The sequence below is a fragment of the Brachypodium distachyon genome, chromosome 3 (genome assembly GCF_000005505.3).
Source record: "Brachypodium distachyon strain Bd21 chromosome 3, Brachypodium_distachyon_v3.0, whole genome shotgun sequence".
Taxonomy (NCBI): Eukaryota; Viridiplantae; Streptophyta; class Magnoliopsida; order Poales; family Poaceae; genus Brachypodium; species Brachypodium distachyon.
In genome coordinates, this window is record NC_016133.3 from 3,822,547 (window position 1) to 3,883,494 (window position 60,948).

A 60,948-nucleotide genomic window follows, 5' to 3' on the forward strand; every position below is an offset into this window, starting at 1 on the left:
GGGTTAGTTAATTCCTGTCAAATTAGTTTCTGTCAAAATTAGAGCACCCTGAATTAGAGCATGCTAAATGGAATTTGATATACATGCTACATGGAATTTGCTATCAAATTAGAGCAAATTTGATAGCAAATTTTCTGTCAAATTTGCTACATGCTACATGGAATTTGCTACATGCTACATGCTGTTTACTGCTGCTGTTAGTGTAATCATGTTTGGATTTTAGAGTAATTTAGGATTTATACATGCTGTTTACTTATGATTTTAGAGTAATTTAGGATTTATATACATGATGTTTACTTATGATTAATAATTCATTTCTAGACCCTTGAACAGTGAAATTTAGGATTTATATACATACTGGGATACACCAAGTATATGATTTTAGCTATATACATGTTGTTTACTTATGTTTACTTATCATTTTAGCTATATACATGCTAGGATACACTAAGTATATGATTTTAGCTATATACATGATGTTTACTTATGATTTTAGCTATATACATGCTGGGATACACCAAGTGCTTCATTTATGTGAATTGTGGGCCCGACCATCATGTCGGGTCATTGGAGAAGGGGCCGGCCATCGTGCCGAGCGGGTACATATGCGGGTGGGTTTTTTATGCAGGTTTCGAGCTCCTAGTAGAGAAAATTTGCTAGTCTTTTAGCATAGGTCATGCCGAAATTTTCGACCGATATATATTTGATGATTTTGATGGCATAGGTACGAAATGGGCAAGAGTAGCCAGAAACCAGTTCTTGATCGGGAGGAGGTAGATCGTGTCGATGAAGAGTCTTCATCGGGAGAGCAAATTGCTAGCTTTGGCTCAGGTAGCTCTCGTTCAGAAGAGCGCGACAACGAGCGATGGGTGGAAGAGAGTAACCCGCAGCCTTCTGAAACTCCCGCTAAGAAGCCAAGGAAGACGACGCCGAGGAGGAGTCACAACTTGAAGGAGTTCTATTACGTGGTCACCCGGCACTCTGAGAGAGGCTGCCCGGAGTCGCCTGAGAGGGCACAGAAGGCCTTCGCAACGACCTGTGGAGCCGTTGCACGTAAGTATTGCAAGATCACCGACGAGTGGAGTGACATCTCCGAAGTCGTTAGAAACACGTGCATCACGGACGTTGCAAGGAGGTTCCAAGTCACTAACGAGTGGCGCGAGCGATTCCTAGCGGCCGTCAGCATAGCAGTGCGCAATGGACTTGCTAATTGGAAAACCACCGCTAGAAAGTGGATGGACAAACCCTACGAGATCATCTAGAAGAAATGGCCGTTGGTAACTGATGAGGCTGAATGAGAAAAATTCAAGAAGGAATCGTCTGACCCTACAGTGTGTTCTGTGGCTACTACTGCTGTCACATCCTTATGGAGAATGCCAGCATGTTCAAGCCTGAGTGGAAGGGGTCGGTCGCGGTGATGGAAGAGTACCGGCGGCTCCGAATGACAATGGGACACCGACCTAAATGGGTCGTGTATAACATTCAAAGGGAGTTCGCCCATCTCATCAACAATGAGGTCATCAAGTCTAGTGGGGACTTCTACGAACGCGTGCAACAAGTGGTGTTTATGGTTCACCCACAACATTAGGACCTAACTTGAAATGAGATACATTTGTATTCTTTATATGCTTCTGTGAAATTTTGACACTTTGTAATTATGCTTATGAAATTTTGACACTTTGTAATCAATGTCGTGAAGTGAGATACTTTTGTATTCTTTATATGCTTTAAATGATGCGGCTTTATATACATTTGTATGGTTTAAATGATGTGATGTGATGTGATGTGATGCGGCTTTATATGTATTTTTATGTGATGTGCTGTATATACATTTTGTGTATTTCCTGTGTATTTTCTGTGGTTTTAATTATTTTTTTAAATACCGAAAATGTATCAGTGTCGGTCGCTCGACCGACACTGATGTGGCAACGCTACCGTTACTGATGATATATACATCAGTAACGGTCGGTTCGGCCCGCCCGCCACTGATGTATATATACATCAGTAACACGACGTGATTAACGGCGGCCCCGACCGTTACTGATGTTGTTTTTCGACCGTTACTGATAAACCTTTCTGCAGCAGTGAATTTAGAACGGCATGAAGTAACATTTTTTTAAACATTATGCAAAAAGAAGACAATTACATGTACAATGCAAGATGCTCTATACTCCTACAGTAGTACGTACTCCTATATGTACGTTTGCCAAGAAAAAAAAAGTGAAAATTGATTGATATCTATATCGGATACTGATATATGCTAGGCAGTGACGTCGCGTTGAACGGATCGAAGCCACCAACCACACAAAGGAGTCTATCTTCCTTTGACCCTCAGATAGAGTCAGAGCCGTGCAAACTCAGGCGAACAAAAAAAAATTTAATGGTGCGTGGCATGCAGAAGCCTGTCGTCTTTTGGCCGTACCAAATCTTGTTGACCGGCCAGCCAACGCAACCAACAAAAACCGGCCCTCTAGCTTCCCCCAACAACAACATCCACCTACACCCAGAGGCCCTAAAGAGTTAGATTTTATACGTGTTGCGCGCCCTGCTCGATCCCCTCCCAGCTATTCTGTTCTAGTGTTGCCAGAATAGCATTGCAAGACACAAATGCTCTCGGCAAAGCCTTTGCCGGCGGTTCTCCATCGAGGCCACCAGCAAAGGCAGTCGGTATGAAGCCTAACCGGTAAATGTCTGGAGATCGAGCTCTTGGCTCTGCATATATTCATGTCGTCGTACCCTCGATTTAGGATTCAAATTAAATTAAATTAAATTAAATTAAATGGGCACGTGCCGATTTACGTACGTGTAGGTACGAACACGAACAGCTAGCTAGCTAAAGCTAGCCAGTGCAGTCTCCATTGCACGTCGCCGTCGGCTTTGGGCGCGGAGGAATGAGGATCGAGCAAAGCCACGCCGGCGCCCGTCGATCGACCGGATTTGGGCTTCTGGCCGAAGCTTCGCGGGGCTGCGCCTTCGTGCCGGACCCCAGCCGGTCGTTTTTACGCTTTGTCGGCCTGCGCTCCGCGTGCATATGCCAATGCCACCTTATTCTCTCGTCCCTTCCCCGGGTTCACACACACGCACATCGATCTACCATGCATGTCCTGTAAAGCACGGACAGTGCCGATGCACGGATCAACGTGAAAAGCGCGATTTGCCGGCCGGGTCAGCCAAACACGCATGCACACCTCAAAGATTTCGTTCAAGTTCACGATTGAAAGAGATCAAATCGACAGTGATATAGGAGTAAGATTTGTCCCCACGCCGCCCAGCGCGCGCGTGTGCTCACACACGTACATACGCCCAGCCGGCGGCGAGCCCGACAGGCCAGCCGGCGACCCAAAGTTTGATCAAATTTCACCTTCACGAAAGTATCTCCTTTCCTTCTCAAACAAGAGAGAGGCATCGGCTGAGCCGCTGAGCTGCCTGGAGTTAACGGCGCCGTTGAGTGCATGCGGGCCCCGGCGCCAACAACGACCTGGTTCGCTCCCGCCCAAAAGAGCGACGCTTCCAGGAAGGCGCCGCACCGGACGGCCGGGTCAGCCAGTCATCCACGTTCCAGAAGGCGACCCTGTAAAAACCACATCCCAGCCGTCCCTTCTCCATCCACCGGCCAATAGTACCTCCTCCCCGCGGCCCCCTTTGACTCGTCGCCGGGGCTCCTATAAGTACCCTCCTTCCCCGTCCAGCTCCAGAACTCTTCTCCCTCCTCTCACCTTCCCTACTAGCAGTACTAGCTATACTAGCTAGCTTAATTATGGGTGAGGCGGGCGCCAACATGGCCCACTGGTCTGGGCTCTACGGCGGTGGCGGCGGAGGGAGCTCGAATAATGGGCCGGACCAGGGCGGCGGCAGCGTGGTGACGGTGTCGAGCCCGACGTCGGGGGGATCGGGCGGCGGGACGAGCCCGGCCCGCTCGGCGCCCGGCGTCGAGGCGGGCCGGGTCGGCAAGCCGGCCCGCCGCCGGTCCAGGGCGTCCCGCCGGGCCCCCGTCACGCTGCTCAACACCGACACCTCCAACTTCCGCGCCATGGTGCAGCAGTTCACCGGCATCCCCTCCGGACCCTACGGCCCGCCCGGCGCGAACGGCCCCGTCATCAGCTTCGGCTCCGGCGCCGACTACAGCATCGGCGGCGGCGCCTTGCCGGTGCGCCCGGCGCCGACGTCGGCCGTCATGTCCTTCGACCACCACCACCACCTCGGCCGCGGCCACCTCGCCGCCGCGCCGCCGCCGTCGTCTTCGTCGTCTCCGGCGCCGGCCGGGTTGCAGGGCCAGCTGTTCCGGCCGCAGCAGCACCAGCAGTACGGCGGCGGAGGCGATTACGGCATGCACCATGGCGGCGGGGACATGTTCCTGCAGGGGTTCGAGTCGTCGGCGGAGGACAGGATGCTGCTGCAGAGCATCCAGGCGGCGCACCAGATGATGCCAAGGCCGGCGTCCGCTAACAACACCAACGGCTACAACTTCGGTTGATTATCAATTAACGACGACACTCCTGATTAATCATTCAGAGAGCCAGGCCAGGAAGCAAGCTCTGCATCCATGATCCATCCATGGTTTAATTAACTTGCTTCCTCCGATGCTCTCTGCATGCGACCCCGACCGGCCGACGACGATCGATGCTGCTGCGGTTGTTGCATCCACTGTCAAAACCGCTCCGTAATTAATTTTTGTTGGCCTTGCAGGTGTAGAGATCAGTCAAAGTTATGCAGGGTTAGCTGGGTTCAGTTAAGGCAGTGTAATTAGCTGTAGTAAGTAAGCTACACTGTATACTTAGAAGAAGAAGAAGGTGAATGTGAAACGGAAGGAAGGCATGTAAATATAGTTTTAGCTTTCGGTGCCGCGACTTGATAAGCGAGGAATCTTCTTTTAGATTGTGTGGGAAGCAAAGTTGGAGACTACAAGCAACCGCCAATGCATGCATCTGCCTGCCGCCCGCTAGCTGGTCAAGTCGCCGCGCCCCATTCATCACATGTTGTTTTCCCCCTAATAAATGCGCCCTTTTCTGTCCTTTCGCCACGCCAAGAAAAAAAAAATACAAAGATCAGCCGAAACAAAATATATAATTTTATTTTATCATCTGACGACATTTATAAACGCCGTGAGAATAAACGATGCAGTATGCATCAACGGTACGTATGGGCGATGGACTGATGGATGGGCCGATCTCGGCCGTACGTTGAGAGTACTAGCACGTATAAGTGGGGACCCATTGATTGAGGTCTGCCATGACGACTTGATGATGATGCCAAGTCAAAGTCGCAACTGCCGTGCCAACTTGATCGAAGTTAGCTACTTAGCTCGGATTAATTAACTATAGCACGGTCGGGAGTTAGTTAATTAACCACGCCTCCATTTGTTTGCCTCTTTTCTACACGCACATGCGCGTACATGTGTCTTTCACGGGGCCGTCAAGCATTCACACGTAGAGAGGTACGTAGGTGTAGATTAAGGGTATAAGGAGTGTATCAGTAAACTTGTAATGCAGTTTAGAGCAGATAAATTGATGAGTTGTAGTGATAGTACTAGTAGCCGGGGCTTTGCTCGCTGAGGGAAGAACCGAACGCTCGATATGCCAAGCGGATTCAATCGTTGCAGAGGCACTAAGGCAATCCTCTGAAGAAAAAGAATCAATTGAGTTTTTGTAATTTGGAAGAAAGAATTTTATATTTTACACCCCAAATGTATCTCCGGGGACGCTTGATATGCCAAGTGGATTCGATCATTGCGGAGGGAACTTCATATTTCAGCTAGCTTTATTGATCATCAAATATTACATACGTTTGATCTTTCTTTCATGGATTGGACTATGTGACAGCCGTATGGTAACTGTCATAATCACCGTACGATTCCCGCCCTCCTGCCTTTCGATATTTTCCCGCAAGCACGAGCATGCGACAGGTAGAGAAAGCGTTGCACCCCCATGCTACTCTATGGAATTCAAATGAAAGCACATCATGCATGCAAATAAGACAAAAAAAAGATCATGTCAACGAAGATTTCTCATATTTCAAACTTTAAAACACTTTAACTCCGTAATGACACATCCGATTTACGATCCGTTTCCACGGTTGAGTTTATCACGACAAGAGCTCCAAAACTAGATCCCACATGGATATGTTTCAGCAACTTTTTTCAAATTTAGAAGTTACCAACTATTAGTATACAAGTTACCGAGCCCATTCACAACTAATTATCGGCTTGAAAATTATATCTCACTTGAGAATGTTTCAGCGGCTCTTTAGGATCTCAAAAGTATTAGCCGGTATTAAGTTACCAGGCTATTCACAAGGCGATGTTGGTTTCAACACTGCATCTTATCTAGGTTGTTTCGGAGACTCTATTGGCCTTCTAAAATCCATAAGTTACCATCCAATATTGTGTGAGTTATCGGACTATTCACAAATGAGTTATCAGTTAGAAAACTAAAACTCACTTGGAATGTTTCGATGACTTCTCTGAACTCGCGAAGTTATCAACCCATAGTACGTGAGTTATCGTCTTTGAAAAGAGAACTAAATTACTCACATTAAAACGACTTTTGCTGCAGCTTAGAAGTTATCAGCCCAATAATTTATGTGTTATCAAAACATTCACAACTAGTTACCAGGTTATATCATATTTGAACGGTTGGGTAACTAAATTAGTGACCTAGAGATAACTATATCACAAACACCTTGGTGACTAAATACGTGCTATGTCGGTAAGTGTGTGAGTTATCCGACTGTTCACAAAAGAGTTATCATGTAGAAAACTAAAGCTCACTTGGAATGTTTCGATAGCTTCTCTGAACTCACGGAGTTATCAGCTCTTAATACTTGAATTATCGGCTTTGAAAGTAGAACTAAATTACTTACATTTCAAAGAATTTTTCTGTAGTTTAGAAGTTACCAGCCCGATAATGCATGAGTTACCAAAACATTCAGAACTACTTACTAGGCTATATCATTTATGAACAGTTGGGTAACTAAATTGGTGACCTGGTGATAGTTGTATCACCAACAGCTTGGTGACTAAATAAGTGCCATGTTGGTGATTGTGTGAGTAATCGGACTATTCACAAATGAGTTATCAGCTAGAAAACTAAAGCTCATTTGGAATGTTTTGATGACTTCTCTGAACTCAGGAAGTTATCAGCCCATAATACATGAGTTATCGGCTTCGAGATTAGAACTAAATTACTTACATTTCAACGAGTTTTGCTGCAGTTTAGAAGTTACTAGTCCAATTATTATATATGAGTTACCAAAACATTCACAATTAGTTATCAGGCTATATCATATCTAAACAATTGGGTAACTAAATTGGTGATCTGGTGATAACTATATCACGAAAACCTCGGTGACTAAATAAGTGCCATGTTGGTAATATCAAATTCAAAGCTTTTACAACTATATAAATGACAAGTGGTAACCATAAGCTAATCAGTCGGGTAATTCCACAAATGATATTGTGATAACTACAGTGATATAATCTGCATAACTTGGTAGCTATGCAAGGTTCGCCAGCACTATGGTGGTAAGCTAATCATGTGAGGGTGGTAACTCTATAATTTAGAGTATTGGTAACTACAAAATTGCTATGTTGGTAACTCAAGAGTAAAATGAGCCAAAAAAAACACTAACCAGATGAGCAATTCTTAGTGGAGTTCTTCGCTGTTGTGGTGAGTTAAAACTAGACGCTACTAAATCTCCAATCTATGGCTCCACGCAATCACCAAGCCCGCCATAGAACTCCACCACACCAGGTCGGAGGCCCCGTCTTCGTGCTTACCTTCGCTGGTGACGTCGAGTACTTCGTTGGCCACACCCTGATTTCCTTGATCTAGTCCGCCCCTCTCCTCTGTTGCCACACGACGACCAAGGCAGGATCCGGGGTGCTGGTCGAGGTGCCTCGAGGTGCCGGTCGCCTCGCACTGCCCTTCCCACCGACCACCGTCGCCGCCCTCATCGGAGTGTTGCAGAGGCGAAGCTAGCCATCAGGAGCAAGGGCTGGTTCTTCCCCAACGGAGGCAGGGACCTCCCGCGCGTGCCTCGAGGTGCGAGTCGCCGCCGATCGCCTTGCGCTGCCCTTCCCACCGACCACCGTCTCGCAGCCCTCACCGGAGTGTTGCACGAAGCTAGCCGTCGAGATGGCCGAGGAGAGCGGAGCAATGGAGTAGGTGGGCGCTGCCTTTGCTCGTGGGGGAGGAGAGGGAATTGATTGGAATTGAAAAGAAGGAAGAAGCGGACGAAATCAAATATGTGAATCGGACGGAGCAAAAAAAAATCAAGAGAATCGGATGGAGCGGAGCGCGTCTGCGCGTAAGAGCAGCCACCGGACGGCTTGAAAATAGAATTTTCGTTCTTTCATTTTTGAGCGGAATTTGATCTTTTGTAGTCCAGAACAAATGTTTTCCCGCAGAGAAACTTGTCAGCCAGGCGGCCTGTCAATGCACAAAAACTTAGGATCCCTTTGGGACAGCAGCCCAGCACCGTGACAAGTGTAGATGGGCTTGACTTCCCCGCACCGGCCGTCCGCTTATGTTGGCTCAGTTCCACTCATCTCACGGGCCGAAAACAACGATTAGGCCCAAAACGCGGTGGCCGGACACAGCAGCCCACCCAGTGCTCCCTCTCTCTCTAAAAAAAAGTACCCCAGCCAGAGAATTCGTCCGTGGTGTGACGTGTCCCCACCTGCCTTGCCGACTAGGACGGTGACCTGGTCCTACCACTAGCAGTCACAGTCAGACACCCGGCCCCACACGACAGTGACACAGAGAACCTGAAAACTACGTCATGTCATTTATGTAATGTATCCCAGGGTCGGGGACTCCCCCGTACTGTTCCCTCGACTCCGCCTCGAGGCTTCGACATTCGCACGCCACGCCCCCTCCTCTTCCCTCTTGCGCTCTCCCCCGAACCTTCTCGAGCCGCTCCCATGGCCGACGCCAAGGCCGAGGCGGCAGCGGGGCCGGCGCCGGCGCCGCAGTCCTCGCAGGAGGAGGAGGAGGACTGGAAGGAGGCGGAGGGTGACGTGGAGGTCGAGGACAGGGCCACCAGCAATGGCGGCGGCGAGGAGGCGGACAGGCCGATCCGGGTCTACGCCGACGGCATCTACGACCTCTTCCACTTCGGCCACGCGCGGTCGCTCGAGCAGGCCAAGAAGTCGTGAGAAACCCCCTACCTTGTCCCTCTCCTGATCTCCTCCTCGGCTCCGGCCCTAACTATTCGGTTCCAATTCGATCTGCCCCCTTGCGTCTACTATGTCCGGAATTGGGATCAGATACGGCCTGCTTCGCCCGATTGCGGCGCGGATCACACCTAATTTTGTGGTTTCAGTGCGCTGGAGTGTGGTTTTGCGTAAAAAAGTCGTTTTTGAAAACCCCTCGCGGTTACTATTCGAGGAATGGCCTCGACTTACTATGTCTGGTTCCCAATTCAGTGGATCATTCCAGTGATTAGGTTTGGAAAGTCTGCACTTAATGTTGTTCATTAGTGGGTTGCTTGATGATGACTCTGTTGGTACCCCCACCCAATTTTTTTGGGCAATTACATGAATGTTTTGGTGGAAAATGTGGATCCCTTGGTCCCTCTGCCATGCTGGGGAGAAGATTTAGCAGTATTGGTATGTTTTACCTAACGTGATGTGACTCTGGGCGGCCTTTTCTTCTTTGCCATGTAATGGATCATTCAGTGGGAGATCACTTATTTGGTAGGTTCCACCGAATAATGCAGTGTGATTTGGCTTTATTTGTCCATTTACTGCTATTGCATCATGTACACTGATACTGCTCCGTTGGCATGGACTGGTGGAGTAATTGGGCTTATGTACTGTAGGCTTGGGACTACGATTATGTTCTTCTCAGATACAAGTTTCTACTTTCCCGTGGTGCTTAGCATCTTCCAATTCTTTTGAATCGACCGTGGAGTGGAAATTGGTTTCTTAGGAAACATGTTGCCTGCCCAAATCAGTACCTGATTTTAAATGCGCTCTGTGTCCGTTAGCCCTATCTCAACGGTCATTTGCATTGATGGTACTTAAAGTCATGTGCGCCAACAATTACTTTTCTGTCTGCAGTTCTGCAAAATATATAAATTACAATCTCACAGTTTTGCTACTTTTCTCTCTCTCAAAATTCCAGCTTGTGCATAACATGATGTTAGTATACTTATGGCATGCGCACACAGGGTAAAGCATTTTTGGTTATTTATGGGGAAAGACAAGAATTTTCTATGACACAACATTGTGTAAGGAACCTTGCGCTTGCATCCATGCCCTGTTTTTCAAGTATGAAGCCGTGTTTAATCTTTAGAAGTCATTCTGCAGTGATCTTGCCAAACAGTATATTTACTTGTGTAAAAATATGCCTAAGATTCAGTTCTTTACTGTTGATTTCATAGACCAAGTACATTTGACTATAGATGGGTTTGGATTTATTAATGGTCATCCCAATGATCCTACAGAAATTAACTTAATAGGGCTATTGCAATGTGAGATGTTCTTGGACTGAGCTGTCTGTAAAACTGTAGGTTTCCTAATGCATATCTTCTCGTTGGATGCTGCAACGATGAGTTGACTCATAAGTACAAAGGAAGAACTGTTATGACTGCAGAGGAGAGATATGAATCACTTCGCCACTGCAAGTAATTGCATATCATTCTTTATTTTATTCAACAAGCCAACAATATTGAACATTTCTTTGAGTATTTTTTAGCTGCTAATATTTGTATATATTATCCTTTATTCCAAGGTGGGTTGATGAAGTCATTCCTGATGCCCCATGGGTGGTTACAAAAGAGTTCTTGGATAAGCATAACATCGATTTTGTTGCACATGATTCTTTGCCGTAAGCATTCAGTCCTGAAAGATCTTGATGATTTTGCGATGCAGTGATTTTTTTTCTTATATTTTGTCTAGAATGTAATACTTTTTATTTTCCTTCTTTGTGAGGAACACAGTAAATATTTCTGATGCATATTCTTGTTTATTTCAACACTTCTCTTTTCCTTGTTTAGATGATATTTAAAATATTTGGACTTGCACGCTGAATGATACGAAATTCAAATATCTTAATTTATCTATTTACTATATTTCCTATCTGAATCTGCACAGGTATGCTGATGCTAGTGGATCTGCTTATGATGTCTATGACTTTGTGAGTCTTTAACTTCCAAACTGAGCTATTGTAATGTAATATCGATTACAATTGTCTTAACAGGCAGAATACCTTTTAGTCTGGAGTTCTTTGACAGTGAGTAATATCATCTTGTTTTATCAGGTTAAAAAACTTGGTAAATTTAAGGAGACCAAGCGTACAGAAGGGATATCAACATCAGATATTATAATGCGTATTATTAAGGATTATAATGAGTATGTTATGCGGAATCTAGCCAGGGGGTACAGCAGAAATGATCTTGGTGTCAGTTATGTGAAGGCATGTTATACTAACCCCATCTTTAAAAACAATTTCCACTCGCACGATGTTTTGTTGTTGTAATGTGTAGCGTCACATATTTGGCTTCCTGACTGATGCCTTATACATCGTATCAGGAAAAACGACTAAGAGTTAACATGGGATTGAAAACGCTGCGTGACAAAGTGAAGCAGCACCAAGAAAAAGTAGGAGAAAAGGTACTTGTATTCACTGTCCTCTTAATTTTTGTTGAAGTGGAATTTTAATAATCAAGTAGATGCTAGGCCATGTTAAGTTCTCTAGATATCCATCATCGGTTGGTTGATGCAGCAATGCTCGCCTCATGTTTCTTATGATTTTGTGATTAGTTAAAATAATTCATGTGGTAACTACGCCATTTAAACAAGTCATCCTTTTTTATGCCATTTGTAGACTAAATAATGTTTCTACTAACTTCTGCTTCGTGGAACCAAGTTGAACCCGGGGGTTGGATCCAATACATTAGCTTTTTGTGCAATTTTAAATTGTTTTCGCAACTAGCTTCAATCATGTTCCATGCCATGTGTATACTCAACTTTACCATCTGTATAGTCTGACATGTACTATGCACAATTTTTCTTGTCAATCTAGTTCAATTAATCTTTTGATGGTCAAACATACGGTATTCGATACACAAGTTGTGTGCATCCCGTATGCCTCTGCAAAATCAAAACACTACACTACCTTTTCTCCTGGTTTTAGATTCCAGGTTCATCTGCTAATTTGGATCATGGTACTTGGCCTTCTAAAATCTACTTGTTCATGCGTTCTGATAAAGTTTTGGATATTTTGCAGTGGAGTACAGTGGCAAAACTCCAGGAAGAGTGGGTTGAAAACGCAGATCGCTGGGTTGTTGGTTTTCTAGAGAAATTTGAGGAAGGTTGCCATTCAATGGTTAGTTTACCTTCACCTGTTAGTAGTTTACTGCCGCTATATACCAATAGGAACCCCATGCTGATCTATGCTATTCATCAGGGAACTGCCATCAAGGAAAGAATCCAAGAAAGGCTCAAGTCACAATCATCTAAAGACTTCAGCCTTCTACAGTACGACAGCGACGATGACGATGCTTATGAAGAATATGAAGAAGATGCCGAAGATGCGAAAGAATAGCGCCGTCGTAGAACATATGTCAAAGTATAATACGGGCATGCAATGCATGTTACAACCACCATCAATCCATCCTTCATCATGTGTTTGTCTATTTTATTGTGAACTTTACTGTCAAGGTAGATCTGTGTGCTGTGTTGGTAGCTGTACCTGATATTTGTCTAGGCAGCGAGGTACGCCCTGTAAAATTCGTACTGGAAGACCTGGATCTGTTTTTTAGCGGATACAGTTCTCGTTTCGTTCTTAAAAGATCCGTTCAGTTGTATCTACCCTATATCTCTCTTTACAGCCTCTTGTGAATTCATTGTGCAAGCCTGTTTTACGCAGCGCAACCAAGATCATGGTGTATCGCTTCTCTGCGCCGCGTGATCTTTAATCTTTGATGCGTTCTTCTGGTTCTTGCAACCTTTTTCCTAATGAGTTGTAATGTACTACCTCCGTTCCATAATTCTTGTCGAAATATTACATGTATATAGACGCATTTTAGGAATAGATACATTTTTGGCAAATTTGAGACGAGAATTATGGAACGGAGGGAGTACATTCTTACAAGAAAAATAAAGAGTTGTAATGTACATTTCTCCGTGCGTATGATTTTCAATACTGGTCTTTATGAGCGTTTCCATAATCAGGAGTTTGCCCAATTGTTCGCACTTAAAGATTTCTTGTAAAGCAAGTAGACTTGCCCTGCTCCCTTTTCTTGAGAAGTAGTGCAAACGGCAACAAAATGTGGGATTTAATTATTCTTGCTTGGATTGGTCCAAGGAGTTCGATCCAATCTTTCCTCCTGGGAATGGTAACCTGAACTCGGACATGTACCGATTTCATAGCTTCTTGCTTGCTCCCGTCTTGCCCTGCAGATCAAGGCACTCATGTTATAAGTTAACCCAAGATGAAGAACTGAAGAAACGATCTCCTTCTGATTTCCCTTGCCAAAGTTCTCTACCACCGGTGCTCCATTTGCAATGAGGTTTGGTCGTCACAAGCATAATTATTATCTTTCGCTTGAGCTGCTGCCTGCAGATTCCACACTGATTTTTCAAATCCTTTTCCAATATGATCCGGCAAGTGGGCTCCTGGAAACAGAATCTGAAACAGATAGTTTACATTACACATGATTTGGCAGGAGGCGATGAGATAGATCATGGCGCTGGTGTCGAGGCTGCGGCTGGTGACCGTGGACGTGACGGGGACGCTGATCGCCTACAGGGGGCATCTGGGCGACTACTACTGCACGGCGGCCAAGTCCGCCGGGGCGCCCCGCATCCCTGCCTACGCCCGCATGCACCAATGCTTCAAGGCCGCCTACGCCGAGCTGTCCAGGACTCACCCCTGCTTCGGCCACGCCTCCGGGATGCCCGACTCCCACTGGTGGAGGCTCTGCGTCCGGGACTCCTTCCTCAGGGTACGTTCGTAAAGTCCAAGGAGAATGCTCATTTTTCTTGATCCAAGGAGCTAATGCTGATGCTCTTTTGGTGTTTGTAGGCTGGGTGTGAGTACGAAGATGACGCGTTTGAGGAGATATTCGGCCGGATTTACTCTGTTTTCGCCTCCTCTGCCCCCTACACCGTCTTCCCCGACTCCCAACCTTTCCTGAGATGGCTGCGCGGCGAGAAGAAGATCATGGTCGGGATCGTCAGCAACGCGGATCAAGGGTACAGAGACCTCGTGCTGCCAAAGCTGGGGTTCAACCAGGTCAGCTAGTTTAGCTGCATATGCATTGCCCACACCATAATCTCTGCTTTGCTGTAAACGCTGAAAATTACTCACATTATTTGCCTTCTATTTTGGTTTGGTCTGCGATGAATATGAAGGGGTCGGAGTGGGATTTCGGGGTGTTCTCGGGCGTCGTGGGCGTGGAGAAGCCGGACCGGAGGATCTACGAGATGGCGCTGGAGACGGCGGGGGGAGTGGCGCCGGAGCAGGCGCTGCATATAGGTGACAGCTTGGAGAAGGACTACGCGCCGGCGCGGGCTGTTGGGATGCATGGGCTGCTGCTGGATAGGTTTGAGACCGCTGAGGCCGAGCGATGGCGGCGGTCCGGCGCGGTGGTGCTGCCGGACCTCGTCTCTGCCCGGCAGTGGCTCACCGCCACCGGAGATCCACCAGGAATAGCTGAGTAGAATGTATACGACGGAGAAATGAAATCTGGGGAAGAAACATTTGTATAATCCACTTAAATTTGGTTTCTTCTGTGAAATCAGACTACTCAGGTTTAATTTTTAAGTTTGACATGGATGCATTTGTGTCGAATTATTGCAGGTTTAGACAAGGCAATGTTTCTTTTCTCAGCGAAAGCGATGTATCCGTCAACAAGTACGCTCGACTGCATCTGTACCATGCTTCTCATATAAAAATTTACATAGTACAAAATTTGAAAATTGAATTAGAAGTTAGTGACCGTTCAAGAATTTATGCTTGAGAAATCGAGATTGACTAAGTGCAATGCAAACATGAAACAACCGTCTCCTACTATTATAGAGATTCGTGCAGGATTCACTTAGTGCAATGATCTCCATCGGAAGACTACTATTGCTGACTAAACTATTTTTAAATTGACAGAAAAATTGTGCTCCTTATAAAATTTCAAGCAACGGACAGCCGTAAAAATATAGTAGACGTGATTTTTTTTTCGAGAAAAAGGAGTCTGGCAATACAAATAAATTATGGCCCACGTTCCAGAGGCATACACACGAGATGAGCACCTTGAAATATCAATCCACAAGTCTCTCCCAGCCAGTTTCCCTACAGCGGAGAGGGGAGGCAAATAGCCAACGCGAACACGAACGACGCAATGCTCCGCGCTTGCGGCGGCGCGGCGCCGGCGCTCGTCAGGGCGCGCCTCACGAAGCCCGCAGCCTCCGCTGTAGCCGTCGCCTCCTCCTCCGCCCTTGAAGAGCTCGCGGCCGACCGCAAAGGTTTCCCCCTTCTCATCCGACTAGTTTCCCAATGCCAGTATAGTCTATGTCAGGCCGTAGGCGCGTCGCGTGCTGCCAGTCGCGCAACGGCGATGTCGTTTCTTCAATTTCTATCCTCTGCTGTCTACCGCGCTTGCGCGTGCGGTGCTGCCGTGCTGGGAAAGGGAAACCCGCTCTGGTGTAGTGGCGGCACGGCAGGTGGATGACGGTGCCCTGTTTGCGGAAATGCCCCAATTGAACTACGCACTGATTTCCTTGTCACGCTTCGATATCGCCATGGGTCGCCCAATTGCCAATGCTCGCTCATTGTTCCCTACGATTATAGCCAGCACTAACTTACGTGAAGGGTGAAATTTGAAAGCCACTAGCCAGACGCTTCGTGTCAGTTGAGTGAATGAAATAAGGCTCTACCATGCGGTGTGGCGTTATGTCTAGAGATATGCGCGGTCCTTAGTTTGATAGCCTGGAATGACAACCTGCATTGCTGATTGCTTGTGTTGTTTGCTCATTCAGTCAGGGCTTAGCAGTTCTCAGAAGCTATCGTTTTTGTGTTGGATATTTGGGCATTTTTGCTCAAGTAGTACATTATCCAGCATTTTTACTGTTAGTAACAACATTAACCAACAACTGTAATCGCAGTGCACTAGAGATGGTCCATAATTCGTTTTAAGTCATTTCACAGAAGAGTTGTATGTGTTGTGAGCGTTAACACAAAGTGGAATTGTAGGCCTTGGCCAGCAGTTGGCTAGATTTCCTCCATGTACTGGCATGCTGAAATGAAGCATCTCCGATTCTTCGTGTTGGGTTAATATAGAATATGGGCAGTAGACAGGAAGCTTTTTTTTTGTTTTTCTTCCACTTGAACTGAAGTAAATACTAACATCGAAACACCTTTTTCAGGTTTGGCAAGAGTGGTATTAAAGAAGGGCAAGACACAAATATTCCGAGATGGGAGTCCAATGGTTTACAGTGGTGCTGTCGATAGAATAATTGGTAGACCTCCTCCGAAAACTGGTGATGTTGTTTTGGTAGCTGATGGGTCAGAGAAACCTATTGGGTGGGGTCTCTATAACTCCGTGTCTATGTTTTGTGTTCGGCTAATGCAACTGGAAGAAGAGGCCAAAAGGTGACACGACTGTTCAGGTTATATGGTTACTGAAAATTTTAGAACCTAAGCTGAAATATCCCCAATTTTGGTTTTGCTCAGAGATCCAACCTCTGCACTAAATATGGGAAGACTGCTCGAAGAAAGGATATCTTCTGCTGTGGATTTACGGCGTAGTTTGGGCCTCCCCTCAACTAATACAAATGCCTATCGCCTCATAAACAGTGAAGGTGACAGGTATATATTGTTCTCTTGTCTTTTGAAGTTTAGTTGCCAGATTTTTTTTTGTTAAGACCAATTGGTAAAAGGAGCATGATTAGTTCAGCCTTCAGCACCATTTCTACTTCTAGGTATGTATGGTCCTAAAAATAGTTCAACCTTTGTAATTTGTATAAACAATACAGAACAATAAATCGAAATTATTGTTTCTTGAGTTCACCGCATGCAGCAGTGATGCTGATCATCAACAATGAATGACTTCTACTACTCTGTTTTCTCTCTAAGGAATCTTTAGGGATTTATCTCATTCTTGACTTTGTGCAATTTCCATAGTAGTCCAACTATCAAATTGCTGTTCATCGATTTGATGATGCAGATTGTCTGGTCTGATAGTGGATATCTTTGCTGATGTTGCTGTGATTGCTTCATCTGCTGCTTGGGTTGAGAAATATAGTCAAGAAATCCAGTTCCTTGTTAACAAAGTTAGTGATGTCAATCATATAAAGTGGAGGTCATCAACTGATATTCTAAAAGAAGAAGGATTAGATATATCAGAACAAAAAGAGCATGCACCTTCTTCACACCCCGGAACAGTGAAGGTGAACCTGCTAACTTGGTTTTTGGATATTCTAAAATTGTGGTTTAGTGTTTTGATTTTTAGGAGGTCATGCTAAGTGTGGTTTAACTTCAACTCGAGTAACAGATTTTGCCATACTCAGTTAACATAGCAGCTTAGCACTCACTCTATTCAGCATTTCAATAACTTGTAGGATTTGACAATCTTCTCTTCTTGCATTGTTGCACTGCTAATTTTTTTTAATATAAACTGTAAGAGATGCGCGATTGCATCCGGACACTATGTAGATACATATATTGATTTTCGCAAGGTGAGCCACCAGAATGCAACCTTGGGGGTCGAACTCTGGTGGGCAGCCAGCATACCTCGCTGGGCATTGCTCATCTTTTCGGACACTTGTCAATTGCTTTTCTTACTTCCAGGTTATGGAGAATGGCATTGTCTATATAGTCTCTATGGAGGGTCAGAAGACAGGGTTTTATGCAGATCAACGGGAGAGCCGCAATTTTGTATCCACACTCTCCAAGGACAAAAGGGTTCTTGACCTTTGCTGCTACAGTGGTGGTTTTGCTCTCAGTGCAGCAAAGGGTGGTGCTAATAATGTCATTGGTATAATACTGTAAGCTAGTAGACCCTTTTAGTTCTATTTGGATGCTTCTGAAGTTGATCACAATTAAATTCTAGTTTAGTTGCATCATTAAGTTGGAAACTCCGCAGTAGCATATCCTTTTTAGTGCCACTTTATAAACAGTCCACAGGTTTGGCTCGTAAAAAGGATAATTTGAAATAGTATATCCATTTTCAGGCATTGATTCATCCGGATCAGCTCTAGACCTCGCCAATGAGAATATTCTTCTGAATAAGCTGAACGCTGAGAGAATTTCATTCCTAAAAGAAGATGCAACCGCATTCATGAAAGGTGCTATTTCAAGAAATGAGGTATGGGACTTGGTAATCCTTGATCCTCCAAAGTTGGCACCTCGGAAGAAGGTACATGATCATTCACTATTTTTTTGTGAGGGTTACAGATCTTGCAGTTGTTAATCTGAATTCATTATGATTTCATACATGGATGTGAATTCTGAAGCATGTTGTACATCCCAAAATTCATGAATCCTTCGTTTAGTACAAAATAGGCACCTGACTATACTTGTCCCTTGGCATATACTCCCTCCGTCCCATATTAAGTGCCGAAATATTACATGTATCTAGACGCCTTTTAGGTATAGATACATCCATATTTGGGAAAATTTGAGTCACTTAATATGGGACGGAGGGAGTACTACATAGTAAGATCCTTTGTCCCAGGGTCAGACTGTCTGTACACATTCAACCCACATTGTCTCTGTGTAAGGGGATTCTCTGTTGTATTTGTAGGTGCTACAAAGTGCATCCGGTATGTACAGAAACTTGAACGCTCTTGCAATGCAAGTGGTAAAGCGGGGCGGGTTACTCATGACATGCTCTTGTTCTGGAGCTATGACCCAAAGCGGTCTCTTCCTGAAAACCATTCAGGTATTTGGTGTTGCTCATATTGCATAACTACTCAGCATACTATCACATGAAATCGTGGGTCTTATTCAGCCACATCATTTAGCATCTTATCACAATTGCAATTGAAATGCATATCTTGGTGAAATTTAGTGATTTCCGCTGTGTCAAATTGAATTTGAATATTGATAGTAGGTTTCCAATGAATACTGGAGCCCCTTTTGGGTTCTTGACAATGTTTTCATATTGCCTATAGGCATCAGGTGGTAAAGCACATACACTGCATCCAATTAGCTTTTCTATATTCACACTGGAAGTTTCTGTTAGTACACATTGATGATAACAAATTCACTCCTTGCTTCCAACTTCAAGGGTGCTGCATCAATGGCTGGCCGAAAGGTTACAGTCTTACGTCAAGCAGGAGCAGCTTGTGATCATCCCATCGATCCTGCATATCCCGAAGGCCAGTATCTCAGCAATTACTTGCTCAGAGTGATGTGAAAAAGGAACAGCCAGAATCTTCTACTGACCAGTGACCATTCCCGAAGAGCTGATGTCTGAAGTTGAACTTCTAGTTTCATGTCATATTTAAGGCATACAGGTTAGTCTAGAGACTGTCTGAAGAAAAAACGTATGCATCTTGTGGCCCTTTAAAGATTCTCCTGCCAATTTATATTGCAGATCATTTTTGTCTTTATGGACATCCAATTTCATCCGATTTCTTTATGTAACAGTGTTGAAAAACAAAGAATTTACCACATAGTGTGAAAATAGTACACAATGCAACAGTTTAGAAACAACACCACTGAACAAGGATCTGACCATTCCATAGATTTATTTCCCTTCTGGGAATGTAATTTCCAACAAAAGAAAGGTGTATATATTGTTTCACTATAATGTACATCTGACCCGTGTTGCTCAAACAGAGACCTATTTGGTACATGTGCTCAACAAGAGCTTGAAATAAAAATGGCTATTTAGTACAAGATACATTTTAATCGTATGACCAATTGCTCGATGTTGAATGCGGAAATCAACCTCCAAGAGCGTATCAGTGGCCTGCAGGGCTTTTGTTCCATGACAAGTAATTGTTATCTCCCAATTTCCTTCATGAAAGCCAGAAGTAAAATCAGATATTCACTTCAGATAACTTCATATGATTGCGGTACACAATAAATGAGAAGTAACTAACCTTGGCTTTATCAAGTACAGCAAAGTGAATGCAAATGCCAAAAAGAAACAAAGTCCACCAACAGTGAGATATGCAAGACCAAGAAAATCATTCTTTCCACCAAGCCAGGTCGAGGTGGAAAGCACCAATTTCTTTTTGCCACCAAAGCTATATGTATTGTAGTTGTTCTCCAGTGTAACTGTAATAGTATCATTTTCCTTGAGGTCAACATATATCCTACCATACAGCTTTCTGAACGTAGGAAGTGCGGCAGTACGCATCCAAACAATAAGGTCCTCTTGCTCACTCAGCTGCACAAGGTAAGTAAAATCAGTAACTTTAAAGGCAAAAAATGTCTCATTTAAAGAACTCGTATAACTCTGTCTCAACGAAAATTGATTGTATGGAAGCCAGTTGTTTAAATTGGATGGCCACAATATACTAAAGTATAATTCCTTGGCCTTACATAATAACATATGCGATAATCTAACAGTGCAGAGCGAAACTGAAATCCAAAAGCATACCGGTACGTTTGGATCAAGTGATTTTCCACCTTTAAGAGGACCTTGCTGGAAGTTCTTTGGAAATACATCCTTCCCAAATTTGTGATCCCTGTCACTCTTCCAAGAGATGTCTTTCTTGTCCACAGATAAGTTATTACTGTTGTGCTTGAAGATATATGTATCATTGAATGTGCTCCATGCAATCAGACCACAAGGGACGATTGCCTTTCCATCTGATCCAGCCCTCTCTGGATCACAAAAGTCAGTCACATTTGCCTTACTAGCATCTCTTAGCTGTGCATCATTCCGGCTCTTCACATATCTGATATGAAAAATGTAATATATAAGCAGGGGATAGTATACCATGCCACAACGAGTTTTCAAAGCACAAAGTAAAAGGTTGAGCAAATAAAAGAGTTTTTTTAACGGGAAAAGGTAGGAGCTCCACCATTGCATTGAGAAGAGGGACAAAAAATCTGAATAGGGCGCACAACAGCACAAAGTGATAAAAAGAAAAAGAAAAAGAAAACCAATGTTACAAAGCAGCAACTTCCAAATTCCCACGTTAACCTGCCAAGATCAAATATCTGTTTAGCTATCTGAATAATAGTGGGTAGGGTCACGGGTAAGTTCATGACCTTCATTCCCGTCACATGTGTTCATGACATTAGTACATAGTGAGTGATAAGGAATTTAATCCCTTAATTAGCAGAGAGAAAGAGAGGGAATTGGTGCGCATATGTAACCATACTCATACTTTTAGCTCAATTCTACCATGCACAACAGTGCTTTGGGGGGAAGTTATCAGAAAAATGTAGGGAATAAACTGACCGTTAACCAACTCTACGGGGCCGACATCATTTGAATAAGAGATAATATAAAACAGTTTCCTTGATAGTTGGGTCTATTATTTCCTAATAGATATATTCCATGTATCAGAGATAAGTTTTCAACTTCTCATAGTTTTGGGATGAGTAAAATACACTTGTGGTCAGTGAACTTGGTTTTAGGTCAATGTATTTTGGAAATTGCAAATGACGGTCACTGAACTTGGTGAAACGTCGCACATACGGTCACCATGCGCATAAGTTACCATATTCTGCTGATGTGTCACTTGTGCGGTTGACTGGCCACATAGGCTGTCAACGTGGCTGAACTATTCCTGTGTATAGTAGCTACCCCTTTAAGAACCAAAATTTACAAAGACATTATTTTACAAAAAAAACATTTTAATGCAACTGCTGCAAAAACTGGATGAAAATAGTTCAGCCAACGATTCATTGCATTCATTTCAATGTCTTCCAAGTATTGGTGGCCTCAGAAAGCATACTGCATACCTCCTATGATTCTGGTAGAAGTTATTCAACTGGTAATACACAAAAATTGGCTGCTTCATATCCTTTGGAACCTGGACAGCATCATACAATTAAGAATTATTTCAGTCAAGGATTGTTTCGCTTCTTAAACCAAGATGCATATTTGTGAACCAATTGATATATCACACATTCTATCACAATACAATGCTCTAGTGGTTATTGTTTTTTCCATTCCCCAAATTTGAAGTTATAGAAGCATGCAGCTAAGCTCATTACCGTCAGAGTTCTTTCACATATTTTGGGTATTCTGTCATTCTGGATGTAGGCGAGCTTGTCAGTAACATTAGAAGGGACACATTCATCATCATACCGGTCAACGATCTCAACAACCTACAGCAAAGAAAACAATAAATATGAACAAAGACAGCAAACATATCGTTCAATCAAACACACTGCACGGCATAGTTTGCATACCTGATGCGAAGCTAGCAGCGCAGCAACACCGATCGGGACAAAAATGACGCCAACAAGAACAAATACTGAAATGACCTGCATAAACATAAGCACAACCATTTGTTAGGTGCTCCTACATCTGACCCTCCCAAGCTAAAGCTTGTAGTTGTTGACACCAGAACAAAAGACGTACTATCAACCTACCCATTTGGGAGTAAGAATTGGCTTGCAAGCCGGGAGCTCCTGTTGCGTGAATTTGGAATCTGATTACACGAAATGGAGTGGGTAAATAAATAAACACCAGGGCAAATTTAGCAGTTCCACAAAAAATTCAATGACGACCTGGAAATTGTAAGGCATGTCGTTTAAAATTGCAGAACATAGTTGGCTGGCTCGAGCCTAAGGACGCTAAGAGTCAACTCATGTTCTTAACAGCAAGGGGCAAATTTGATGAATGAATAAAGCAACTCGTCTAAAAATATAGTGTAATCCAAAAGAGAGAAATCTAAGTTAATCAGGGTCTCGTAAATCAGTATCAACCCAAATTAAACCTCACGCAATCACATCTTTACCTGCCCCAAACTTATATCCAACTAGAACAACTAAACCAAGGCTACAAAGAGAAAAGCAATTTTTCCAGACTCCAACTAAAAGCAAGCAAGTAAAAGGGGAGCTGCGACAACAGCAGCAGGATCAAACTGGGAAGCGAGATCTCACACTTGGGCTTCCTGGAGGCCCTCCTGGGCGCGCCGCCGTCCCCGGATCCGCCGGCGCTCGACCCAGCGCCGCCGCTGCTGTTCATCCCACGCACCCCCTCCGCCGGACCAAAGAAATCTCGCCGGGAAACCGCAGCCCACCGACGACCAAGAGCCCAACTCCCAAAAAAAGGCGCGCCCTTTTACCTTGCGTTCCCCGCTGGGAGGCTCCGGGACGGTGGAGAAGAGAATGGGGACGGGGAATGAGGGGAGCTGGGAGCCTGCTGGCCTTGTTGTTGCCGTTGTTTGTTCTTCTTCTTCTTGCGAAGATTACAAGGAAGGGAAGCGTGGTTTGACTCTGAAGGGGAGAAGAGGCGAAGAAGAGGGTGGGCCGTGGGGGGACGGAGGTGGCGGTCGTGGTGGTCTCCGCGTTGAGCTGAGCCGGCAGAGATGACCAATGGAAGGCCGACTTGGTCTGCAAGATTGTTCTAATTTTTTTGTTTTTTCAGCGCCTTTTTTCTAGGCGAAAGTATTGGTTTTTCAGCTCAAGAATGAATAGAAGTACGGAACGGGTTGGCCGAATGGAGGTGTAGTTGCAATGATTTGGCGGATACCTGGATTCGCTGTGCTTCGTGGATCTTTCTCCGGGCCTCACTCAGGCATATATACACTACGACTAAATAACACGAATTTTTTCAGGGTGCGCTAGGCCTCGATCATGTGATAATTTTTCAACTCTTTGGCCGTCTTCCTAGCCGTCCAGGGCGTTAGATCCTTACATAAAAAACACTGTGTGCAACCCGCAAAAAAAAAAAGAAAACACTGTGTGCAACATTTTTAGTGCGTATTGGTAATATCGCTGTAACATTATTTCTTGCAACCACGCTGAAAATCATTTGAAATCGCTGCAGCATTTGAGAACATGCTCATGCAAGAAGAAAATATGTGTATGCAACAAATCTTCATTTCGTTGCAGCAAAAAAAAGAGAGAGCTGAAAATAGATGGCAGCCCCATGCAATGTAACACATATAACGTATGGAAAGAACATGGACAACACCGAAGAAACTTGTTTGCAAAATATATTCAACCTTCACAACAGACTCAAGATCAAAACAAAACAAAAAACATAGACGCGTGAAGCATGTAGAAACAATGTTTGCAACATCAAAATTTCAAACTCACTAATCTCTGGCCGTCAACAATGGAGACGACTGAATTAACCAATTTAGACTCACCAGCCACGAGTCCAGCCCATTGGAGTCCTGTCGGAACCATTTCAGGCATCCATGGGTCCATCCAGCCCTAGGCGCCATCTCTTTCCCCAAGCTTGACGGTATGGAAGAACGCTGATTTCGAGCTTGTCGTTCATGGCATAGATATTGGCCAGGGAGATGATCCACGTGGAAGCAGGAGATCCTAGGCTTTATCTCATGTTTAACCATGGGGAAGGAAAGAGAAGCTCGGTACGTCCTATGAGGAGGAAAAAATACAGAAGAATATGATGCAGAGAGTTGAGAACGACGACGAAGAAGCGCCTCGCATGGGAAAATGGGCCAAGACCTGGGATTTCTCTACAGCCTATATATTCTAGCAAATAAAATAAATAGGCTTAGCCTACCCCAAAATCCATGTAATAGCCCATCTAGGCCCAAACTACTCGGTACCCCAGTCATAACAAACTTCTTGGGCTCTTAAAAAGAAAATTCTCTTGCTCGAAGCGGGCCAATCAGACAGGACAGTCGCCCCTTGACCGGACCCCTCTAGCCCGATGGACATTCTTAAACCAAATCAAGAAAAAAATCTTGATGCACAAGAGAGACATGCATATGCATATAGAGCTAACCCGTAAAGCATCACGTTTTGTGGGAGGAAAGGCATGTATACATCAGAAGAAAGCAGATCGATAGCTTCAACGACCGTCTTTGGTATTCTCAAAAGTGATTCCATGCCTCCCTCGATCGCGACTCAAAGTAGCTGATTTTGCTTTGGCAATCTGGCATTGCACAGTGTACATATGCACTATGCAAGCCGAGATGGCCTGGCCGTATGTATATATAGACTCTAGATCTGGCCACATGCAGTTGCTGCGCGCCCAATTAAGTACGATCGATCAAGAATTCAAGATTTGCATAGAGAAATTAGCTTGTGAAGAAGAGAGAGGTCGTCATGGCGGAGGCGGTGATGGGTCCGCTGGTGGGTCGGCTGCAGGAGCTGGCGATGAGCGAGGCTCGGGCGATGGTGGCGGTGAACAACGACGTCCGGCGCCTCCGGGACAAGCTCATGTGGATGCAGGCTTTCCTCCGGGAAGCCGAGCCGCGCCGCCGCGTCGCCAACGACGAGCTCATCAGGGTCTGCCTGCAGCAGACCCGCGACGCCGTCTTCGACGCCGAGGACGCTGTCGACCAGTTTTTCCTCCAGATCGACCTCTCCAGGTAATAATTAATGTAATTGTTTTTGCGACAATCTGCGGGACTATTGTTTTTTATAAATACCTTGAAAAAGATGCACGGAATACGTGAGAAATAGGAAAGGAAGATCATCAAATTTATCTGTGGTCATAATCATATGCAAATGCCTGAACAAATACATTTTGGCAGGGGCGGAGCTAGAAAAAAATAACCCTGGTGCACCAGTTCGCAGCCACACAACATATAAGCAGTTAACGAAGAAACCCATGATGAAACCAGTTGCAAAAGAAAGTCTGACACATACAAAATGCACCATGGGATGCCTATAAGCTATAAAATTAAAGATAAGCTTCAAATTGTCAAGTTAAATGTTTCGAACAAAAAATTGGAATAATTAATCTCTTGTACATGCAATTGCAAAAAATTGGAATAATTAAGATAAATCTACATCGGGAATGTTTGTAATTGAGAAACTTGGGCGGATTTCTACACCTCAAATTATGGCTGCAGGGCAGCACCTAATCGGTCCGGTAATTGTGTACTCTTTCCGTTTCATAATTCTTATCAAAATATTACATGTATCTAGACATATTTTATGAACATATACATTCATTTTTGGGTAAATTTGAGATAAAAATTATGAAACGGAGGAAGTAGTATCGATCGACGACATGACTCATGGATCAATTCAATTCCCCGTGGCCTCGTTGAGTCGTTCCCATTAAAGGGACATGCCCAATGCCTGCTAACCAAGAAGCCACGTGACTTAAGATACAAGGATCAACAGGCTAAGCAAAGATAGCTGTGTCATGTGGACACGCACTGGACACAAGCGATGCATCTTGTAAGAAATTCTTTGCACCTGGTGCACTCCAACTAATTTAACCTGGTGCACACACTAATCACACAAGCTAGCTGCCGGAAAAAAAATGGTTCGGACCCTGGTTCCTATGCACCAGGGAAGCTCAATGTAGCTCCGCCCCTGCATTTTGGTACGAACATAAGACATAAATTTGAAAATGCAAAACAAATACACTTCGGTACAAACTTACAAAAAATCAGTATTAAGATGGCATTCATATCCTATCAATGTATATGTGTATTCTAAATAAGAATAAATTGGATTTCTTTTTAGAAATTAATGATGTCAATACGGAGATGCAGTTTGGACTAAAACAAATAGGAAAAATGAATTCTTTGTATTCAGTTTGCGGAATGCAGCCTTGAGCTCAACCAAAAGATCTCACGCTTCATGAATTGAAAAATAAAGAATAAACATAACAGGTATGAATCAAACTTGTTGCAGTCAATATCGATCTTGACAAATGAAAACTCAGATAAAGTAGCTTGCTGACCTTCGAGTCCTCCAAATATCATGTTTCTTCGCGATTCGGAAAAGGATAAAACCCTATCGGTATATATATGTGAACGTTAACCTATAGTACTTCCTGATAAGATTTCCTGTGCTACCAGCCCATCCTGTGATACCAAACTCCAGCGCATCCTGGAACGTGAGATCTGATTCAACGGGCACGATTAAACATAAAGACATCCCTCTGCCCACCCTAACACATATGCAAATAGAACCCTATTTTTATTCGAAATATGTCACGCCCTCCTCTCTCTCTCTCTCCCAGACCCCACCCTCCCGACGTATCCTCCTTCCTCCTCGCAAGTCCCGACCGAGCCTCCCTCTCGCGGTCTCGCCCCCGCCGCCGCTGCGCATCCGCCGGGCCGCGCCCCGTCCCCCGCCGCCTACCTCTACGCGCGCGCCGTCCGGACGCGAGCCAGCGGGACCGAGGCCTCGTTCCTCCGCGCGAGCCCGCGCCGCCTCGGACCGGATTGGGCTGGGCCGCCGCCTCCCTCTGCGCGCCGTGCCGTCCGCGTGAGCCGGCAGCCTTCCTCCGCTAGAGCCCGCGCCGCCGCTGACCTCCCCACGGGCCGCCACCGACGCCTCTCTCTGCCGAGCTCGGCTTGGGCAAGCCCGCGCGTCCCTGTCAGCACCTGAACCGAACGAGCTGCTAAGTGTCAAGTTATTCAGAAGATTCAGAACCAGGGAACTTAACGGTTCATGCACGTTTACGAAGATCTGACGGCTGTGCGTCAAGATGTTGAAGCAACGGTTGAGATGTATTCCGACAGTTACCTTTGTCATTTTACTGTTTATCTTCTCCCTCAATTTCACTGAGTTCTTTTACTGTTGGTTGTAAGGGCTATTTAAGCCGAACTCGCTGTCGAGAGAAGTAAGAAATGGAACTCTAAAGTTATCCATTTCCTGTTTCGCATCTAGGTTTAGCCGTAGAACAAATCCCCACTCATAGCGGGTACTCCAAATCGGGAGTGTAATCTAGTTCAGATCCACCGGAATCTGACAGTCCCCTCCGTGCGGGCTGCTGCCGCCTCCGTCCGCAGGACCGACGCCTAGATCTGCCGCATCATGCCGGATCCGCCATTGAAAATTCAGATTTGGTTTAGCTTTTGGTTCCATAAAGATTTCATTAACTGTGGATGAATCGTCTTTGTGTTTTCTCGTAGATTTCTTGGATCTGAAATAAGATGGCGAAATTTGTTGTAAATTTGTTGTTGTTTGCACACAATCCATTCGTTCCATCGAAGGTTCATAGATTTTCCATTGATGTCTGGTTGAAATTTCATAGATATATCACTGAAATCCATGATTTTGTTTCATATCGATCGAATTTCAAACAAACCTTATTCAAATCTCGTTGTTGAAAATTCACAGATACACCATTGAAAATCCAAAACTTGCAGTTATAATCACATTGAAAATGCAAACGCGCAATTAAAATCTCATTGAAATTTCATCGATGCACCATGGAAAATCCGAACGCGCGTTGAAATTTCACAGATGCACCATTGAAAATCCAGACGTGTATTTATTTCATTGATACATCATTGAACTTTCATTGACAAGTCGTCTGAAATTTCGTTAGAATCAATCATTTCAATGGTATGATAATAAGAAATACGTTAGCACCACTCATTGGAAACTCAAGGGTTTAAATAGAAAACTGACTAAAGAGAGGAGTTTAGCGCGGCTTGATTCACAGAAAACTTAAGGGGCTAAGTGCAAAACGGTCAGATGCTCTCGTTATGTCCATTGTATTCGGATTGGACGCTCTACATTGCTCCTGAGCATGGCACTGTGTGGGAGGCCCTTATGAGTCGGTAGCACTAGAAATCTTCTCAGTACTCCCGGTGATCTTTTATACAAGATGTTTTAACTTTGTCTTAGGTCAAACTTTCTCAAACTTTGTCTATTCTAGTAAAGTGGAGTAATTATGCATCAAACCCCTGGCCATGGCTGCTAGCTCGTACGGTTTCAGAATTGAAATCATCAGTTGGGAACACTAGGTTTCACATCAAACTTTCAAACACTAGGTTTGAAACCGTTTGTTGGCGTCATGAACGCTCCTCAGATCGTTGCTCCCGACTATATTGTGATGATGGCTATGTGTCCGTTGTCTTGTTTTTCTTTGCGTGCTTACGCTTGTGTATATCTCAACTCTTAATTAATTGAATCGACATTGCTGTTTTCGTAAAAAGAAAACCAATTAATTTTCACATGAAAAGGTTACTTGTGCCAAATTTCAAGCGATCCTTTTTCGATGTTCAACCTAAACCTATCAACTTTCACGTGACAAGAGATTACTTTACCTTGGATATTGAAGCTTTTCCAACAATCTTTTTTTAAGAAAATCAAGTTTCAAATGAGTACACCAATCAAATGTTTCAATTTTCGTGTGGTAATCTGACCGTGTGATATCTCTGACATCTACAGATACTCACCATCATTGTCTCAATCATTCTATTAGCTTCATCATCTGAGATTGACTTTTTTTTTGTATATACGGCTTACAATATAGCAAATTAATTAATAAACACATGTCACAAATCTGAACGAAGGTACCCAAACTGGAGTCGTACCATCCTCAAGTTCTTCAGCAGCTTCACCACACAAGTGCGCGTGCGGCATGACCTTTCGAGGAGGATAAAATTGATCAACACAAGGCTTGAGAGCATCATAGAGAACAAGGGAAAGTACAAAATCGATGAGACAAGTGACACCAACTCAGTCACCCCTTGGAGACCATCCACTGCCATGTCAGCTACGACTCAAAAGCTGTGAGTTTTTTACACGCTTCTCCTTTTTTTTTAAACTGAGTAGTTTACATTACCATAATTGCACATATATGTAAACTCAACTATGAATTTTGTTATCTGAATTCAAATATGAAGGATCAACTATGTATGTTTGTCTATTAGAGGGGGGAAGTGAATAGGAGACTTCAAATTTTATCCCTAACAAGGTATGTTATGCGAGGAAAGCGGTAAATATCCGTACCACATGCATATCTAGTAGCCAACAACAAGGAAACATAAAGCAATCTATTTAATTACAAAAAGTAAAGTGAGGGGATTTAATTAAGTAGAAAATATGTTCGAGCATCTCACCCATACCAACAGGTGTGTGGGGCTTTTTCGTAGGAGAAGGATTCAGTGACGTAACTGCAGGTGACTTTGGGTGGCTGACACGTGGGTCTCATGGCACGTTGGCCCACATGTCAGCCAGCCAAAGTCAGGGGCAGTACTTCACTGAATTTGCGTCCCTATTTGTAGGCACACCCATAAATCCAGTCGTTACTCAGGCGATAGCCGATAGTGCCTTGTTGACATTGGTGGGTAGTGCCGGGTTTGAATTCAAACTTGGCAGGACTTTCCGAGTTCCGACAATGGTGATAAGTGGTGCCGACCATGTCAGAACTATAGGTGCATAGACACTTGGTATGTAGTACCTACCCTTTACAAATAGTACAACTCACCGGTCACTTAGTGTGCCGACGCGGAAGACTTGGAGCACTAAGCTCTCTGTGATACCTCGGTAGTGCATACTGCACCAAGTCGGCGGTACCAACGGGTCGTCATCTCCTCAGACGAGGAGGAGGATCGAGTCAGCGAGGTCGCCGGTTACGCCGCGTCGTAGTTTAAATTATTTCTCTTCAAATTCTGGCCTTGTGTTGGAACCGAGTTTGCATGTTCAAATTATGTATGTTTGTTTGAGTTCTGTCTGTTCAAATTCTACCGCCACCTGTTTTTCTTAATTTATGGCCGAGTTTATGGTATCAATTCCGCCTGGAATCGGTGAAAAATCGGTATGGTCGACTAGAGGGAGGAGGGGGGGGGGTGAATAGGCGACTAACAAATTTTACCTTTTCTTTTCACTTTTATGGGATACAAGCATCAATACATGGGTTCACTAAAACGTCTAAATGATGAACACCTCTAGTATGATGCAATAGCCGAAGCACGAGCACAATCAATAGATAATATATTGAAACTTGTTTGATAGCCGAAGCACAAGATAAACAATTAAGCTTTGCGAGTAAGTAAAGGGGCAAGAATGATACCACACGGGGAGACGAAGATTTCACCAGAGTTCCACCTATTGGGGTCGGTGTACGTCTCCGTTTGGAGGAGTGCTCTACCATAAAGGTAGAGGCGCCACAAAGACTCAATCGATTCTCCAACTCACCACACCACAAAGGTGGGATGAGCTCTCACAACACCACAAAGGTGAGCTGAGTTCCACTAGTGGCTTCCTTGAGGGCGAACGTCGAACCCTTACAAACAAGGAGAAGGGCACAACTCCACAACTTAATTGGAGGCTCCTTCCCGAATCTTCAAGCACCTCCTCACAAGATTGGAGGCCTTGAAGAGACACCTTCCGGTTAGGGATCCCAAGTTTCGGGGATCAGGAGGAAGTTCCGCATATTCCAGTCAATGGTAACAGAGAGCACCCGGAGGTTCACTCGGAGCTTGGGCCGGAAGTTCCGGTTCCTAGAGAGCTGGGTGCACTGGAAGTGATTTTCTGAAATTTCTTTACTCTCTCTCAATTTGGGTAGGCTTTATGTGGGTGCAAATATGGTCGATTTGTGTACGTGAAGTTGATTCACCCATTACCTTCCAATGTGGACTCCCTCTTTATAGTACGGAGTTCCTACGACTCAATATAAGTAAAAAGCCGCTAAACACCGCTACGCTTCTTTCCTTTTTGAGGGCAACGAACCGTCTTGTGCCATTTGATCTCAAATCTGAAACACTCGAGCACACGGTTAATGCACGTGTCATGTTGTCATTAACACCAAAACACTTAGGAAGGGAAATGCCCTTTCAATCGGTATCGTAAAATAATTTTTATTGTATCAATTCCGCCTGGAAAATCGGTATCTAAAATAATTTTTAAGAGTGTTCCATATAAGGGGTCCGCTAGAGTTGCTCTAAGAAGTAAGCACACACCTTAAGTCTTTGTTTGGTACAAGAACATTTCAAAGGGTTTTTAGAGTATTATTCCCTCCAAATATAGTAACACTATAACCGTCAAATAAGACATTTGGTAGGCTTGGATTACAAAGGGTAATCCCAAGATATCACCATAAAATACCTCATTTTTGTGTCAATTGAAAACACTCTATCATACTAGTGTTTTATCGTGGAATGGGATTTTGAGAGTACTGGATGAACACCCAATCCTCTCAAATACCCAATCTACTCGAGGATAAAATACACTCCTATCAAACATTGGCTAAGATGGCCTGGGATCAAAGATTAATCATCAATCTCTCACGATGGAGGTATATTGAGTTGTTTCTCCAACATATAATTAATTGTACATGAACCCTAGAATTCTGTACGCACATAGTATAATTTGAGAAGTGTTTTTGGGTCTGATATAAATTCTTTCATGTTGATGACAACACATTTGCTTCTGGCTATTACTAATATGTGCACCCTTCTTAAATAAAGAATAGAGGTTCCAAACATTTTGGGAATTTTGTTCTCCTGATTAAACGTTTTTTTTCCAAAAAGGAGGGCATGCCCCCGGTCTCTACATCGATCGATGCACACAGTCTAATGTCAATTAAACTTAAAGTTTGAATTTTAGAAAAAGAGGGCATGCCCCTGGTCTCTGCATCTATTGATGTACACAGCCTACTGCTGGTTAAACTTAAAACTTGAATTTTAGAAAGAAAAAAAGGGCATATAATCTCGCATTGTGTATAAAATATAATCCTAATACATACATAAAATTCAACTACAGGGATGATTTTGTGCTACCTTTGGTGGGACGAGATGACCAGGTAAATCAGCTGGAAAAGGCACTTGTTGATGAGACTAAGACTGAGCGCCCATTACTGATCTCCGTGACAGGAAAAAGTGGTGTTGGAAAGACAAAGCTCGTGAAGGAGAGATACGAGAAGCACTTGACCCTGCGTCACTTTAAAGTGAAGGCATGGGTAACCTGTGGACCTAACCTCAGTGCCTCCAACATCATGATGCTAATCCTTCTGCGTCTGACAGAGAGTCCTGTTACATGCTCCAAAGATAAGGCCGGTGACACAATGCGGGAGGTACTGAAGCGTAAGAGGTACCTTTTGGTTATAGATGGTGAAGTTAGCAGCACAGAGTGGAACATCATGCTAAGCTTCCTCCCCAAGGACAAAGCTAACAGAAATAGCAGAGTAGTGAGAGTGACACAGGCTACCGAAGAAGAACCACAAGTTGCGGGCTTTGATCAAACCAACATTCAGCTCAATCAATTTGAAGAAAAATACACAACTACCGAATTGTTCCTGGCAACACTTTTCATGGATGAGAAAGTTGAGAAGCGCTATGCTGATGTGGTCGAGAAGGATGTCAAGGAAGAGCGTGCCGAGCTAATCTTCAATGCCACTGGTGGTCTACCATTGGCAGTTGTGCTTCTGTCGGGCCTTTTGCGGACCAAGGAGTACCCTGGAGAATGGAATAAGGTGTTTGAGCACCTCGGGGGCAAATGCAATGAACGGAGGCGGCTCGAAAACATACTTGCTATGTGCTTCGATGACCTCCCGCATGACCTAAAATCTTGCTTCCTCTACTTCACGGGCTTCCCAGCAAACACACTTGTCAAGGCACGCAACTTGGTGTGCAAGTGGATGGCGGAGGGGTTCCTAAGACCAAAAGAGGGCAAGACGATGGAGAAGGTGGGTGAGAAATACTTGCACGAGCTGGTCCATAGGCGTTTGATGAACCTTCCACCAGTGGAGAATGCCGCTCCCGGGGATGAGCGGGTGACGGTCCAAACAAGAGTCCATGAGTTCCTTGTGCTTGAGGCGCAAGAGGCAAACTTTTTGGAGGTCCACTGTGGTGATGATGTTCCCACACTAACCACTGTTCGTCGTCTTTCCTTGCAAAATCACAGTGACAAGTATGGTGCTCTCGCTGACCCTTTACCCAAGCTGCGGTCTATCCTGTCCAACTTCGAGAAAGAACATTCCAAACCCCAAGGTAGTGCTGCCGAGATGAAGGAAGAGACCAAGACCATGGCCAGAGATGCTTGTAGTTGTAGTCCCTTCCACTACAAGGTCGACTACAAATCCGAGGACCATGTCATGCGGAAGCTGTTACAAGGATCTCAATTCCTCCGTGTCATTTGCCTGTTTGGACTCGATATTGGCAAGAAGCTGCCCACTGAGATCGGGGATGTGGTGCACTTGCAGTACCTTGGCATCACCTCCTGCTCCCTCGATGAGATACCACCGTCGGTTGGGAAGCTAACACGTCTCCAAACACTAGACGTCCGTGGCACCGACGTCCACACTCTTCCCCCGGAGTTCTGGAGTATTCGGACACTGCGACATGTGTTTGGATCCATCCCTTTGCCTAGGCGAGTTGGCAACTTGGAGCAGCTGCAGACACTGCAGGCCGTAAGGCCCGATGATGATGTTGGTAGCTGCTGGGATGCAACAACCTTCGCTCGCATGAAGCGTCTTCAGTCCTTGTACATCTCGGGCCTCCGCAATGAAAATGAGAAGGGAGCCTTGGCAGCAATCCAAGAACTTAAGTACCTTGTGCTCCTCTGTATTGGTGGCGAGGTAATTTCCTTGGATTTCACTGGCTGCAACTTCCCGCGCCTTCAGGTGCTGATTTTGATGGGGGAGATTGTGCCGCCATTAAACAGTCCTGAGAGTAGTAACAGCTTTTACTTTCCAACCCTGGTGAAGCTGTCTCTCGAGAATACCAAGGTGCCGCAACGCTTCATCGACAAACTAAGTGTTGAGCTGCCCCTTCTTGCCTCTCTAACACTACTCCCAGGGTCCTACGATGGGGAATGTCTTGAATTTACTAAAGGGTTTCAGAGTCTCAAGGAACTGAAGGTGGACGTGCGCCTGAGGAAAATTGTGATAGAGGAGCCAGCGTGTCCCCATCTAGTGAAACTGGATATTTTAATCTACTTCAAGGATTTTCGTCTGGAGCTCGTTGACCGACGCAACATTGAGGAAATAATCAAACGCGAGTATAAATATCTCTATGAAAAGATGCAGATGGTGGGTGCTTTCGTGAGGACGATAGCTACTGAAGAGTTGGAAGCTCCTACCCGAGATTAAGGCTGATCGATCGAGGTTCGTACTGTTTGTGTGTATGTGTGTGTGTATGTGTGTGATATTCATACAACACTTAAATTAGGTGTTGCAAGTCCCTTGTGATTTTTACGCTGAGTGTTACGTCGTGTGTCTACCTATTTGTTGAACTGTTTATGTTAATACTTTGTGCACGAGAGATGATTGGAATTGGATTTGGACTGGACCTATATATCTATCTACGTGTAGTAATCTCCGGTCACCCATTTCGATCGGTACATGTATTGACGATATATGTAAATATTAAAATAAAGTGGCAAAATTCACATGCAAAACTCCTTTCTTGAGACCATATGCTAACAAGAAATTGCGATTTGTGAAATCATATGTGATGTTGTAACATTGGCAAGTGTTTTAGATGAAACATTGATGTGGATACTTTGGATAATATGGATATTTATGTGATGACATCTATCTTGTTTGGACTTAGTGCTTTGCTAGTAGTGTGCTGATCCATTAGTTTCTTATGTGAAAACATGGCGTGAGTTGTGTGGAACTTACCCTGAGTCAAGTCGTGGACTTGAGCTCGTACTGGTTATTTGTGTGTTCGCTTTCAGGTGTTGCCGGAGCTAGAGGAACGTGGTCGATGATGGGATCGAGGGACGAAACTTGGGAGAAGCTGAGGTTGAGGATCAAGGTCATGCGGGACGTTTGTGCGAAGGAACAATGGAAGTGAAGACTACGATGATCCGAGAGGGCACCGGTTTGTCGTACGTTGTTTATACCGGATATGTACGGTATTGGAGATATTCGATACGTGATGGTCGAGTTTGAACACATCACAAGAAGAGTTGATGGCATGGAGTGGCATCGACGCGAAGATATGTAGGTCCAGCCGTGGCTGGATGAGAGCTGTTTAAAGATTAAACAGTAGCGTCATCAAGATGGTGTCGGATGGAAAAGTGGTCTACATGAAAGTTGTGCCCGTCGTCGAGACGAACAACTTTTCTTTTGGAGTCATCTCAATCCGAGGTCGTCTGTGGGCCCCATAGGTAGAATAACGACCGGGTCAGAGGAGTTCGTGTTGGATTCGGACTCGGTTTAGGGTCGCGAATTTTCCCTTATAAATAGAGAGCATCCTAACTAGGGTTTTAGCAAGGACGTGAGGGAACTCAGAGCTTTGGATTTAGATCAATTCTTGGAGAGTTCTTGGATGCATGGTTGCATCTTTTGTAATCGATTGACATCGTTGCAATAAAGAGATTCGTTGGCGGTGTCATCTCTGTTCTTCTCGGATTTTCGTGAAATCTTCGTGCTAGATCTTTATAACACTTTGGTGCAGGTTCATCACAAGTTCATAATACTTTGCTGCAAGTTTATCACGAGATCAAGAGAAGATTGCGATTAATTCATCTTTCTTGTTATTCCTCGAAAGTCGATTATAGATTAATTCTCGTAACTTTCTGTTAGATGTTACTGATTTGATCGTATCTTTTGATTGGTAAGTCCAATTGAGCTGATTCTTCTTGAGTTGGTTAGATAATTTCAATACCTTTCTTTTGCATACTCATACGTATTTTTTGATTCATCCAATCAAAAGTTACGGCTGTTTTAATATCACGGACAGAAAGGTGATTTAGGGTTTGAACTTTCGAGAAAAGTTTTAATTTGCTTCCGCGCAATCATTCACCCCCCTTATTGTCTATCTCGATCTCACACGATTGTTGATCGTGGCCTTGAGATTTTCAGTGTACGCTGTTTGCCGGCCCAGTGGGGCATTCCGGTGAGCAGGTTGGGGCGAGACGGCGTTGTTTTGTTCACTGGTTGCCGGCTTTACTGCAACGATCGAGCAGGAACTAATTGAGGTGGTGTTCGGAGCCAGGTGATTATATTTTGGAGTTGGTCATGGGGAGATTTAACTTTTTTTTGCGACTGATGGGGAGATTTAACTGAAAGCTAGTACCAAAGGTCAGCTGCAAAGGGGCTGCGTTGGCACCTCTGCCCGTCTTCTCTCCTCGTGCTTCCGGGCTTGCGGCCATTTTCCCGAGCACCATCGGTTCGAAGAGTCAGCGCTGAGATGGGAAATTAAGCTCCACGAATTGTCAAATTTTCATTGTTGATGCTCAAATAACAACGGCGCTCTCTTTTTTTAAGATAAGATGCACCCAAATCTAATCCGGAATGATCTTGATGGACACTATATATACTCTCACATTAATTGAAAATCTTCATCGACAAGGAATACATAATAATTACATATAGCATCACGTACGTTCTGTCGTCGGAGGAAAAGCATAAAACACATGGCCGCAAGGAAAAGGGACATATAGGTATAGCTCGCATAGAATTATTCCATATACGTTCCTTCAATGTGACTCGAAGTACAGCACATGTGCATGCAGCTATCAGAGGATGCCCTCGCGTGGAAAAATCTCCTGTTGCCACAGAGTCTCACAGAGTCGATCGACTCAATGCTATCTATATATATATGTGTGTGCGGGTGTGTGTGTTGAAAATGTGTGACCTCCAGCTGCATTGCTCAATTATATTGATCACTGAGCACACAATTACTAGCAAAAGATGGCGGAGGCGGTGATGGGTCCGTTGGTGGGTCGGCTGCAGGAGCTGGCGATGAGCGAGGCGCGGGCGATGGTGGCGGTGAACGACGACGTACGGAGCCTCCGGGACAAGCTCATGTGGATGCAGGCTTTCCTCCGGGAGGCCGAGCCCCGGCGGCGGGCCAAGAACGACGAGCTCATCAGGGTCTGCCTGCAGCAGACCCGCGATGCCGTCTTCGACGCCGAGGACGCCGTCGACCATTACTTCCTCCAGGTCGACCTCTCCAGGTATATTGAAGATTTTTTTTATCCATCAAATCTATATTAATTTTACACGAATCTCAATGATTGAATCAAAATGTTGTTATCATCGACTTAAAAATAGTTATTTTTTAGTCGCCTAAAAAATAGGAAAGCCAGTATTATATACACAGCATGAGTATCTCTCACCTGGCAGTAGCTACCTGCAGGATCTGGTCCTAATTAAGCATATGTATGGGGTAAACTTAAATGTATAATTGTATATTAATACATCTGCCCTTTTCACTTCATGCACGTTCGTTGGTCAAAAGAAATTAACCGTAAAAATGTGATGCTTAGTCGTCATCTTCTTTATGCGTACTCACTTGGTTGAATCGGTTCAAAATGTAGAATATACTCCCCCCGTTCCATGCTAAGTGACTTAAATTTGGTCAAATATGAATGTATCTATAACAAAAAAGCGTCTAAATACATGTAATATTTCGTCACTTAATATGGGACGGAGGGAGTATAACTTTTGTTAACTGCCAAACTTTCTAAGGTTTGACCTATCGTATAACAGAAAATCTCAACATATATGTGTACTTTGCCAAATAAAGATCATTAATTAAATTCATTGTAAAATATATTTCCATATATTTGAATTGCCAACTAGCATTTTCTTCACGTGAGCAATGTGAAAGCTTAGCAGTTCATGGTTAAATTTGAATTGCGGTTCACGCTCAGCATAGCCAGATGGAAAGTTACCCTATTTCACATTCATTCGTACCCAAAAATTGGTAGAATGTCATTCATTTTTCAATGTTTACATTATGTTATTCCATAACAATTGAGTTCATACATATAGACAATCAGTGGCCTAATCAAAGATCTATGCCTTTCTTCAACCTTCTTGGTTAGAAATTTTCAAAGAGGAGAAGCTCTATGCCTTCCTCTCGCCTTTTCTAATTTGGTACACCACATCTCGTCTTTGTAACTTTTTTTGCCTTCTTTGTTACACCGTAGCAGATGTACTGTTCCCATTATATGTTCTCATTATTGCATTAGATGATTCCATTATTTCAAGGATGGTTAGTCATATAGGACAATTATTTTCTCCATCACCCTGCAAAACATCTGTTTGCCTAGTACTTGTCGAAAAAAGTGCATCGACTAGCACTACTACAGAAACGGTCGAAAAATCATATCAGTAACGGTCGGGGCCGCCGTTACTAACTTCGTGTTACTGATGATACCCATCATCAGTAACGGTCTCTTCGACCGTTACTGATGTATATATACATCAGTGGCGGTCGCTCCTTCCCGACCGTTACTGATGTATATATCATCAGTAATGGTCGAGTCTCCCCATCACTGTCGGTCGATCAACCGACACTGATACATTTTCGGTATTTAAATTTTTTAATTAAAACCACAGTAAATACATAGCAAATTATATACAGCACAGCAAATTATATACATAATGTATCTCATCACAGAAAAATACATATAAAGCCGCATCACATCACATCATTTAAAGCATACAATTGTATATAAGCCGCACCATATAAAGAATACAAATGTATCTCACTTCACGACATTGATTACAAAGTGTCAAAATTCCATAGAAGCATAATTACAAAGTGTCAAAATTTCATGGAAGCATATAAAGAATACAAATGAATCTATTGTCGTGGGTGAACCCTAGACACGACTTGTTTCACGCGTTCGAAGAAGTCCCCACTAGGCTTGATGACCTCATTGCTTATGAGATGGGCAAATTCCCTTTGAATGTTATACACGACCCATTTAGGTCGGTGTCCCATTGTCATTCGGGGCCGCCAGTACTCTTCCATCGCCGCGACTGACCATTTCCACTCAGGTTTGAATATGCTGGCATTCTCCATAAGGATGTGACAGCAGTAATAGCCACAGAACACACTGCCGGGCGGGTATTGCTGGCAAGGGAACCTGTGGTTGTGGTGAGGCTCGTCTTTATAGCCTTTACCAGCAAGTTTTCCCTTGGTCGCCACTTTCCAGGCAGTGTTGGCCCAGGCCTCAAAGAGGCACTTGTCTCCTCAGCTCCTTCACCGGCATCAAGGAGGACTGGAGGATGCCCTCGTGCAGTTTTGCTAGCATGGCATACTAAATAATGAAGAAAGATAAGAAGATTGTCTCTTACTGGAGATACAGCTCTTACACGTAGAAGTACACAAAAATGTTAATTTCCCCAATCACATATAAGCATACCTTCTAAATTAATTAATGCAACATTTTTTTAGAGCAAACAACTTAGAAACAATGCATTGTGGAGTTTGTGTTTTATGAATTACCACCACCTAACATAGCGTGCTAAAATCCAATGCATCCTGAGAGGCCAGCTTTCATGTAACAAGATGTTACCTCAATTCTGGCATTGAAGATTTCTAGGATGACAAATCCATCATTAGCTCTATTAGCTCAACCATTTTATTAGTTTTAGACGAGAGCTCAGTTTTTCTTTTTGGAAGAAGGTGACCTGGTTAATATATAGAAAGGGCTAATTAATCAACACATACGTTTTCTCTAAATGAAGGTACCCAAACTGGAGTCATGCAATCCTCAAGTTCGTCAGCGGCTTCACCACACAAGTCCGTGTGCGGCACCATCTCTCAAGGAGGATCAAATCGATCAACACGAGGCTTGAGGGCATTGTGGAGAACAAGGGGAAGTACAAAATTGATGACACAACTGACGATAACTCAATCACCACTTGGAGACCATCCACTGCCATCTCAGCTATCACTGAAAACATGTGAGTACTTTACAATCTATTTTATTTATTTCAAAATTAGCGGTTTGCACTCCCATGATCTCATGAGTAAAGATAATGTATATTCAACTATGAATTTGGTCACGTGAATTATGATACAAACATGAATAGGGCATACATTGCAATATTGGCATGCACTTTTTTTTGCTTCCCACGTTACCTACCATCTCAACGTGCATCAAGATAAGCCGAATAAAATAAACATGTTAACACCGGATTTTCCCGGCATAGTAGGGTGCTGCATAATATTTATACATTCTATTGCTTGGAGATTCGTGATATATTTTTACAGTATGTATGCATCTCTTTCTCTTCTTGGTTTCTCATTGTGTAGCTCATCTCTTTCTTTGCATCACACGCAAGATCGAAATCCATGCATATTCCATACATTTCAGATTACAAACAAACAAAAATTATGTATGATCCATGAGCATGCATGGATACTTTGAATCCAGTATTTCATATATATCCAAACAAATATGTCTTGAATGCAAACCAAGGAATCATAAATAGCATCTGCACATACATGCCAAATTTCTTCATATCTCGACCATTTCATCACCAAAACAAAATAAAAGATGATTCCTTTAACCATCCACATTGTACATGAAGTGGAGCATAAATATCGAACAACTTTTTTTTGTATCTCTCTTGTTTTCATAATGGGAATATGAACTTGAGTATGCGTTTCTCCTATCCTCTCTCATCCTACCATTCTAAGAAAAAGAAGATACACAGAAGTGCACACACCCCTTAATTATTAGATCGAACACACCCTCAAGATGACCGAGGTAAATATTTAGCTAGCAACAATCTACACAACTAGGACAGAGCCACATCGTCGCTTGTGAAGAGGTGAATACCATGAATCCATGATTACCATTATTCAAAGTAAGGTGGGGGGAGTGTTGTACACTCAACTCCACCACCTCACCATGAGGTGTTGAGGTGATCACACATATATCTTTTGAAAAGCCAAAATCTTTTTCTCTCTTCGAAGGAATACATTCTGAGTGGTAGATAGGCCCCTGCTAAGATCCAAATCGTGTCAATGTTCGAAGGCGGAGAGGATTTTTTTGTTTAGGAAAACCCTAGCATTCCGCTCCTTCCAAATCTCCGAGGAGGTTTGAGTAATGAAAGATCTAATTCCTTTCCTTGAGCTGCTCAAGCCAAACAATAGGGTGGTCCACCAATGAATACTTGTGTTACCCAATGGAGGCGTCAGTTGGGGAGGGGGCAGCCGCACCAGGCTTTCTCACCATCCCAGACTCTCTTGGCAAAACAACATTTGAAAAACATAAGTGCATACATCTCTGTGGTGCTCCTACAGAGCACGCAGAATATTATGAGGCCAACCTCTCATCGCCAAGTGGTTTGCAACCCATAGCCTATTCTAGAGAGAAAGCATGACAACAAATTTGTAGTTCGAAGGAAGCCATTAATTACATATAAAAATGTTCCCTGACAAATATATATAGAATATGAACCTAAAATAATTTCTACAGAGTATAAATTTCGGAAGCTTTCTACAGAATAGTTTGGTGTTTTTCTTTTACTGATTAACATTGAAATTTGCATTCCAAAAATGCATATCATCAGGCATTTGGTCGTCTTATCAATATAAGTATAGAAAGCTAGAATTATGACATGTTCACAAATTGAACTGCAGGAGTGATTTTGTGCTACCTTTGGTGGGCCGTGAAACCAAGATAGAAGAACTTGGAGATGCACTATTTGATAAACAAAGTGTGGTTCCAGTTGTGATCTGTGTGACAGGAAAGAGTGGTATTGGCAAGACAAAGCTTGTGAAGGAGATCTACAAGAAGCCTTTGACCAAGCGTAATTTTGATGTGCAGGTATGGGTGACCTGTGCACCTAATCTCAGTGCCACTAACATCAAGAAGCTAATTCTTCAGCGTATGACAAAAGACACGGTTAGAAGCCCCACTGAACAGTTGCAAAGGAAACTAGGAAATAAGAAGTATTTGGTGGTTATAGATGGTGAAACTAGCAACACGGAGTGGAAAAAGATACTATTGGACCTCCCAAAGGACAAAACCGAGAGCAGAGTAGTGAAAATCACACATGCAACCAAACAAGAAACAACGGTGTCTGGCTTTAAACAACACATCATCGAGCTCAATCCCATTGGAATCAAAGATGTAACTAATATGTTCATGAATACACTTCTCATGGACGAGAAAGTTGGGAAGAAGTCTCGCGGTCAAGTTGAGGAGGCTCTCACGAGAGATGGAGATGGAAGTTACATTAATGCGAATCGGATCTTCAAAGTCACTGAAGGTCTGCCACTAGCGGTTGTGCTCTTGTCTGGCCTTTTGCGGACCAAGGAGTACCCTAGAGAATGGAAAAAGGTGTTTGATCACCTCGAGGGCAAGTCCAATGAATGGAAGCCTCTTGACATCATACTATCTATGTGCTTGGATGATCTCCCACATGACCTGAAATCTTGCTTCCTCTACTTTGCCGGTTTCCCAGCAAGCACACTTGTCAAGGCGCGCAGCTTGGTGTGCATGTGGATGGCAGAGGGGCTCCTCAGACCAAAAGAGGGCAAGACAATGGAGAAGGTGGGTAAGAAATACTTGCATGAGCTGCTCTGTAGGGGCCTGATGAACTTTCCACCGTTGGAGAATGCCACTCCTGGGAATGAACGTGTGACCGTCCAAACCAAAGTCCATGAATTTCTGCTAATTGAGGCTCAAGAGGCAAATTTCATGGAGATCCACGATGGTGATGATGTACCAACACTATCTAATGCTCGCCGCCTTACACTCCAGAATCACAAGGATAAGTATGCTGCTCTCACCGACCCTTTACCCAAGTTGCGGTCAATCATGTCCAACTTCGAGAAAGATGATTCCCAAGGCAGTGTTGCTGAGACCAAGGAAGAGGAGGAGATAGCTGGGGCTAATGCCTGCTCCCCCATCCCCCTTTGCCTCCGTCCACACAAGGATAGGGTCAACTCCAAGGATCATATGCGTAAGCTCCTGCAAGGATCCCAGTTCCTCCGTGTCATTTGCTTGTGTGGATTGGAAGTCGGTAGCAAACTTCCATCCGAGATCGGGAGTTTGGTGCACTTGCAGTACCTCGGCATCACCTATTGCTTCCTCAACGAGATACCATCGTCGGTAGGGAATCTCACACGTCTCCAAACATTGGATGTCCAAGGCACATCCGTCACCAAACTTCCCCAGGAGTTATGGAGGATTCCGACATTGCGACATGTGTTTGGATTCATCGTCTTGCCTAGGCGAGTCGGTGACTTGGAGCAGCTGCAAACACTGGAGGCTGTAAAGCCTGATGATGCCGGTGTTACAGCTAGTGATAGCTGCTGGGATGCAAAAACCTTCGCCAACATGAAGCGCCTCCATTCCTTGTACATCTGGGACATCTCCAATAAAAATGTCAAGTGTCTGGAAGCTGTCTACGGACTCAAGTACCTCGTGCTCCTAAGTATTCAGGGAAAAGTAATTTCCTTGGATTTGTTCACTCGCTCCAAGCTATCCCGCCTCCAGGAAATGGTTTTGAAGGGGAAGATTGTGGCACCGACGACACCTTTAACTGCAAGTAACCGCTTCTTCTTCCCAACACTGACAAAGCTGTCTCTCAATAAGACCAAGGTGTCCAAAGACTTCATCGACAGACTAAGTGAAGATCTGCCTCTTCTTGCTACCCTTGCTCTATTCCGAGACTCCTACAGCGAGTCATGTCTTGTCTTCACTAATGGGTTTCACAGTCTCAAGGAACTAACTCTGGACGTGTATCTAGAGGAGATTGTCATAAAGGAGGAAGCATGTCCTGATCTTATGAAGCTGGAGGTAGTCGTTCACTATTTGAATCTTTGCATTGACATCCCTAACAAACCAAGCCTCAAGGATACAATACAGGATATGATGAAGCAGCGTACAATTGAGGTTAATCGCGATTGGTAAGATGGAAGCTCTTTACAAGACACGGAAGTTCGTACTAAAGATCAGCTCTGAGGTTAGTACGTACTATATGTGCTTGCAACATATACCGTATATATGTTGTACTCCGTATTATTTATGTGTGACCTAAAAGCTTGTATGTGAGTGTTGATACTCATGTCATCATCATGTGCGTGGTGATTGTAATTAGAACTATATACATATGCGTGTGGAATGATCTCTGGTCACCATTTTCGATGTATGTATTGACCATGTAAATTAAAGTGGCAAAACCCGCTTGATTGTGCCATGCCAGAGTTATAAAATGATTGAGCATGTTCAATCAAGATTGGTGTACATCATGTATTTGTTTTGTGGATAAAATTAAGGGGGCCTTAATTAAGGATCTGCATGCAACACTTTTCTTTTGACATACTAGTACTACCCCTGTGCTAACAAGACATTGAGCTCGCTGAACTTGCTAAAAGTGGTCCAGTTCAATCTTGGTTTGACACCCCTCCTCCTAGCATTGTACCTCTTTTGGTTCATGGTGTAACTATTATCACAAGTTAATAAAGAGGTCTTTTGCTGTCAAAGACATTGAGATTGTTGATTTTGGCACGTTGATATTTTGACATTTTATCTGCCCCAGAGAAACAAAATATCCCACGTTTCCATGAACATACACACGTCCAAGGAACAATCAGCCTGCCGCCACTTTCCCGTCGCCGTCCGGCGATTCGGCCCGGGCCAGCACGGCCCAGCACGGCCCGCTAATTCCGCCAAAGACGGAGGAGAGGTTGAGAGGTCGCCATCACCCATCAGCGAAACGTTTAAAATTCCAAAATCGGCACGGGCTGACTAGTCCAAATTTAAGGGGACACAACACAAAGCGAGACCAACTAGAGGAACAGGTGGCCCGTTAGTCACTCGTCGCCTTCTTCCCCGCGCTTCCAGATGGCGATGGCGATGCGACGCGCGGCGGCGCTCGGGGCGCGCCACATCTTCCTCGCCGCCTCCGCCTCCGCCTCGTCCACCTCCCGGGTCATCAGCCGCCGCCACGTACGCTCCCTTTTCCCCCGACTCCACTCGCCTGTGCTCTTTTGTATCATTGGCCCCCCGTCGGCACGGGAAGATCACTGCTGCGTGTGTTTGTGTGCTGTTGTGCTCAGTCAGTCGAGGTTTCCGTTTGGGTGCGCAGATGAGCAGCGTGGACGCAGGCGCGGCGATGGAGAAGATCCGGGCGGCGGGGCTGCTCAGGACGCGCGGCCTCATCGGCGGCAAGTGGGTCGACGCCTACGACGGGAAGACCTTAGAGGTACCATCCATCTTATTTAGTAGTGCTTTTGCGATGCTTGTGGATTGGCGCGGTTTGGATAGCGTTGGATTGTGAAGGGAATCAGTGCTTCTTTCTATGCTCCGGGACTCCCTGTGTTATGGGATGTGTGGGAGTTGGAATTTTGGGGGAAGATTTTTTGAGTTCATTCTGTTTATACTACGATTCTGTAGTAGTATTTGTCAGTGCGCATGCTAAGGTTGTGAATACACTGTTTGCTCACTGGGGCATTGCAGCGACCAGTTTGTGGGCAGCACTGTGAGACTCTAAACAAACTTCTGTACCTTGCCGCAACATCTAATGATCTAGGGGTGGTCACGCCGGTTTTAAACAGGTCAGAAAATGAGAGGGGCCAATTCTGGTATTAACTATTGGACTAGTTTTGCAACTTTGTGGAACCTACTATCTGGTCGTTGCTGGATTGGGCGACGAAGACGACCCAATGTCGTTTCATCCTTGGAGTTGTTGGCGCGTCTTCATGGAGTCCCCTGTGCAAAGGGGAAGTGTTTTGTCTTGGGTTTGTGGCTTTTTGGGCGGTTCTCTCCTCGCTTTTTGTTTCACCAAGGTGGTCGGAGTGTGTCCGGTGAGGGTGTGCTTTTGTTTGTATTTTGGTGTGGTCTCGGTGTGATGGCTTTCACCTTCACCGTCGGCACACGGGTATCATGTTGTTATCTTGATAGCGCGTGGTCTTTTGGCTTGGCCGATTACACAAGAGGTGTCGAGGTTTGACCACCCTTCGGCTTCATCGGAGGCACAATGGTGTCACGGTGGGTCTTGGTGGCACATAACCTTTCGACTACGCCGGTGACACAGGAGGTGTCGTGGTGCGGTCTCAGCTGCGTGTGGCCCCTTCGACTACGTGGTTGCAGAATGTCATGGTGTGGGCTTGGCAGATCGATGCCTTTTGATTGTATCGGAGGTGTTCCTGGTTGTGCTTAATTCCCTCGCTGTTGCCATGCTTCGAGAGTCCTTGGTTTTCTTTTTTTGTGTTTATTTTGGTGAATGCTGCCATTGTACTCGCTGTATCCCAATTCTCTCATTTAATTGTAATGGTTGGCTAATGCCCACCATAGTTCAGCTAAAGAAAGTCAACTGGCCTTAATGTTTGGTATTACCAATACCAATATATGCCTTGATGGTTATTTCTGTAAAGTGTACTGGAGAGTGAACAGTATGAAGAATCAATGACATTTTGTTACTCGAATAACTATATTCACGGTTTTCTATCTCTATTTTCTAATTTATGTGGATGTTGATTGTCAATATTTATCACTAGAATAACATTTATTTTCCTCATAGGTGCAAAATCCAGCAACTGGCGAGATCCTTGCAAATGTGGCCTGCATGGGCAATAAAGAAACATCTGATGCAATAGCGTCTGCTCACACTACATTCTATTGTATGTCAAACACATTAGTGCATTCAACTTTTATGATTCCACACAGATCAAATGATGTTTCAGAAGTGTCTTTGTCAAACTGTTTTTGCAGGCTCATAATCTTAATGTATGCAAATTAAATTGCCTATGTATCTGCAGAAGATTCTCACTGAACAAAATGTTATGTATCAAGTGAACCTTTGCTCACATGTGACCCTATGTCTCCACAATCCACTAACATCTTCTTTATATCAGAAAATAATTTCTATCATGCTTTGTTGTTCTATTGCTGTATAGTACTCTTATTGTAGCACCTTTGGTAGGTAGAAGAAGTCTATAAGAAAATCAAAACTACTATAGTGTCTGCCTGTGCGGTGAATGTGTGACGGTTGCTTCATAAATACACGTTTTATAAATATCTAATGCGAGCCCTTCTTTTGATGGAAACCTGGTAGGACACTCGTCTCCACCTCATAATAGAAATAGGATTTCTGAATTGAATTGAATGTTTATGCTGTTTTTTCCCTTCTATCAATATTTCGCCTATTCAATTCTTTTTTCTTTGTACTATTTTGTTGTAGTTGCTTTCACATTCACTACTTCTAGTTATGTTTGTTTGTTCTTATGGTTTTACCCTTTGCATTTTGTAGCTTGGAGCAAACTCACTGCGAGTGAAAGGAGCAAGACACTAAGAAAATGGTAATTTGTGGGGATAAAAGTGTTAATGATGTCATAAATTTCTTCTTGTATTACTTTGATATTTCTTCTCACTATGCATAATTCCACAAAGGCACGATCTACTTATTGCACACAAGGAAGAACTTGCACTTCTCATGACACTGGAACAGGGGAAGCCTATGAAAGAAGCCCTTGGGGAGGTACTTGCTAAAACTATGCACTTGTATGAGTTCGTTAAAGCTTGTCATCATAAAGGGTTATAATAGCCTGATTTGTTGCTAATCATCTATTAAGGTCAATTATGGTGCAAGTTTCATTGAGTATTTTGCTGAGGAAGCAAAGCGTGTCTATGGTGATATTATTCCTCCAACTCTAGCTGATCGCAGACTATTGGTTCTGAAGCAGGTAATATGCTAATCCTTTATGATGCCATTTATTATGATTATGTCTCGTGCTAATCATTTTGACATCCAGCACTTCATTACCTTTATATTTTCGAAAAGCATTTCAACATCAGTTTGTACAATTTTCACCTTTCATTTCATCAAGCAAAATTTCGTGTTAGGTGCTGCTATTCTTTTGTACTGCTAGTCCAAAATTTTCAGTTGTTTTCTTGACTTAGTGTACTTAACATATGCTAACATTTTCTTCAATATTTGTTTATAATGTTTTTGTTTTTACATGTGGGGGTAAACATGGTGTCATAATTGTTTTTTCTTTTCTTTTGCAGCCTATTGGGGTAGTTGGAGCTATTACACCATGGAATTTTCCCTTAGCAATGATAACCAGAAAGGTTTCAAGCAGAACATTACACTTCTCCACTGATTAAAATGTTCAAAAGATAGCAGCTTGCACATTTTCTTATACATGACTTTGTACAGGTTGGACCAGCATTGGCTTCTGGATGCACTGTTGTTGTCAAGCCATCAGAGTTCACACCTCTGACAGCATTAGCTGCAGCAGACCTTGCTCTTCAAGCTGGAATACCAGCTGTAATTCTCTCAAGCTCTCTACAATTCTGATCATATGTGTAGTTTGTATCTTCTGTTTTACTCCCTCCGATCCATAATAAGTGTCGGGACTAACTTTGTACTAAATCCCTGACACTTATTATGGATCGGAGGGAGTACTGTATTTATCAAACTCATATTTCAAAGTATATTACTTTTTTCCGAAAAGGGGAATACCCCGGCCTCTGCAGCAATTGATGCACACAGCCACTTTTATGGCCAAGTTATAATAAACGTATTACTGTTGTTGGGTCACTAAGAGTACTATTTCTGAAATGACATCTACAAAGTACAAACTAAGGAGTTGGAACCAAAGAGGTTTTAAGCTATTCGCGCTAGGTGCACATTTACCTAGCAAATCTGATTCCTCCAGCTTGTAACTAAAACTAGTGTACCAGGCACCCTATCTTCCTCATTTTGACAAGTAAACTATTATGCCATAAACCAGCAATCCTGCAAAAATTACTGGGGGAAAGACCAGTTTTGGGTACAAATCGTATTTCCCATCTTTTTCTCGCACCTGCCAAGATGTTTCTTTGCTATTGTTAATCAAAAGGTTTTTGTTCATCACATTTTTTGTCATCATCAATGTCTGTGCTTCTGTTCATGTTATCTAGTTTTGTCATGTTATTTCATCCAGGGTGCACTAAATGTTGTGATGGGTAATGCTCCTGAGATAGGTGATGCACTCATGCAGAGTACACAGGTTTTATTTCCTACCCTTTTCTATTATATTTGCAATATTTAAATTTTCCATATTGTTTAAGTACGAACGACTGTGGTATACATAATAACAAGTTTTCTTTTATAGGTCAGAAAGATTACATTCACGGGATCAACAGCTGTTGGAAAAAAACTGATGGCTGGATCAGCTAATACTGTGAAGAAGGTGTGTACCAAGAAACTACTTAAGTAAATATTACCGTACATCTGAGATTCTTGGGGTTTGGACTTTGCACAATGCTAAATACTCTGAAGTTTAAAGTTCTTGTACATGCTTAGAGATTTCTCCTCTCAGAGCACATCTGATTTGACATTTATCGTATTGTTTTGTTTTGGTCATGCATTGCACTGGCCCATATGTTTTCTTCAAAAGTGTCTGGTTCAGGCCCTAAATAGCACCTATTGCATACAATTCAGCCCGCAATTACTTCTTATTAGATATGCCCAAACATCAAATCTTGAATGTCTCAGATTCAACAGATCACCTGATTTTTGGAACCGCCCTGGTAGTGTTTTTTCTGGGTCTGTTTCAGTTTTCAGAACCTGCTATTAGGAATGCAGGTGGCGTGCCACTTATCCGGCATCATGGTAGCACCAGTGTTCAATTTTAAGGCCGTTTTTACACTAATTATGCAGTTTTGTGGGATAAACTGTCTGCCGCTTGCATCCATACAAGGCTGCTATGCAGTTAGCATACCGGATTCATAATGTCAGTTTATTCTTTAGGTGTGTAGCCTAACTCCTGCTTGCAGGCTAGTATATGTTGCTTTTCCATGTTGGCTTATTTTCGGTAGAATTTTTGTCATGATATGCGTCGTTTTTTTAGTTAGCACTTAGCAGATATTTTCACTATGCTCTTAACTTTATTTCTTGATGGGAACATTTCTGCAAAGCTTTTGTTGCCTCCTTTCAGTGTGATGCCTTTCAATGTTGATGTTCACTAGAATAATTCTTTTATAGTGTTTGTCTAAAACTAATAATTCTTTTGTAGGTTTCTTTGGAACTCGGTGGGAATGCACCTTGCATTGTTTTTGATGATGCAGATATTGAGGTTGCAGTTAAAGGCAGTGTAAGTAAAATTGCCAATGGTATACCCACCCGTCCTGACCCCATCAATTTTGGAAACCCAAGTTAAAAATCAATCCCATTAGTTTCACATCATGACTAGCTTCGAAAGCTTCCAATTAATTATGGAAACCCTTCCATTAATTACAAATCAATCCCACTATTAAAATTACTCCAATTATTTGGACAACTTTTCTCACCAATAATTTTTAGGTATTAGTTGATACATGCATTGCACGCACATGCACACATTTACTAGTGACTATTAACAATTGATATCAACATAAAACGTTGGTAAAGCACGTAGTTTGCCTGAGCCATCAATTGTGAAGAGAAGCTAAAAGTCTAAAACCATTACAGAGAGTATGCATGTCCCTGTTTATTGCTTTAGAGGATATCACATGACAAAGAAACATAGTTCCTTTTTTGCTCGAGAAAGACTGGATGAAGGTCATTCATATGTAACTCTCTTTTGACTTCTTCGAATAGACTTTGTCGATGTGCGTAAACTGTATCATTTTGAATTCATATGATGTATATTCACAAACACCATTTGTGTTCAGCTTGCTGCCAAGTTTCGAAACAGTGGTCAGACGTGTGTATGTGCAAACAGGATATTGGTGCAAGAAGGTATAGTGATCGTTTATGTCATTTAGATGTTATCGGGGCCTCTTTTGTTCTGTTATAGAGGTGTGCAGGTTGCATCTGTAGGTATCTATGAAAAATTTGCAAGTGCTTTTGTCAAGGCTGTTCAGAGTTTGGAGGTTGGTAATGGGCTAGAAGAGAGTACATCACAGGTACATAACTCAGTTATTATCACTATGGTAAATACTGAGCTATTAACATGTTGAATTATGCCTTGTGTCAATTGCATGGACATGTTTTTTCATGCAATGTATATAAGCTACTCCAAGTAATCATCATTCACCTTCTTGCTGCATCATAGATAATCTTTGTGATAAGCTCTGTTCTCTTTTTGGTCTCCCTCATCTAAAGTCTGTGTGGTTCCTTTCATATGCAGGGTCCTCTAATCAATGAAGCTGCTGTTCAGAAGGTTCATATTCTGCACTTGCAATAATTTCTCAATATTGTTCAGCATCTCTTTTCTTCTTTTTCGGTAAAATGATCTTCACATGTTTTTTTGTTGCATATTCTCCTGTAGGTAGAGAAGTTTGTAGATGATGCTACTTCAAAGGTAATGTCAAATCAGCAATCTGTGAGCATTTTTACTATTGGAATTGGAAAGCAGGTCCCAAAAACCATAACTGGACCAATTCCTGGCCCCGTCTGTACTCTTGGTACCAGGGTTCCCAAAACCATAAATCGGTATGCATGAAACCACAACTCTCTTACATTGGTCCACCCCACCTAACAGGCCCCATCCACCGACCCACAAAAAAGAGGGACTTGTATTTGCCACCCCAAAATCTCCAAAGTAACTTTTCTTTGTTGCAAAATTTTATTTCTTTGTGCCTGGTTTTGGTTATTGAAACCCTGGTTGAGGCAGGCTAGTTTCTGGATTATTCCTGGAAAATGATAACCTCAGTGCTACTTGCCTTGAAATTTATGATGCTTAAATGCTTGCTCCAGTTAGCTCTGGACTTTGTTTGTTGCTCATGTCTCAGTTAACCAATTCTCTTTGCAATTGCATGAAAAGTATCTATTTGTTTTTTCTGCAGGGAGCCAACGTCATACTTGGTGGTAAAAGGCACAGCCTCGGGATGACATTTTATGAGCCAACTGTAGTAGGGAACGTCAGCAAGGATATGCTTCTTTTCAGGTAGAGTTGTAATCTGTACTTTCCTGTCTAACTAATCATAACCCTTGTTTCAGTGCATAGACTTTACTTTCATGTGAAGAAATACTGAAATCCTTGGACCGATTCTTTGCAATTTACAACCATATTCAGATATCTAGTCTATGATATGACAGTGTTAATACTGCATTTTGCTTCAGGGAGGAGGTCTTTGGTCCAGTTGCACCACTTATACCATTCAAAACTGAGGAAGAAGCAATCCATTTAGCAAATGACACCAACGCAGGTTTGTTATCTGGTCCAAGCGCACTTATATTTTTTTTATGATTTCCCTTTTTCTTTAACTGCCATCATTCATGAGTAATGTTGTAGAGTGTTTTCTTTTTGGCCTTGATTTTGTTTCCTCTTTTGTTTTCTTGGTTCTCTTTGTGCTTGCGCTTTCTTTGTGCCCCCTTAGGGCCCGTTCGGATCTACCATTCCCGGCGGGGATCAACGGGGAATTGATCGAATTTAGTTCAATTTCCCCCCAATCCACTCCATTACCGGCCGGAAATACTGCAACCGAATTAGGCATTAATGACATGCTGCTGGGTTTGTTCGAGAAAAAAAAATGTTGTAGAGAGTGATGCAACATTGATACGTCTGTAGTTGCTAGAAGCTATAATCTGCAATGTATGAGTCGTTCGAATGTTGGCCACCATCTTAAGATAAACTAGCAGTAATGAATTTCGTTTCGGTGATGCCAATTCTTGCTTTAAGGCTATTTATCTGAAATATGGTGGAGACTGCTTTGAATTTGACATTTATCCTTGTATATAGTTTGCATTGTTGACCTCTTTTCATTGTCTTTCTCATTTTACCTCTAGCATAATAGACTCATTCCTTATCCTTGATGTGCAGGCTTAGCCGCATACATGTTTACAACGAGCATACCCCGTTCATGGCGTGTTTCAGAAGCTCTCGAGTATGGGCTCGTCGGTGTGAATGAGGGATTGATTTCGACGGAGGTAAGAAAACAAGCCAACTAGAATGACTCTTTCCCTGCTTTCTGGCTTACAAGGTATGATATTCTGTTCCCGTGTTAATTTCAGGTAGCGCCATTTGGTGGGGTTAAGCAGTCTGGTCTTGGGCGAGAAGGATCGAAATATGGCATGGATGATTTCCTGGAGGTCGGTACATAGTTCATTTATACAAATCTCTACACTGTTTACGCTGTTGCTTGACACCCGTTGGTTCGATCTTGGTTGCAGATCAAGTACGTTTGCATGGGCAATCTGAGTTGATGCTCGAATGAATCGAGAAACCAGAGGCAGGTACGCTGATAAGCGTGGAGAGTTCTGTAGCTGTAAGACCCAACGAACAGTTTAGTGGTGGATCTTGGAGAAGAGATAGAAGCTTTGAAATAAAAGTGAGGTAGCCGCCCTGTGCCAGAATAAATTAAAAGGTTGTGACGAGTTGTAAATGGTGTTGAACATAAAGCACGGACTCATCTTGAACATTGGTATTAATAATCAATCGGGACGCTGCTCAGTTTAAAAATCTTATTGGAGAACATCAATTGATCTAATTTCTACTCCAATTGATGTTCTCCAATTGATCTAATTTCTACTCTAATTTAGATTTTTAAGATGTTCTCCAATTGATCAATTGGAGAACATCTTAAAAATCTATCATTTGTATTCCTACAAACCAATGCTACACATTCAGAAAAACTAAGGTTTGTAAACAAACCGAACGAGCCGTCAACATCATTGGCACAATGAGCCCAGGGAGGAGCGGCTACGAGATCCCCTCATTCAGTCATTCTCTCGCATCCTTTTCCAAGGAGGGCCGGCCTAATACAAAAAGCTGAGAAGATCTCGCTCAAATCTCATCTTTTCCGCTTACCGAGGCAGCGACCAACCTTGCCTAGCCTGCAGACCCTGGGCAGGCTCCAGGCACAGCAAGCAAGCCAGCCAGCGAGAATGGGGCGAAGCAAACCGTATGGCATGGCAGCTCGATCTGCTGTGGCATCCATCTTCTTCCGCTTGCTTCAGCAGAAAGAGGGGAGAATATACGAAGCTTCCTATCCGCACCAATGGCTGCCGCTAGCTTTTTCTTTCCAAGCTTTCTTTTCCCTCCTCCAAAGCTTGCTCCTTTGCTTGTCTCTTGCCCTGGGAACGGGGCCCACAACGGCCCAGCGCGCAGCCCGAGAAGAGCCAGGCTGCTGCTGCTTTGATGCAACCCCAAGATGATTTCCCTTGGAAGTTGGGCCTCGGAGTGCTATTACTGTACTGGTGTTTTATAGCGGCATGAGACAGGCAGCTTTTGGGGGTTGCTCCTGCTGCAGTCAGTATACGGCTCTTCGAGAAGAAGCTTCCTTGAATCTGCTGCATCTCTGTTTCTATACATTTTAGTACTGACATGCACCGATAAAGGGTGTGCAACGTTAAAGTACCAAAGACCGTAGAGACATAGAGGCAGAGATCAGCTAGCGGAACTGCCAAAACCGGCATGCTCGTCATTCTACCATGAGTGTGTGTGCTGAGAACCGCTAAAACCGGTATGTATTTTGTTCTACTGGTCAGTAGTATTCTTTCCGTTTCCTAATTTTTGTCTCAAGTTTGTCTAAAAATATAGATTTATGTATTCGTAAAAAATGTCTACATACATGTAATATTTCGATAAGAATTATGTAACGGAAGGAGTACAATCAAAAGATTCATTTCAATATCGTATCTCGAAACCAGTAAAAATGTATTGATCGAGTAAAGATTTTTCGAAAAGAAAAGGACAAGCCTTCCGGCCTATACATATGTATTCTCAGATCCACACACGAATCAAAACGGGTACTTCATATATACGAATCTGAAACCTTGGCACTTTTCAGTCAAGAGCCAGGTTTGTATAGATATCAATAGCAGAAGGATGCCATGCCGTTACTTGAACCAAGCATGTGCGCTGTGAAATTAATTCAGTTAGTTAGGAGATCTCTTAACTTAACCTTTCTGTAATTATATGGTACTCTATTCGAATCAAAGTAGGTAGAAAATACAAGTCCATTCCGTTGGATCGATGCGTGCGGTACAAGAGTATCGGGGTCACTTTGTTTTCATCTTTTCTTAGCTCACTTTTCTTTTCGTCTTCTCCTCCCTTTAAATACTGTATTCACATCATTTCGATTAGGCCCACAAACTCAGGTATCGAGTACTTGTACCTTTTTTCCCCCACCAAGGACAGGAAAAAGAATTGAAGGCAAAATACTAGTGTATGTATTTCCCGGCCCTCTTAATTTTCTACAGATGTACTCGATCATACGGCTTAGGCTTTCCAGGATCACTTTAAATTAGCAGCTCACTTTTTTTTCTTGCAAGAATATTGCATGTTAAATTGCATTTTTTTTATGAGATCGATCACGCATTTAAACATGCCGAATATTTGATCAGAGATCATAGGAGCGATTTTTTTTATTTCCTTGTGCTACTTATCAGGCATGAATAAATAGTTCTTTTAGGTAAACAAAAAATAGCTGTATGCTGGTTAATTTGTACGTAAAGAAATCCAGATCATGAACCGACACTACTACATACATCTAATGTATTAATACTCCACATTTATATATTTCATACTCCCTCCGCTCTGAATTAACTGACGTGGATTTATAAAAATCTATACAAATCTGCATCAGTTAATTCGGGACGGAGGGAGTACTAATTTTCTTCCTCTTTTCTCTCTAGTCTTGCATTGGCTTGTGTGTAGCTCTTGCATGAAGTTTGACCAACAAATAACCATCTCTCTCTCCTAATTAATTTTTACCTCTCCGGAAAGGATTTTGATGGTGTGGCGATGGTTAACCAACAGTGACATGGCACTATTGGGAATGTCCTTGGAGTATGAATGGTCACCAACTCCTTCTCTTCCTTGTCGTCTCATCGACCACCCCTCCCATTTCCCCGGCCTCTCCTGCAACCTGACGCCATCGTCATCACCCACTTCGATGGACTCACGCTCCCATCGGTCGTCTACCATAACATCCACCCTCTTCTTCCTCATTCTTCTTCTTGCCTCAACCGCCAATGCAGTCACATGTCTCATTCTTTTCCCTCCTCCCATCGCCTCAACCCACCATGTACCATTGCCACTCGTCTCATTAGCACCGCCAACTGATCGCCGTCCACTGCCGGCCAGATTATATAGGCCATTCTTCTATTAGAAGCCGCTATTGCTGGCCAATTCCTCCCATTATTCTCCTCCTTGGTCCCTCCACTTTCTTCCTCCTCCTCTTAACTATTCCCATTCCTCATCCTTCTGAGATTAGATGCCGCACGACGACCCAGGGAGCAAAAGGCACCGTGATAGATTTTTCTGATTATGACATGCATGTGTGTATAAGCTGTATTAAAGCTATGAGCTATATCATCTAGAGTATGAATAGATGTATTTATATCTATACATATACCAGCAGAAGTTTGCTATCTTCATCCATGCACATGTACATGCTAAGGTGGCACCGATGATTGCCGCCGCGTGTATGAGGCGGCGAATTGAAGCTGATAATGTGTGCCATGTACTCCGCGGCGGCACTCGACGTGGACACATCTCTGTCAACTGATTTGGAAGACGAGTTGATGGTCACCTTTGCACCATTATTTATCTAGAATTCAGAAATGTACACATGTGTCCAGAGTAAACCAATAAAAGTTAATCAAACTCCTACAACACACTTCACTTACAACTAATACATTGTGTTTGAAAATAGCTCACCATGTTTGCCACATGGTCACTTACAACTAATACAAGTACCAGGGAGTTCCAGTAGCACCGATACGCATGCATGCCTCAGGATCACCGAAAGCTTGTCTCCTCAGAATGCAAGATTACCAAATTAATCCGGTAACACATTTAATTTACACCCCATTTTGATCAAGAACACGTACATACAATTAAAGAGAATTCACATCCTCAAGAAAGATAATCTTAACTAGTTAGACCCTTGAGCGTGCATCACCAGAGATGCACCACTATATATGCAATATAAGATCATCCAGCTGATCGATCGATCAGTGACGCATAATTTCTGCTATAATATAATGCCTCATCAACTCCATGCACTCAAGCTATACTTATTTAGCCATGCACATGCCCCAACTAAACAGAAACCGTAGTTATAATTAGTTTCTTAACTTGATTTTATTACCCGTAGATCACCGATGGGCTGCCCATCCTCTGGCCTCCCCCCAAGTGCGGCCGCCGTGGCGACGGCCTCTCGAGCTTCGATTCGCCGCCGCCTGACATGGCATGACTCATCATCGGTTTCGCCGCCTCGTGCACTCCGGCAGCGATGGAGTCCACCATGTCTTCGCCCATCATCATCGGCGGCGCCATCTGGAGCAACTGATCATCCTTGTCCTGATCACCATCGTCGTCGCTGCCCCACATCATGGGGCTCTTGCCGCCGGCAGTGTAATGTCCGGCGGACGATCTCTTCATCTTCCCCAGCGGCGGCCCAATGCCGCCATCGCTGCACGCGAAGAAGCTCTCTATTGGCTGATTCTGCTGCAGGTCGCCGTAGAGGTGCAGGTCCTGCAGGGAAGGGAAGCCCATGGACGCAGCGCCAATGTCCTTGATGGAGCACACGTCCAGGACGCCGCCTAGGGATTTGTACCCGGCGGCGGGCTCACCGGAGCCCAGGCTCTGGTATGCTTTCTCCAGGATGGACTGCATGTACTTCCCCTGGGCTTCGATCCTCATCTGGAGGTGCTTCTGCACCTGCATGTCAATTGACATGCATGGTCACATGTATGCATGATTAGGCTTAATTAATGAAGATAACTATTAGTGCTAATCAAGAAACTAAGGGAGGTTCCTATGAATGCTTATGCATGCACGTAGCTAAATTAAAGTAGATGAACAGTAGGGGCATGTGAAAGGGCACACATGAAAGTGGAGTTCAGTAAACTTCCTAATGCGCTTTTATTGAACTTCATGAGAATTTCATGGTCTTTTTTGCATGCATGCTTTGGTTCTTGATTGATTAATCACCTCTAGTTGCTCATGCAGCCTTCTTTGGACCTCCATCTGCATTCTGATGGCCTCGTTCATGTGCACGTTGCGGCTGAAATCAATGAAGATCCTCAAATTAAATGGGAAAGATAAAAAATAAGGTAAAGGGGTCATGTCAGAGACTTGAGCACATATCCATGAAAAGCTTAATAATTAGGAATTCATGAGTGAACACAAAGTAATTGAAATATTCTAGTACTTGGAATTAGATATATAGAAACCTACTCATTCATGTTTCTCCCCATCATGCCCGAGGACGAGGCCGCGTTTCGATGCATCTCCATTGCTGCTGCGGCTGCGAAAAATTGCAAGAATGTTTTAATTAAGAGACATGAACACTAATCAAAGACGAAGTTGGAGGTGCAGAATTTGATCCTTGCAATTGAAACTACACTACTAGAATTTGTGCATGCATGGCACCAGAAAGCTAGCTAGCGAGAGTAACTACGTACTAAGTTTCACTATATGCAATCTGGTGGATATATAAATCTTGTGTTGAGTTGCTCCCTGTCTTACGTACCATCCTTAACTGCATGGTCGTTGAAGTCCTTGTGTGGCTGCTTCCCTAACCTGAATTTCTGGTCACAAAGATCAACAGATTAGCCAGCATGAGAGAGGGAAAGCAAGAGAGATAAAAGCAAACCCTAATTAAGAGGGCCGGATGCAACTGCAAAGATCGATAAGCACATGCATGTAGGCAGAGACGACAGACCTGGAGGTGGCTCTTGAGGTGGTAGAGAGTGAGCCCCTTGACCCCCATGACCCTCATGATCGTCTTCGGGGTCGCCTCTACAACAACAAACACAAATTAAAGCAGCAATTATGAAAGATGCATGTGCACAGATCGAATTAGTCAAAAAGGTGGCCTTATTAACGAATGAAAGGAAAGAAGGTAGCGCGGCCCATACTGTCTGGGCCGCCGAGCTGCGCGACGGCGTCGACGAAGCGCTCGTGGAGCTCGACGGTCCACCGGAGCCTGGGCTTGGGGTCCGTTGTCAGCACGAGCCCCGAATCCCCCTGCACGCACATCCCTGCTGCTGCAGCCACGCTCGAATTATTCGACCCCTGCACTTGCACCGCCGCCCCGCCGCCGCCGCTACTCCCGCCGCCCTTCTTCGAAGAGAACATATCTTAACTATACTACCACGTAGCAATTCTATTCTCTAGATCTCCCGAATCGATCTCGCGGACGCGTGCTGTAGCTAGGGAATAGGGGGTTAATTGGCCGGATAGACGGGGAGATTCAAGAAGAACAAGGAATAGGGTTCGTCCGCCCCCGCCCCGGAACGCCGCCCCGGACCTTAAATTGCTTGTACTAATTAAGGCCTTGTGAAGTTGCGGCTACCTAGTAGCTATAGCTAACTTCCGTCGGGACAAGTTCTCTAGCTCTGTGTGTGTGTCTTTTGCTTCTTTGCTTGCTTGGGGTTGGGGGTGGCTTTAATTTGCTTCTTTTCTCCTTTTGGTTCTCGCTATCTCTCTCTCTAGTCTCTAGGCCGGATGGAGTCTTCACCTACAAAGCCTCTCATGGGTGATATATTCTATCATGGCGCAGAAAAGCCACCGGCAGCTCCAACAAGACTACTCTCAGCGCGCCTCCTCCTTTGCCAAAAGATAGACAGACGTGGGGTCGATTGAGGTTTGCTGATATATATTCTCTCTCAGCTGGACAATCATTTTAATCCATCGGTGCGCCGATATACCCGATCGATCTAGACGTACGCACGTACTTACACTATTCATAGATACCTAAGCTAATAATACAATGTTCGATGCCACGTCTGCTGCATTTGCTCAGCGACAGCTGGTGATGTCTTCGGTCGGGTAGAAACTGATGTGGCGTCGAAAATGGGTCGGGGAAGATGACTTGGCATCTGACTGGTGGCCCCGGGTTGTCAGAAACACAATAAACCTGAGACCGGCTGTCCCAAAAGTTGTGGTTTTGTGAGCTATTAAAAACAATCATGATTTTATGAGACAGCTGTCACAAAAAATGTGGTTCCGTGAAATTTACTCTTTTCTTCGTCTGACATTGCACCAGAAACAAATGAGTTATCCACTTTTAATCTGTACTACTACGTAGTACTTAGTGTGGGCATATAGGGCATTACCCGTTCCTTTTTTACCAGCAGAAAATATGCTTAATTCTAGTATTAGTAGTAAAAAGTACTAGAAAAACAATATGCAACTCATTCATCATTACTACAACGAAGAAATTACTAGCACAAAACTTGCGCAAAGCTACGGCCGGACTGAAAACTTATAAAAGAATGTTGTACTATCACTTATTGTGATGTCGATCAGAACAAATAATTAATGCATATATATCCGCTACCATCTCAAAGGTTTTGGAGGTGCCGAACCATCGCCAAAAATTGAGATTTTATTAGAAATAAAATTTATCAGTGGTTATGAGATATTAGTAGTGCTAAGAAATATATTAGCTTTGGCCCTCGAAGTGGTCAAGTAGCAAATTAGTGAATCAAATAGAAATTAAAGTCAAAAAGTACGATGAGGATGATAAAAGTTTGTATGTGTGCAACCTCGGCTACGATCTTCTTTCGATGCTGTGTGAAGTGTGTGGGGGTAATCAGGACGGCGAGTGT

At 43.7% G+C, this 60,948-nt stretch overlaps 9 protein-coding genes across 10 annotated transcripts; 7 read left to right on the plus strand and 2 right to left on the minus strand.

The window, feature by feature from the left end:
• Nucleotides 1–3,681: 3,681 nt before the first annotated feature.
• Nucleotides 3,682–5,012, plus strand: LOC100823063 (calmodulin-binding protein 25). Its single transcript, XM_003570233.4, has one exon. The coding sequence runs from the start codon at nt 3,758–3,760 to the stop codon at nt 4,472–4,474; it is 717 nt and encodes a 238-aa protein (XP_003570281.1). The 5' UTR covers nt 3,682–3,757; the 3' UTR covers nt 4,475–5,012.
• A 3,795-nt stretch (nt 5,013–8,807) lies between these two features.
• LOC100825926 (choline-phosphate cytidylyltransferase 1) lies at nt 8,808–12,812 on the plus strand. Its single transcript, XM_003570242.4, has 8 exons — nt 8,808–9,150; nt 10,513–10,626; nt 10,734–10,829; nt 11,096–11,138; nt 11,262–11,417; nt 11,534–11,614; nt 12,231–12,329; nt 12,411–12,812. Exons 1-8 carry the CDS (start codon nt 8,921–8,923, stop codon nt 12,546–12,548), a joined length of 957 nt encoding a protein of 318 aa, XP_003570290.1. The 5' UTR covers nt 8,808–8,920; the 3' UTR covers nt 12,549–12,812.
• Nucleotides 12,813–12,971: 159 nt separating this feature from the next.
• LOC100824604 (haloacid dehalogenase-like hydrolase domain-containing protein 3) lies at nt 12,972–14,783 on the plus strand. Its single transcript, XM_003570942.3, has 4 exons — nt 12,972–13,515; nt 13,672–13,950; nt 14,031–14,240; nt 14,360–14,783. Exons 2-4 carry the CDS (start codon nt 13,690–13,692, stop codon nt 14,666–14,668), a joined length of 780 nt encoding a protein of 259 aa, XP_003570990.1. The 5' UTR covers nt 12,972–13,515; nt 13,672–13,689; the 3' UTR covers nt 14,669–14,783.
• Nucleotides 14,784–15,267: 484 nt separating this feature from the next.
• LOC100830113 (ribosomal RNA large subunit methyltransferase I) lies at nt 15,268–19,655 on the plus strand. Its single transcript, XM_003570255.4, has 8 exons — nt 15,268–15,463; nt 16,364–16,589; nt 16,671–16,805; nt 17,164–17,386; nt 17,787–17,973; nt 18,170–18,354; nt 18,742–18,879; nt 19,228–19,655. The coding sequence occupies exons 1-8, from the start codon at nt 15,340–15,342 to the stop codon at nt 19,354–19,356; spliced, it is 1,347 nt and encodes a 448-aa protein (XP_003570303.1). The 5' UTR covers nt 15,268–15,339; the 3' UTR covers nt 19,357–19,655.
• Nucleotides 19,656–19,667: 12 nt separating this feature from the next.
• Nucleotides 19,668–23,442, minus strand: LOC100833584 (ALA-interacting subunit 1). The gene is made up of 8 exons (XM_003570267.4): nt 23,016–23,442; nt 22,503–22,561; nt 22,320–22,394; nt 22,122–22,235; nt 21,867–21,937; nt 20,551–20,851; nt 20,048–20,337; nt 19,668–19,961 (listed from the first exon to the last, which is right to left on the minus strand). Exons 1-8 carry the CDS (start codon nt 23,098–23,100, stop codon nt 19,907–19,909), a joined length of 1,050 nt encoding a protein of 349 aa, XP_003570315.1. The 5' UTR covers nt 23,101–23,442; the 3' UTR covers nt 19,668–19,906.
• A 1,547-nt stretch (nt 23,443–24,989) lies between these two features.
• LOC100824913 (putative disease resistance RPP13-like protein 3) lies at nt 24,990–35,053 on the plus strand. Its single transcript, XM_014900250.2, has 3 exons — nt 24,990–25,426; nt 29,330–29,548; nt 32,523–35,053. Exons 1-3 carry the CDS (start codon nt 25,161–25,163, stop codon nt 34,846–34,848), a joined length of 2,811 nt encoding a protein of 936 aa, XP_014755736.1. The 5' UTR covers nt 24,990–25,160; the 3' UTR covers nt 34,849–35,053.
• Nucleotides 35,054–37,321: 2,268 nt separating this feature from the next.
• On the plus strand, nt 37,322–44,774 carry LOC100825210 (putative disease resistance RPP13-like protein 3). The gene is made up of 3 exons (XM_003570944.4): nt 37,322–37,667; nt 40,195–40,413; nt 42,101–44,774. Exons 1-3 carry the CDS (start codon nt 37,402–37,404, stop codon nt 44,379–44,381), a joined length of 2,766 nt encoding a protein of 921 aa, XP_003570992.1. The 5' UTR covers nt 37,322–37,401; the 3' UTR covers nt 44,382–44,774.
• Nucleotides 44,775–45,240: 466 nt separating this feature from the next.
• LOC100839823 (succinate-semialdehyde dehydrogenase, mitochondrial) lies at nt 45,241–53,842 on the plus strand. Its single transcript, XM_003570288.4, has 20 exons — nt 45,241–45,419; nt 45,559–45,675; nt 46,993–47,092; nt 47,722–47,770; nt 47,862–47,949; nt 48,044–48,154; nt 48,480–48,542; nt 48,631–48,741; nt 49,400–49,465; nt 49,571–49,648; nt 50,474–50,551; nt 51,111–51,177; nt 51,259–51,344; nt 51,569–51,601; nt 51,710–51,742; nt 52,227–52,327; nt 52,504–52,589; nt 53,204–53,310; nt 53,395–53,472; nt 53,554–53,842. Exons 1-20 carry the CDS (start codon nt 45,315–45,317, stop codon nt 53,584–53,586), a joined length of 1,590 nt encoding a protein of 529 aa, XP_003570336.1. The 5' UTR covers nt 45,241–45,314; the 3' UTR covers nt 53,587–53,842.
• Nucleotides 53,843–56,914: 3,072 nt separating this feature from the next.
• LOC100842553 (myb family transcription factor APL) lies at nt 56,915–59,969 on the minus strand. 2 transcript variants are annotated; one of them, XM_010235582.3, is made up of 6 exons: nt 59,254–59,969; nt 59,058–59,134; nt 58,866–58,923; nt 58,571–58,640; nt 58,325–58,397; nt 56,915–58,045 (listed from the first exon to the last, which is right to left on the minus strand). In XM_010235582.3, exons 1-6 carry the CDS (start codon nt 59,471–59,473, stop codon nt 57,476–57,478), a joined length of 1,068 nt encoding a protein of 355 aa, XP_010233884.1. In that variant the 5' UTR covers nt 59,474–59,969; the 3' UTR covers nt 56,915–57,475. The 2 variants fall into 2 exon arrangements, with proteins under 2 accessions (XP_010233884.1, XP_003570345.2); XM_003570297.4 differs by having other exon boundaries at nt 56,915–58,051; nt 59,254–59,967.
• Nucleotides 59,970–60,948: the final 979 nt, after the last annotated feature.

What these genes read in the sequence shown, in the direction of transcription:
- LOC100823063 (XM_003570233.4), top strand. Translation starts at nt 3,758, where the DNA reads ATGGGTGAGGCGGGCGCCAACATGGCCCACTGGTCTGGGCTCTACGGC.
- LOC100824913 (XM_014900250.2), top strand. Translation starts at nt 25,161, where the DNA reads ATGGCGGAGGCGGTGATGGGTCCGCTGGTGGGTCGGCTGCAGGAGCTG. An exon ending in CTCCAGATCGACCTCTCCAG is followed by an intron (nt 25,427 to 29,329) that starts GTAATAATTAAT and finishes ATCTGAACGAAG; the next exon opens with GTACCCAAACTGGAGTCGTA. An exon ending in TCAGCTACGACTCAAAAGCT is followed by an intron (nt 29,549 to 32,522) that starts GTGAGTTTTTTA and finishes ATTCAACTACAG; the next exon opens with GGATGATTTTGTGCTACCTT.
- LOC100839823 (XM_003570288.4), top strand. Translation starts at nt 45,315, where the DNA reads ATGGCGATGGCGATGCGACGCGCGGCGGCGCTCGGGGCGCGCCACATC. An exon ending in TGAAAGAAGCCCTTGGGGAG is followed by an intron (nt 47,950 to 48,043) that starts GTACTTGCTAAA and finishes TCATCTATTAAG; the next exon opens with GTCAATTATGGTGCAAGTTT. An exon ending in TAGATGATGCTACTTCAAAG is followed by an intron (nt 51,743 to 52,226) that starts GTAATGTCAAAT and finishes TTTTTTCTGCAG; the next exon opens with GGAGCCAACGTCATACTTGG.
- LOC100830113 (XM_003570255.4), top strand. Translation starts at nt 15,340, where the DNA reads ATGCTCCGCGCTTGCGGCGGCGCGGCGCCGGCGCTCGTCAGGGCGCGC. An exon ending in TGGTGCTAATAATGTCATTG is followed by an intron (nt 17,974 to 18,169) that starts GTATAATACTGT and finishes ATCCATTTTCAG; the next exon opens with GCATTGATTCATCCGGATCA. An exon ending in TCTTCCTGAAAACCATTCAG is followed by an intron (nt 18,880 to 19,227) that starts GTATTTGGTGTT and finishes TCCAACTTCAAG; the next exon opens with GGTGCTGCATCAATGGCTGG.
- LOC100825926 (XM_003570242.4), top strand. Translation starts at nt 8,921, where the DNA reads ATGGCCGACGCCAAGGCCGAGGCGGCAGCGGGGCCGGCGCCGGCGCCG. An exon ending in CTCGAGCAGGCCAAGAAGTC is followed by an intron (nt 9,151 to 10,512) that starts GTGAGAAACCCC and finishes GTAAAACTGTAG; the next exon opens with GTTTCCTAATGCATATCTTC. An exon ending in GAATCACTTCGCCACTGCAA is followed by an intron (nt 10,627 to 10,733) that starts GTAATTGCATAT and finishes CTTTATTCCAAG; the next exon opens with GTGGGTTGATGAAGTCATTC.
- LOC100833584 (XM_003570267.4), bottom strand. Translation starts at nt 23,100, where the DNA reads ATGAACAGCAGCGGCGGCGCTGGGTCGAGCGCCGGCGGATCCGGGGAC. An exon ending in TATGTGAAAGAACTCTGACG is followed by an intron (nt 21,938 to 22,121) that starts GTAATGAGCTTA and finishes GATGCTGTCCAG; the next exon opens with GTTCCAAAGGATATGAAGCA. An exon ending in CTGTACTTGATAAAGCCAAG is followed by an intron (nt 19,962 to 20,047) that starts GTTAGTTACTTC and finishes GCTTTCATGAAG; the next exon opens with GAAATTGGGAGATAACAATT.
- LOC100842553 (XM_003570297.4), bottom strand. Translation starts at nt 59,473, where the DNA reads ATGTTCTCTTCGAAGAAGGGCGGCGGGAGTAGCGGCGGCGGCGGGGCG. An exon ending in ACCTCAAGAGCCACCTCCAG is followed by an intron (nt 58,924 to 59,057) that starts GTCTGTCGTCTC and finishes CTTTGTGACCAG; the next exon opens with AAATTCAGGTTAGGGAAGCA. An exon ending in GGCTGCATGAGCAACTAGAG is followed by an intron (nt 58,052 to 58,324) that starts GTGATTAATCAA and finishes ATTGACATGCAG; the next exon opens with GTGCAGAAGCACCTCCAGAT.
- LOC100824604 (XM_003570942.3), top strand. Translation starts at nt 13,690, where the DNA reads ATGGCGCTGGTGTCGAGGCTGCGGCTGGTGACCGTGGACGTGACGGGG. An exon ending in TCCGGGACTCCTTCCTCAGG is followed by an intron (nt 13,951 to 14,030) that starts GTACGTTCGTAA and finishes TGGTGTTTGTAG; the next exon opens with GCTGGGTGTGAGTACGAAGA. An exon ending in CAAAGCTGGGGTTCAACCAG is followed by an intron (nt 14,241 to 14,359) that starts GTCAGCTAGTTT and finishes ATGAATATGAAG; the next exon opens with GGGTCGGAGTGGGATTTCGG.
- LOC100825210 (XM_003570944.4), top strand. Translation starts at nt 37,402, where the DNA reads ATGGCGGAGGCGGTGATGGGTCCGTTGGTGGGTCGGCTGCAGGAGCTG. An exon ending in CTCCAGGTCGACCTCTCCAG is followed by an intron (nt 37,668 to 40,194) that starts GTATATTGAAGA and finishes CTCTAAATGAAG; the next exon opens with GTACCCAAACTGGAGTCATG. An exon ending in TCAGCTATCACTGAAAACAT is followed by an intron (nt 40,414 to 42,100) that starts GTGAGTACTTTA and finishes ATTGAACTGCAG; the next exon opens with GAGTGATTTTGTGCTACCTT.